The 72,089-nt window shown below is 37.5% G+C and overlaps 4 protein-coding genes across 5 annotated transcripts in view; 2 read left to right on the top strand and 2 right to left on the bottom strand.

Moving 5' to 3' along the window:
• Window positions 1–11,070, top strand: part of LOC114355370 (homeobox protein SIX3) — a 12,349-nt gene extending 1,279 nt beyond the window's left edge. The window contains exons 2-7 of one of the 2 annotated variants that reach the window (XM_028308174.1): window positions 3,022–3,470; window positions 3,969–4,179; window positions 4,544–4,701; window positions 5,342–5,471; window positions 7,093–7,215; window positions 10,281–11,069. In XM_028308174.1, the coding sequence (XP_028163975.1) occupies window positions 3,047–3,470; window positions 3,969–4,179; window positions 4,544–4,701; window positions 5,342–5,471; window positions 7,093–7,215; window positions 10,281–10,404 (1,170 nt within the window). In that variant the 5' untranslated portion in view covers window positions 3,022–3,046 and the 3' untranslated portion in view covers window positions 10,405–11,069. Of the gene's footprint in view, window positions 1–3,021; window positions 3,682–3,968; window positions 4,180–4,543; window positions 4,702–5,341; window positions 5,472–7,092; window positions 7,216–10,280 lie in introns of both variants that reach the window. The other variant, XM_028308175.1, reaches the window with a different exon arrangement.
• Window positions 11,071–13,300: 2,230 nt separating this feature from the next.
• Window positions 13,301–14,868, top strand: Atg6 (Beclin-1-like Atg6). Its single transcript, XM_028308195.1, has one exon. It carries the CDS (start codon window positions 13,506–13,508, stop codon window positions 14,790–14,792), a length of 1,287 nt encoding a protein of 428 aa, XP_028163996.1. The 5' UTR covers window positions 13,301–13,505; the 3' UTR covers window positions 14,793–14,868.
• A 9,985-nt stretch (window positions 14,869–24,853) lies between these two features.
• LOC114355366 (non-specific lipid-transfer protein-like) lies at window positions 24,854–29,303 on the bottom strand. Its single transcript, XM_028308166.1, has 2 exons — window positions 27,484–29,303; window positions 24,854–25,105 (listed from the first exon to the last, which is right to left on the bottom strand). The coding sequence occupies exons 1-2, from the start codon at window positions 28,594–28,596 to the stop codon at window positions 25,007–25,009; spliced, it is 1,212 nt and encodes a 403-aa protein (XP_028163967.1). The 5' UTR covers window positions 28,597–29,303; the 3' UTR covers window positions 24,854–25,006.
• Window positions 29,304–29,565: 262 nt separating this feature from the next.
• LOC114355367 (non-specific lipid-transfer protein-like) lies at window positions 29,566–35,104 on the bottom strand. Its single transcript, XM_028308167.1, has 3 exons — window positions 33,953–35,104; window positions 29,985–30,156; window positions 29,566–29,751 (listed from the first exon to the last, which is right to left on the bottom strand). Exons 1-2 carry the CDS (start codon window positions 35,066–35,068, stop codon window positions 30,031–30,033), a joined length of 1,242 nt encoding a protein of 413 aa, XP_028163968.1. The 5' UTR covers window positions 35,069–35,104; the 3' UTR covers window positions 29,566–29,751; window positions 29,985–30,030.
• Between the last annotated feature and the right edge of the window lie 36,985 nt (window positions 35,105–72,089).

Here is a 72,089-nt window from a genome sequence, read left to right as displayed (position 1 = left end):
TTAATCTCTCAGAATAAACTGTTAATAGTCTATCAAAGACTATCAGCAAGTAAGTAGTGATACCTTCTGAGCCGCTAATCCGCCATAGCCGTCTGACACGGCTCAATCGAGCCGACGGCTTATATTGTGTTGTAAAAATAAACAACAATTAAAAGTTAAACTATTTAGACAAGGTTTATTCTTCACTGGCCCATTTATTGTCCCGNGGATCAAATAATATTGTCCCATATAATTATACATGTATAAATATGAATGTTTTCCTATTTAATTATAAAAAAGTATCTTGGATAATTTCGATACCCACCTACTATGTTTCCAGTGACTTTTAGAATGAAATTCATAAAAATTATGAAGGTAATATTTTTCAGTTAGCCTATTTTCCTAAATTAAGTTAAAATATATTAATTTTCTTAGCTCTTGTTTAAATACTTAATTAAATTCTAAATCTATTAAATTTGTAATAAAAAATAGGCTTTCTTGGTAGTTCTGCCGTTTGCAATTTATTAAGTCGTTACCTCATCAAATAACTAAGTACTTTACCCGTAATTTGCCGCTCGTAGCAAAATAATTGTTAGAATCTTGGAAAAGCTTCTTGCCATTTAATTCCTAACTTTGGCACCTATTTACCAAGTACTATTTCTGTTACCTAGGTATACTTTTCCAAAAAATTTCAGGCAAGTGATAATAATAACTCTACAATCTAGCCATAATATTTCGTTGAAATTTTCAGTAGGCTTTGTTACATATGTATAAGTTTAGTATAAATAAATAAATACTTAAATAAATATCCTTGGCCATTTTTACACTGCGCCGCTAGCCCCAAACTAAGCAAAGCTTGTACAATGGGTACTAGACAACGGATATAAACATACTTAAATACTTTTTTTTGTAAATACATACATATTATACATAGAAAACACCCAGACACGTCATAGTATAGGTTAAAGCTATCGAATATACCTAATGGAAAATCTTTTAAATCCAAAATCTGTAGATCCAATAGTTAATCTGTCAGATAAACTGTTAATAGTCTATCAAATACTATCAGCAAGTAAGTAGTGATACCTAATCCGCCATAGCCGTTTGACATGGCTCAATCAAGCCGACGGCTTATATTGTGTTGTAAAAATAAACAACAATTAAAAGTTAAACTACGTAATATAAGGATCATTCTCTCACAATTTTTTTATCTAATTTACTTCCAGCGAGATCCGAATCCGTAACCTCGGGATATTGAGCATGTGAACTGCGAACCTTATGCCCGTTTTCACCATCAATCCCTAATTTTTAAGTGAGCCCCTTGGTAACACGTAACAGGAATTTTGTTTTCATAGGGGTCACTTAAAAATTAGGAATTGATGGTGAAAACGGGCAATAAACTAATAGGTCACTGCTCTCTTTTAATTACCTGGCTATTTCTCAGTATTCAAGAAAGATTTATGAATAATGAAGAGGATTATTAATAAAAGTTATGAAAATATAATCGTAACAAAAATAAGGTTTTAGGCCACAAATAGCTCCATGGTGTTGGCGCCGCCGTTTCTTCTTAGCACTGTCCAATGTCCAATTATTTAGTATCCCAAAGTAGTGGTTGGGACGTGTTAAAGTTCTCTTTAAGCCTACTTACAATAAGAACCCCCTCCTTTTTTGAAGTCGGTTTAAAATAAATAAGTTTTTGGCCTCATATTATTGAGCCAGAGACCAATTTGGTGCGTTAATTTTGTTATTTTTAACTAGCCTTGTATTGCTCTTTTTATGGTACCAAATAATCATTATTTGAAAGAAAGAAAGATACATTTATTACAATGGACATCACACAAATACAGGCAATTACATAGACATGACAGTGGCACATAATAAAGGAAGAAAAAATAACGAGTCAAAAGTGGCACTGCTCAGTTTGAGCAGTGCCACTCATTCACAAACAAGATGCCCACTGCAATGGGACCCCACTCAGCGTATGCCGTGGCCCACGGTAACGAAGGCCACGGCCCTGGTTTTCAGTGTGCCCCATGCCGAGTGAGGGTCACCATATTTCTGTTTTTTCAATAGTTTTTCACTCGAAAAGGATATAAAAATGTAAATTTTCTAGGAAACATGTTTGTTTTCGCAACATGTCCGGCGCGGTGTTATTGTAATGATGTTTGTATTTTTACGGAGCGACGACGGATTTTAAAACGTTATTATCAAACTTTCTGTCGGTTCACCATTTCTGTGACATTCGAGTGCAGGTTACTTAATTATTACCTAATAATTTTCTAGAATCAATTGAATATTGTGCATATTGTTATTGTGTTAACGAAAATAATAAGTAGGTAGAAACAAATATTTTATCAAATATTCTTTGAAGACTTTTCTCGAGAGAAACTGAAAAACTGAAAAGTTTCTTAGAAATATTTCAAATTCTGACAAAAACTGAAAGTTGTTATTTCTATGGGTTTTTTTATGCATAACAAGGCCGGTATTTGACCACAATCGCACCTGATGTTAAGTGGGATGCAGTCTAGTACCTATTCACTCTTGCCTTGAAAAGGCCCGGATTTGGAGATGAACTCTTACCTTCAGCTTGATCATCATTTTCTATTAGCTGAGACTCAGGCCAATCTTCGTTGTGGTAAAAAAATCTTCATGAAATCTGAAGCGTATTATAATGACAATGAACACAAACAATTTCAAATAAGTTAAAATATAAATAAAACTTCTAGGTATGTAAAATAAAACTTTCCAGGTATTTCTATAAAGAAATATGCGACACTTAAATCTGCTTGCGTGTGCTTTAATAAGTATATTTTTTCCGTAACTCGGCATTTTTTTTATAAATAATAGATTTGACGTAAGTTAATTCGCTTTTGTAAACAATGATTTCGTAATTTGCTATTGACACTAATGCTAGGTCATTAACTCCTTTTCACTCGGTCTAGGATTTTCATGTTGGCGAAAAATATTCAGGTTATTTTTTCTATTACATAATACTATAGAGTACCATTCAACATAATAATTGTTGTGTTTGCTTTGTTTTAGGATACAGTAATTAAAATCATTTGTGATGAAATCCACCAACATGGATACCTGCTCAGACCGCTTGAGTCCATCCAGTGACTCTACTAGTGAGTCAGAAACGTCTCTACCCCCGTTCCCGTACGAGAACCAAAACAACTTCTATCAACAAGATGTACAAGAAAAACAGTTCTTCTCTTGCAAACAGAAATCACCGAGAAACGACGAACGAAAAGAACTCTACCTGCAAGAGAACAACAAATTCGAGAACTACCTAACGCCGCAGAGAAACAAAAAGTTTTTGAATTTCGAACTCAAACTGTCACAGAATGACAGTTTCTTCAATCAAATAGAAGACGATCGGAATATGCGGTCGGCTTATTTTAACGACGTTCCAAATTTGAAAAGCTGCGCGAACGAGAATTCAAATTTGACAGACGTTAAAATAATGAACCAGCAGGTGGCGTTCGAAAATGGCGTCGGGAGTGAGAGAGAGAGGGTTCCGCAGACGTTTTTTAATGAGAACGAGAACGCGAACATTCGCAGATGCTTGAATTTTAATTCGGAGCAGGTTCAATGCGTGTGTGAGGCGTTGCAGCAGAAGGGGGATATAGAGAAACTGGCTGCTTTTCTTTGGAGTTTGCCGCAGAGTGAGCTCATGAGAGGGAATGAGACTGTTTTGAGGTAATTTTGCATTTTTTAATTGAATTGAAGTGTTAAACCCTTTTTATATGCATGCTTAGTAGACAACACATAGAATAAGACTCCTAGAATTTTGTGGCAGTTTGTTATGGCAGAATTTCTGTAGTAACTTAAAATGTTGTCGATATTAACAACTTCAAAACCCAGTTCAAGCCTATTGTCTTAAAAGAGATACATGATTCTATTCTATCTACGCTGGTTTTAAAACTATGCCCATAACTTTTACTTTTGTACTTAGCTGAGGCTTTATTTTAGGGTCCGACTAGNAAATGGCGTTGGGAGTGAGAGAGAGAGGGTTCCGCAGACGTTTTTTAATGAGAACGAGAACGCGAACATTCGCAGATGCTTGAATTTTAATTCGGAGCAGGTTCAATGCGTGTGTGAGGCGTTGCAGCAGAAGGGGGATATAGAGAAATTGGCTGCTTTCCTTTGGAGTTTGCCGCAGAGTGAGCTCATGAGAGGGAACGAGACTGTTTTGAGGTAATTTTGCATTCTTTTTTCGTCTACGGATGATAATATCAATCATCCGTAAACGACACTTTAGAGTTTATATTTTTGTTATAAGATTTATTGGCTTGTTTGTTATAAGGTAGAAATTAGAATTTCTGTAACTAAAAATGTTGTCAAAATTAGCAACTTCAAAACCCAATTCTCGCATTGATCTATGTATCAAAATAAATTTATGATTCTATTCTATCTACGCTAGTTTTAAAACTATACTAACCGTAACGTTCACTTGTGTTACTTAGTTGAGGCTTAATATTTGGGCTTCTCTGTTAAAAAGAGTGTAGCAGTTTAACACTAGTTGAGATTTTACAGATCTTCATACAGTATTTTTTTTCAGAGCGCGAGCACTAGTAGCGTACCACCGAGGGGTCTTCCAAGAGCTCTACGCGATTCTGGAAGCACACACGTTCCCTCCAAGGCACCATACGGCGCTGCAGGATCTGTGGTTCAAAGCGCACTATGATGAGGCACAGAAGGTCCGGGGAAGGCCCTTGGGTGAGTCAAAATTCTACCACATTCTAGAGAAAATAATATCATATTATGACCGCGTATCCGCTCTATCTTAAAAACGCACCGCAAACCGTTTATGTGCTAGCACCCTAAGGATACCCAAATGACCGATGATTTTTATTCACCATCATTATACAGGGTGTCCCAAAAACAATGGATAACCTTGTGTAACTATCGATAAGCCTCACTATGGTCTCTCTAATATGAAAATTTGATCAGGTAAAAGTTTCGAGGTAAAATCGAGATTTTTAAGTTTTTTTTGTATTTTTAGATAATTGTCACATGTGATTGCGACACGAAATTACGAATTTTCTTTTCTTCTTTTTCATTTTTTTAAAATGCTTGTTTGTTGAATTTCATGAGAAAAACTAAACACGGGTGGCAATTTTCTAAAAATAAAAATCTTGAAATCTGTGATATTTTTACTAAGGACAAATTATGTTGATTTTATAGAGATCTTGAGGAGGCCAATCGATAGTTGTAAGGTTATCCATTGTTTTTGGGACACTGTATAAGTTTCCATTGTTTTCTTGTCTATACTTCTGCAACCGACTTGGTGTACAAGTATGACCCTACATTCGTTCTAGGCTGGGCAAGTTCTAAAAAAGTAAACGATCTTTTTTAGGTGCCGTAGACAAATATAGACTAAGGAAGAAGTATCCGCTCCCCAAGACGATATGGGATGGAGAGGAGACAGTGTACTGCTTCAAGGAGAAGAGCAGGAACGCCCTGAAAGACTGCTACTTTAGGAATAGGTGAGTTGATATGATGTGCTCTTTTAGGCTAAGAACTTATGGCGCGATTTTCACCCGCGCCCGCGGCGTGAGTTCTTATAACCAGGGTTCGAAAATATCCGATATTTATTATAAATATCAAAATATCGGATATTTATGATATATATCCGATATATATCAACTTTGATATANAGATCGCTATTATGTAAGTTAGATCAGTTTACACATTTTTTTTCTCACCACAAAATTGGTGTATATTGATATAAGTAAAATTTTTTGGACTATTTACCCTAAATGACCTGAAATAATGATTCCTCATAGTGTAATTACTTATGTTTGTTTTACAACTTTTTCTAAAATTGAAGAAACAAAAAAATATCAACAGAAATGGCGTAAAATGTTTCACTTTACACTTGTTAGCGGGTGGTCAATTCAGTGTGGTGTAAAATGATTTATGTCCCATTATATCACTTTACACGAATGCAAAGTTGTCGTGCATGGTGATATAACTAGGTTTTTATTTAATTACGAAAAAACCACATGCTATATTTCCCAAACTGGCACACTGCCTAATCATATCTAATATAGCTGACCCGGCGAACTTCGTACCGCCTTAGCGTAGAGATTTTCTCAATATTTTTTTCCGTAAGAACCATCCTTGGACTTCCACAAACATTTAAAAAAAAGAATTATCGAAATCGGTTCAGCCGTTCACACGTGATGCCGTGACAACGCGAAACGGGTTTCATTTTTATATATATAGATTACCTTTCACCTAAAAAATATTTCATCCAGTTATCTCTAATAGCGACGAAGCAGGATTTTTTTTAACTTCAAATGCGATTTCCCAAAAATCACCATTTTTGACTTAAATCCCTTTTCACTGGGGGTACAGATATATCGGATATATATACGATATATATCTTGATATATATCCCTTGATATATGTATATCCTCGAACCCTGCTTATAACCGCGCAATAACCGCTCCCGTGAGTTTTGAAATAAAACCGCAATTCCACAACCGCCGCGGGTGAAAATCGCGCCGTGAGTTCTTAGCGTTAGTCAACTGGCAATACCAGCAGTTGTTTGATCACAATTTCTGTCTTTGTATTCGGTAGGTACCTTAAAATTATGTAGCTTTATGATAAAAAACGAAAATCTGAAAACATGTCCCTTACTAGGTTCTTAAATGGTTCAGCCGAGCGGCACAGACTACATAACAGCCAGCGTCAATTTTAGTTAAATTCTTATTCCTACTGTTTGGGTCTAGAACCAAAAAAATGTCTTTCCATGGTTTCTTTTATGTACCTAGTTACTTCGCGCGCCACTCATGTAAAAAAATTAGCTTATTTCAGCAGCCTGAATACGACTGGAGTTTAGTTAAAATTATTTTTAATCCAGTAACAATTTTAAAAGCAGAAATATTATTTCTCCTTCTTTTTATCTACCAGTGAAAACCTGTATATCTATCTATTTAACTAGCTAGTTTAAACTTGAAAAAAAAAAGAGAGAAAAAGTGTCGGTAGGCATCCCAAGTCCCCCAAAAGCCTTTAGTAGAGTGTCATGCTCCTGCATTGGAGACTTTACCTTCTGATGATGACGATGATCAGCTTTTAATACAAAACAGTCATTCCTTTTAGATACCCCACCCCGGACGAAAAACGGGCTCTAGCCAAGAAGACCGGCCTGACCCTCACTCAGGTGTCCAACTGGTTCAAGAACCGACGGCAGAGGGACCGGACCCCCCAACAACCTAATCGACCGTAAGTAACCACATTTTTTAAAAGTAAAAAGTAAAAAATGTTTTATTTGACAAAAACAGCGACATCACATTTACATAAATTACAAAAAGAAAAACATTGTGCCCTTCTGTCAAATAGGGCCTTCTTAGCATTAATCAGGGCATGCCGTGTGCATGCCTCGACACCGATTTTCAGCGGGTCCCTTAACGTTGCTGCGCCCTACCGCCGAAGGAAGCACTCCGTAAAGTGCCTGTACGTCGGCGGGAACACGCAATAAGGGGGCGGCAAAATTATGTATCCATAAAAACAAACACAAAAATCAAATAAAAAGTAATAAAAACAAAACAACAAATCAACAAAACCAATTGAACTGGACTTATGGTCTAGGTCTTATTAACTATAGGTGCGCTTAACTCAGTGCCTGAGCCCCGATTACGGTAACTTTTAACGTCTACAATCCAGACGCGCTTCATCGATTCTGCGATACGATTGGTCAAAACAGCTGACGTACGCTGTTTTGATCATTACGCTGACCAATCGTATCGCAGAATCGATGAAACGCGTCTGGATTGGAAACGTTAAAAATTACCGTAATCGGGGCTCTGAGGTATGGGAGCGGCACTCACAGGAGGGGTGACATTGACATAATATGATGTGACAGAGCATAAATTTGAAAGAGATCCCAATAGAGCAATGCATGACCATTTTCAAGAACTGGCACCGGTAATATGGCGACTCGGATTCAAGAAGGCCGTAACTACTGAAGAGCAAGTTGCTGATGGATGATTCTGGCTACTAGGTGTAATGTATAGTCTCGTTGACTTTTGATGTTACAAAACACTCTCTCGTGCCGCTTCTAAGTATACCTCAGATACTGAGTTAACCGCTAGACCTATGTAGATTTTAAAGCGGCTTCGCCCGCGTGATTTTCGGTATGTCACAGAAAGATGTTTGCGCGCGTATCTTCCTTTTAAAAACACGTTTAAAAACTAGCCTATGTTTTCCCTGGGTCTCAAACTACAATTTAAAATTTTACTAAGCCTTTACGTGGACTTCTTGAAAGTATTGAAAGTGATGTTATTTAATTTGTCTACATACACTCATGCACAGTTACGAACATAGTGGTTAAATTATCTAACATTGATTCACTTTGATTTGGATGAACACATTTTTTTTTCGAAAATAAAACAGACTGCTAAACTTGACGCTTCAGTTTCCCCTCAAGAAATGCTTATGTTTTTTCTTCTTTATGGCTCTCGCGAAAATATTTAGTTTCGAACAAGATAAGATAGATGAAAAGAAAGACTTACGTACGACGTTGTTCTTGATGAGCGATGAATACTTTTCCGAAAGACTCGCGCGCCGTTTGGCTGGTCTGAAAAAAATTCTTCGTTATCAAGACTGAAATCAACACCACAAGAAGGTACTTATGGATACAAACAAAAGTTAACCTTGAGACAGGTCGCCCATAATTTTAAAACAATGCGGCTACAGACACAACTTTTTGATGTTTTGTTTTGAAGTTGAACTGTAAGAATTAATAACGCCGTAGCTGAAATTTACAAGTGGTTTAATAATAAATTGTCAATTAATAAACTACGCGCTTTTTTGCTCAGAAATTACTTAGGTTACTTAACTACGATTCTCACAAATAAAAATAATTATATTAATTAGTTATTACCTAACTAATAGTGGTTACACGAAAGCTAATAGGCTCTGAAACTTCTGGACAGATTTTAAAAATTCTTTCACCACTAATCCTGCATTATTTCTGGTGAATGTGAATAGTTTAAGAAATTAGCCAAAATGCCCGCCCATTGAACCATGTGCTACTGTTTTTTGCCAGGTTTTAATAATTGCTGAGCATAATGTCTTTTGGTAACAAAAGGCCAAAGACAATAGACGAAGCCGGGGCTCAAACATGTGCGTAACATGCTACCGGGCTTGTCAGTAAAGTAGTGATTTATGATGCTTTTAAATTACTTTTGGGTTTATGTCGTTGAAAAATCTAATGGTATTTTTTTAAATCCATAATATTCGTCCCATGCAGGATCCGACCTTACTGACACACCAGTGCACCGCTTTAAACAATAGGTAGGTACGCGAGCAACTAATCCATAAGTACAACTATCTTAATGCACTACGATTATGACCTACTTATTCCTGTTGCCTTCTAACTAAGAATTATAGCATGTAGGGTAATTAAAAAAAACACACCTAGGTGTATGTTATTGTGTTAGGGGTAGGTGCACTACAATAGTCGTTGGACTGTTGTGGTGTCGTTCGTTCGTTCGTTTCAGCCGAAAGACGTCCACTGCTGGACATAGGCCTCTTCCAAGGATTTTCACAAAGACCAGTCCTGCACCGCTCGCATCCAGGCGCCTCCCGCGACACTTCACTAGATCGTCGGTCCACCTAGTGGGAGGCATGCCCACGCTACGTCTTCCGGCTCATTTGGTGTCGACTCGAATTAGTGACCATCCAATCGACACTCAGACTGACACCGCTGGGCTATCGTCACCAGTTATAAATCAAATCAAATATTTTTAATTAAGAAAAATTGGTTTAAACGACGATTTGCATCGCCGAATCTCGCAAAAAACCGGGACTTTTTCTTCGACATTAACGACATTCCGTTACGGCTGTAGCTCGGAACCTCGGAACGTGCCAATTTCAAATTTCGAAAACAATGGGTGCCATTTTGAGTCCACGATTTTTAATGCAACGACTTTCGGGTCCAATTTCATGAAGGACTTTAGGATTTCTTAAATTGTTTGGAATATTTTGCACTTTTTAAAATGTTCTAACAAAGCAGAGCCTTATCTAAAAGATGACATTGTCATAAGTCATAAGACTACCTGCTTCAGATCCAAATATCCCGGGTTCGATCCCCAATCGGGACAAACATTTCTGCGTGTTCATAGGTGGACGTCCATTGCTAAACATAGCCCCGAATGCTTTCTATGCTGCCCGGTTGATAGATATTAGCGGCCTGCGTCCAACGCCTTTCTGCTACCTTTACGATGTCGTCTGCCCATCACATAAAATCAGGTACTAAAGACGTAATATTTTTTCTTTCTTTACAGAGAAATGCTCGTACCTGCCCAGTATGCAGGCCCTCAAGGAAGCCTGGCCCAAGCATTGATACCAAACGCCTACTACCACCAGCTCCAGAATCCAAACCATTACCTGCACGGAAACACCCCTTAAATAAGTGTTGCCATAAAATTAATACGTAAATAGTTACAAATTTGTGATTTTATATTTTAAGGTACCTAAATATTTTATTCGAGATTCTTTTTAAAATATGAACATAAAATTTAAGCTCATGGCTTTATTTACCTCATAAAAATAGCCTCTTTTTCAGTATCTGAGCTTAATGTAGGATTTAAAAGTTTTGCCCTTCAGACATTGGATTTTAAAGTATTTTCTATAATACTTATTTCCCCCAAGATTTTTGTATTGTCGCTATAGATTGCCACACACACTATAAATATAATATTCTATCATTTTTATGACGAAACTTAGATTATTGTGATCATATAAACAATAATTATTTGTTACTTTTCCTCTTAATGATTCCTGCTAATAATTGTAATTAAAATAAGTAGTAGACAGTAAACTTTTTAGTTACTTATGTCAAGCGTTGTGTTAACTATTGTTCCTATTTGATGGTAGATTCGTTTATAATATTGTTTTAATACAGACTATTATTCTTTGAGTAGGCTAGATGCTTATAACTATTTTAAGGACTACTCAACATTAGTTATTATGACTCAGTAACTTATGAACCAGAGTTACTATAGTATTTTAAACAGAGACTGTAATAAATATAGGCTTTCAAACCATGTAAATATAAATTAAGGTGCTGTTTCAGTTTAATCATTGTATTCTAGTCTACAAATTAAATAAAATTCTTTAAGAATACATCGTTACTTTTATTTTCTTTTAAATAGATAGGATAAATAGTACAAAAAAGTGTTTTTTTCTAAAATGATACCTACTCACAAAACTTGATTCAATATCAAGCATTACGAGTACTCGCAGATAGCTATCTAGATTGAATGAATTTTAAAATCTAATCATACCCTTCAAACTACATACCNAACAATGCTTTAATGTAAGTTATTATTCGCAGCCCTGGCGGCGTGGTCGGGCAGCTCGGAAGCACCGGTGGTGGAGGTGCTGGCGGGCGCCGAGCTGCGCTGCCTGCGCGCGCCCGACCCTGCGCTCGTGCTCGCGCCCCGCCCGCCGCCCTGCCGCATGTCCGGGCCGTCCGGGGCCGCGTCCGGGCCGTCCGGCGCCGACACGGAGGCGTGCCTGCGTGCTCAGAGCGCGTCCGGCTTCGCGCAGCTGGAGCTGGGCGACCGCCACGCGCTCGCCAAGCTGCTGCTCGAGGAGCGCGCCGCCGCGCACACCTAACGTCACGTTGCATTACGAATAAAAGCATAGCTTTTGCTTTGTGATTTGTATTGAATTTAGTCAATGTTTTATACTGACGATATGATGTTAAAATGCTTTGATCCCATTTGTATTCACGGGAGATAATAAATCGTATTAAAATAACTGGGAGCAAAAATTAGTATCCTTTTAAGCCTCGGTTTCCACTGAGACGGAATGGTGAAATGTTTTAAATAACCAATCAGATTTCATTCTGTCAAGTTCATTCAATCTGATTGATTATACGATTTCTCCGCTCCGCTCCGCCTTGGTGAAACCCGGGCTTTACTACTAACTCTGTTGCCCTATTTGTTACAAAATAATAATGCGAAAGTAATTTAGATTAATTGATCGACGACGTGGTCGCTTACTATGGGCCTCATAAGAAGGCTCAAGGTCACCCAAAGAGCGATGGAGCGGGCTACGCTCGGAGTTTCCCAGCGTGATCGAATCAGAAATGAGGAGATCCGTAGGAGAACCAGAGTGACTGACATAGCCCGCAGAATCGCTAAAATCAAGTGGCAGTGGGCGGGGCACATAGCTCGAAGAGATGATGGCCGCTGGGGCAGAAAAGTTCTTGAGTGGCGACCACGAGCTGGAAGACGTAGCGTGGGCAGGCCTCCCACTAGGTGGACCGACGGTCTGGTGAAGGTCGCGGGAAGTACCTGGATGCAAGCGGCGCAGGACCGGTCTTTGTGGAAATCCTTGGGGGAGGCCTTTGTCCAGCAGTGGACGTCTTTCGGCTGAAACGAACGAACCGGATAGTAACTTACTATCCGGCCGGATACCGGATATTAAAAAACTACGACAATTTCCTACTAATAAAATGAAATGCATTAATCTTTGAGGTAAATGTCAATAAAATGGCTTATAATAATGACGGCTTTTATTTAAAGTCCAAAAAGTTACAAAAAAGCCATATTAAGCCTTTCAAAAAACTAATTTCTTTTTCTGGGCTATTCACTCTAATGACGAATACATAAATACTGCTAAATAAAATAAGCGTTCTTTTTTCCACTGATGATATGATGCAGTTCAGTCAGATTACGCAGCAAGTAAACTAATTTAATTTTCGCTATTCAATCACACAATCACGATCGCAACCGAAATCGCCCGAATTGATCTACCCCCTAGGCCCCTAGACAAGTGGCAAAATCTGACATTCTATTCGGACGGATTCGATTTTCGAAAAGTGTGACTAGTCTAGTCTACTAATAGACCCACTGATCGTTTTCGAAGCACCTGTGCGGCACTAAACTCGTCACGACATGCAACGAGACAATTGGCCAACTATCCGGCCGCCGGATATCCGGCTATCCGGCCTAGCAGCTGGCCGGATATCCGGTATCCGGTATCCGGCCTAACAACTATCCGTTACATCTCTACTACATACCTATTTTTGAGTGCACTTAGAAAACAAACAAAATGATTTTTCCTTTTTAAATCAATGTTTAAATGAACTCTAGTTTTAATTTTTTCTTTACATAATACTCTCGTATGCTTATCTCAATTTAGTATACTAAAAAGACTTGAGATATAGATTTGCCCAAACTTTTAGGCAACAAGGCAATGCAATGGTGGCGTTTATTAGTACAATTTTTGATTTACGCCTGGCAAGGCAACCCTAATTTTATGTTTGACACAACTTGACACTGACAGATCTCACAAAAAAAAAAATATTGCGTCGTCGTACTGAACTTCTGCTCTTTGTTTGTTATTTTATTTTTACTGTTATCTACGTGTTAATAATTATAATTAAATAAGTGCTTACACATCAGTATTATATTTCGAGCATTAAACTAGTGGAATATAAAATTAGTGCGAGGGATCGTGGTAAATGACGTAACTACGGAGGGTGTTTCACAATCAACATGACTGATTCGAAATCCTTCATCAGTTTTTCCTGCCAGAGGTGTCTCCAGCCTCTGAAGTTGGACGAGTCCCTCAACAACTTAGGCGAGCACACTATAGCGGACCTGACCCTCCAGATTCGGCGGAATAATGAAGCAGATTTGGATTTGCAGTCGTCGAGTTTGGAGCACTACGTGCCTCCATTCCGAATGTCAGAGTCAGGTAATGGAGCGAACGGGTTTATGGTCATCTCTGACGGATGGGAAACTACATCTTTAGGTCACCAGCTGCATGTTAAAGCCACTCTCTTCGACTTACTGTCAAATAATTCTGATGTCGACCATCCTTTGTGTGATGAGTGCACAGATACGTTATTGGAACTGATGGATAATCAGTTGCGGCAGACTGAGGCTGAATGGAAGGACTACAATGACTATTTAAAAAAGCTGGAAGATGATAAGGAGGATTTGAATTTGGAAGGCCTGGAAAAGGAGTTAGATGATTGGAAACAAGAACAAACGAGGTTGCTCCAAGAGTTGTCTTCTTTGCAAAAGGAAGAAAGAGCTATGAAGGAGGAGATAGAGGTGCAAGAAAGAGAGAAGGATAGGCTGGAGAAAGAGCAAGATATATATTGGAGAGAGTACACACGCCATCGCAAAGATTTGATGACAACGGAGGATCAAATGAAATTCTACGATTGCCAACTTGCATATACACAGTCACAGTTGGAGAAGCTGAAGAAAATGAACGTTTTCAAAGCCACTTTCCATATATCAGATTCAGGGCAGTTCGGAATCATAAACAACTTCAGACTAGGCCGATTGCCGACCGCTCCAGTTGATTGGTCTGAAATAAATGCGGCCTGGGGTCAAACCGTTCTGCTTCTGTCCTCGTTGGCACGGAAAATTAATTTTGCATTCCAGAGATATCGCTTAGTGCCGTACGGCAATCATTCATACATAGAGGTTTTAGAAGACCAGAAAGTCTTACCGTTGTATGGTTCCGGTGGTTTCCGCTTCCTCTGGGACACGAAGTTTGATGCAGCAATGGTAGCATTTTTGGATTGTCTCCAGCAGTTTAAGGAGCAAGTGGAGATGGGAAATACTGGTTTTTGCTTGCCGTACAGGATTGATAAGGGAAAAATTGAGGACACAGCGTCCCCCCCTCATGCGTATTCCATTAAAATCCAATTCAATTCCGAAGAACACTGGACTAAAGCCCTGAAGTATATGCTGACCAACCTAAAGTGGGCTCTCACTTGGATCTCATCTCAGTTTACTGAAGATAGAATTATTGATAATAATTAGCCTATTTCCTTCTGTGATATACAAATAGTTCGTTAAACTTGTACCTAATTTGTATTATTAAAGTCTTTGATTATCACTTATCTTTAATTTTAAGTCAAAATATCTTTAATACTTCATAATTGGGTTGTATTACTGTAAAAGAATATTTTTTCTTATCCTGTTTACGTACCTAATCTTCCTTTTAGACTGATGTGTTCATTTTGTGATATTAGGAATGGTTTGCTGTAAGTTGTCCTCTAAATGTAATTCCGAAGTTTTTAATGTATCTTGTGTGAGATTAATTAATAAAGCTATATTTAAAAGTAAGGGCTTTTTTTTAAACCAAATAGTTTTTTCCAAGTTGATAAATGTTACGTTTACGTTCAGTACAAGTAGCGACATCTGTTAAATCTTGCGCAAAACTACAAGATCTTGCTAATTTTAGCGTTCGTCACAAAGCAGCATGGCAAAACATTTCTGCACTGCTCACTAGATGGCAGAAATTACAAGATTACTTTCATTGCTTTTTTCCTACCAAATGAAATAAAAATTACGTATTATGCTCACAGCTTTTTTTGAATAAAAATGTTGTAGGTATAAAATATTATATTATGCAAATAAATGATAAATAAATAAAGACACACACACGAATGAAATAATTGCAATACTTATTGATCCAATTACCTAAATAAAGACAAAAGATGTAGGTTAGTCCTTGACATAAATAAGTATTTACTATTTATTTTATTATCAAACCAACTAAATAGCACAATATTTGAAGCTCGTTAAAGTTTTAAAGACGATTATGGACACAATTTTGCATGGTGTTCCTTAGTTTCCCAAGTCCTTGTTAATGCAGCTTCAAAGTTTTGGGAACATTAACTACTAATTAATACTTTAGTTACTTAGTAGTTCGCTACAGAAATTCGGGCCTGTTTAATACTCGTTANTTCGTAATGAAAATAATATTGACGGCTCAGTTTTAAAACCACTTAAGTTCTAATTTGAAACTTTACTGTAGAAGAAAACTTGTAGTTAATTTTGCATTAATAATAGTTACGTTTTGTGATTGAAATTAAAACGTGGTGTCAGTCCATGTCATGTTAGTACTTAGTTCACGAGATTTCCCAGGATCTATTCCTGGACCGGGTACTTACTTACTTATGTTTAGAACTTTTTTAGGCCATCTTATCCAGAACAGAAGGGCCAGGAAGAGACCTGACTGATGTAGTGTAGACACTGCCTATCGTTCGCTCCTTCGTTCGTTTCAGCCAAATGACGTTCACGGCTGGATAAAAGCCTCCCCCAAGAATTTCCATAACGACCGGTCCAGCGCTACCCGCATCTAGGCTCTTCCCGCGTCCTTCACCAGATCGTTGGTCCACCTAGTGGGAGGCCTGCCCACGCTATGTCTTCCGGCCCGCAGTCGCCACTAGAGAACTTTTCTGCGCCAACGGCCATCGTCTCTACGAGCTATGTGCCCAGTGCCACTTGATTTTAGCAATTCTGCGAGCTATGTCGGTCACTTTGGTTAATAGTTACTGGTATGCGAACTTAATTCACAAACTTTTGATATAACACATCTTTGATACAAAGCTACGAAAGCGAATTTTATAGCAAATTGAAAACACTGATTTTTCAGGGCTACAAAAATAAATTAAAAGCGCCCTAAAAATTTCACACTTCTTTTCCAGTTTTCCTTCCAAACGGCAGTAATTAACTTGTAGAAGAGGTACATACTACAAAGGTTTTTTGTCCAACGATGCGTCACTGTGACGTACGACGTTACCTATACAGTTGACAGCAAACCGTGATAACAATTTTGTTGCAATATAGCTTTTATCACAACTGCTTAACAATGTAGTGTGTAGTTTGATGTGCAGTTGTACATGAACCACCGTTTCGCCTTTGTAGCCCTTCCTGTGTTTTACCTTGCCGCGAGTGGTCGGGCATAGTGGTGTAGGTATTGTATCCGATGTGAATATGTCCGATGGGAAGGATGTTATCCGAAAAAAATGCCTGCCAGTACGTACTTGAGCCTTAGAGCTGTTAAATTAAAAAAATAGATTAAGAAATAAATATTGTAATGTCATATTCAATTTGTGATTGCTTACAGATTACCCAAAATCGACGATGATGACTGATCGATCAGACTCTACTGTCGAAAACTTTCTGTCGGACCATAATTGAAACGGGTGAAACTTGTTTTCATAAATCCAAATATCATACGTTTTTCTTTCGGATACTTTCGTACCTCTGGGGTTACAACCCCACCCTAATTACAGCAAACACAAAGGCAAAAGCTCGCGTCACGCACAGCTGCCCACCTGAAGTCACAACTGCATCGCTGTTTCAAAACCTTCATAATTTCGTGTTAAAGGTTAAGTAAGTCGTATGAATTTCACTTTGTCCTATGTCCTCACTACACTCCACACTAAGACTATTGTCCTCCTAACACAAAGTTAAATCTGCCTTACACAGATGTAGGTAGTTAAGTAGGTAGATTTTTCCTAAACTTATCTTTTTAATTTTTGTGATGGATACTTAAGTTAAGACCAGTTTAAGAGATTTCTCGTCCACGCTTAGATATTTAAGCTTTAGAAAATAATAGAGATAGGTATCAATAGGTATTTCCATCAGATACTATAGTTACTTGGGGAAGGTCTTCGTTCAGCTGTGGACGTCATTTGCCTGAAACCAACGAACTATAGGTATGTACCAAAGCTTACATAAGTAGGCACTAACAATTTTTTTCAGGTTATCCATAATAATTATCTATGCTACTTTTCACAAATTAGTGTCTTCGAAAGTCTTTGTTATTTAAGCTCAAGAATTACTCTACCAAATCAATAAGCTACATACATTATAATAGGCTACATTATTGGACACTGGTCAGGNAGGTCCGCAGAATAATTAATAAAAAAAAAAGTTCAAACTATATAACTATAAATTATGTATTAACTTACTGTCAAAAGACCAAAGTTTGGCATACAAAAGCTTTCATACTGACATCATGCTTGGTTATTTTTAAATAAAATGTTAAAGTCGTAAGAGCCTTAATATACCGAAGTAGGGGGCACTTACCTTAGGCACTAACAATTTTTTTCAGGTTATCCATAATATCTATGCTACTTTTCACAATTAGTGTCTTCTAAAGTCTTTGTTATTTAAGCTCAAGAATTACTCTACCAAATCAAGAAGCTATTATAATAGGCTACATTATTGGACACTGGTCAGGCATAGCCTGATTTCCCCAAGAATTTACGTCTTTGTTTTAAATAGCAATGTTCTTGGCGTTTCGCATGCCGCCGCTTCTATTGGTACAATATTGGCAATAAAAATTCCAGAGAGACACGGCTATAATTCCAGGGATGCCAGTATTCACCTACCTATAGTTGTATGTTGAGACATTCTTTGTGTAGGGCCAGTGGTTCTCAAACTACAGAAAAGCCCAATTTTATAGAGCTGTAGGCAGTTTTGCCCCCAAAATTTTATCCAGCTAGTGATATTGACATTTGTAATATTAGTTTTGCTTCCAATAGCATCTTCATCATAATTTTAGTCACAGGACGTCCACTGCTGAACATAGGCCTCGCCCAATGATTTCCACATCGCACGGTTGGTAGCGGCCTGCATCCAGCGCCTTCCAATATGTACATTTTTAACTTACTGCGGTACTGTGATGTGGTCAGGCCTAGTTCCCACTCGGTGGTCAGACGATCGCGGGATCACCTGGACCGTTCGTTGGGAAATCCTTGGGGAAGGCCTTTGCCCAGCTGTGGACGTGTTTTGGATACAAAGCTTTGGATATCAATAACATTTGAAGACTTCACCTTCATCTATCTACACGAGTGTATCAGATGTAAACTCACAAAAAATATTAATTCAACTAATACATTTCGGTTGGGGGTAGATTAAAATCCTATTTGAGAACTATTTGCTTAGATAAATAACGGATAGCACCGCGTCATTTTAATGAAGCAGGGAAAAATCCAGCCTCTGATGTATTTTAAGAGTAAGAAATTTCTAACATAATTATGGTTTCATAATTTTAAAGAAAGAAGCTAGATAAATATAAAAAATATAATAAATTATAGCTCTACATTTAACATAACTCGACTTAACGACTCCTTAAAACGTTCAATTTGGTTGACTTTTTTATTTAGGTAGGTCCTACTTTGTTTTCTATTCACTCTATGTTGTCTATCCATTTAACTTTCAACTCTTTAACGTGGAAAAATTGCCCAGTCTCGTATTATAGAATAGGTGGTTGACATTAATTTTAAAGAGCGAAAGACACAGGTAAAATTAATAAAGCCAATAACTATCATATATAATATCATATATCATATATATATAATAATAATCGCCTAGTATTAAAAACAACAAAGTTTTGGTCAAAGCTGTGCGGATAACGAAGTGAGCAATATTTAAGTTCAGTAAGTTGGTACTGCCTAGTTACCTAGGTATTTCTAGTAGTACACAGAAGTCTGGATTTGAGTCTAGACTTTAGAAACAACGATAACAGGTGTAGTTCCCAACTTAACAACTTTATGCAAGCACACTGTCGTGTGTAGGTAATTTCAGCGGCCATTTGCATTTCTCGGAATAGGCAAAAGTAACTGTAATAACTACCAATAAGGACTATTTTGATGTGCTAGTTTCAAGACAGTCTGCGGTTTTAAAGTAGAAGTTTTATAGTAAGTATTACTCGAGATAAAATATGGAGTTACCTATGTGATACATTTTGTTTATAAGTTATTGTTTCTTATTTACTAGTTGTAATAAAAAGTCAAAGAACTATAAGTTTAGAAGTTGTGTGCATACCTATTAACTAGCTAATTAATACATACTAGAGAGTGTAGAATTAAGTAACTACATAGTTGGTTGTTCACCAATTGATTGATATATTCAAATCAGGTCAGTCAATCATAGATTGTCATCTGACTGGTCCATATTGATCCTCTCCTCATACGTAGTGATGCCCCTTTGCTCGATGGACTGACGACTCCAATATGACTGGCAGTAGGTATTAATCATTCTACTGGATGAAAGTGCTCCTTTGAGAAACGGGACTATTCCCAGCTCTCGTTCCCTCCGCTGCAACTCCTGTGTAGCCAGGATCTACAGCTTGATCGCCAATAAAAACCCAACCAGTGAAGGTCAACTTTGTCCCGGGGGAAAGTTAAACTGTCATTGGACCCGCAACGAAATTAATCAAGAACATAACTAGGACTTCGAAGTTAAAACTCCTATGAGCATGAACAAGAGAAAGGTATACATTCTGTGGTTGACTCCTTTACATAATTGGATTCTACTTTCCACCCTGAACTGCTGCATGTAGTCCTTTACTCCATCAAGTTATGCATGCAGTCGACTTACCTCGCTCTGAAGATACGACACTTTTAACACGTTATCGCAAAACTCCTAAGTGCAAGGAAATCCCGCGCATGATCCCGGCACTATGCACGGGATTAGCACACCTCGCGGAACTTCCCGGGATTACCGGCACATGGATGGCTTTGTGGTTGGCAGTTCGATTGGAAGGGGTTTCTTGGAGTTTTATAAAACTGGTGTTTTGTTATTAATATTATAAAGAGGACAGATTTGTTTGTTTGGAGGGAATAGGCTTCGAAACTACAGTAGTGCGATTCTAGTTATAAAACCTTCATCTAGACATCGCAACTAAATTCGCAGTGAGTTTTTAGATTAGCATTCTTTAAATTCTATCGTCGGCACGAATTTACTCTAGCGCTACGCTTGTCGGCGCAGCAGCGGTTTTGAAAAAATATTTTACCATTAGAATCCAAAAAACAATTTTGCTGAAAACCTAGGCTTAAAAAGTTGTTCAAAAAACTTAGAAATGGGAAATGCCCGGAGCCCTTAGCTACGAATAAACAGCGAGTTTAACCACTTCTGTGGTCTAGGGGTAAGACTGTTTGCTTAAGAAGTAGAGGTTCCGGGATAGTTCCCATAGTGCAAAATACTTACTTAGCTCATTAAATACCACAAAGTTGATGTGCTGTCTGCAATATTCTGTACTATAAGTATACCTACATAAAACCTCTATTTTTCATTACCATAGCAATTTGGAATGTGCGTGTCTATTGATAGAAGTGATAAAAACTGAAGGATTTTTTTTACATTTAATTCACTATCACATGCTATGATAGAGAGCTTTGATAGCTATATTTGAAATGAATTTGTGTAATGAGCGGAAATGAAATGAATTGCTGATTTTACCACTCCACTGCGTTTATAAGTAAACCTTTCGATTTATCCACTTTAAGCACAACCCCGTCGAAGTCGAAAACCTAGGAGAGTCTTAATGGGCAACCAATGAAGCCATTAAAGGTATTATGCTTTGGGCATCGTTTCAGGATTTATTATGCATCATTTGAGAATATTTCAGGCTTGTTGAGATATTCCTCTCACTAATTTATTCTTAAAACACAGTTTACAGGCGATGATCTCTAGAATGAGCTGCTAAAAAAGATATTAAACAAGTTGTAAAGATGGAGACGGAAAATTCTAAGGCTTAAGCACGTCGCACACTTATCAACCCGGAAAGGGATGTAACCGTATCAACTCGAGGCGGTCAGTATTTTTTGTATGAAACTCCATACTGCAACGCACACTTATCCGCACCGTAATGTAAACGCCTCGCCTCGCGGTTGACAGCTCGCGAAAGGCGATACGGTGTTGATTCCTTTCCGAGTTGATAAGTCTGCTATATAGGTAAAGCCTGGTCCGTGAGCACATTGGACGGGATTCTACGTGCTCACGGACCAGGCTTTAGTAAGTAAGTGTGGTTTTGTTCCCCAGTCGACGAAGCAAATGATGTCGACTGTCGTGCCCTGCGTGCCCAAAAAAACTGCACGCAGGAAGATTGAATGAAGGCTACTGACACAACGCCATTCTTGTAGCGGAGTTTTGGGCTGACGCTGTGTAGGTTTGTTATCGACACGACAAGCAAAAGAAATCTGCTATGACCTTTACCCAGTTCTACCTCGTTTCAAAAACATAAACCCACTCTTTCGCGAAACACAAACTAGGTTTTACAGAAGCATAACGTTTACGGCTTTTGTAACGACCCTCCTTTAATGACTACAAAATGGCCGACGGATGTGACGTCACGCAAGTCACTTCAAAGCTTTTATTGCTTCTTTTAGGTTGGAGTGAAAAATAAAGATAATGTTTCGAACAATAATGGTCGTTCGTTTCAGCCAAATGACGTTCAATTCTGGACAAAGGCCTCCTCCCAAGGATTTCCACAAAGACCGGTCATGCGCTGCCTTTATCCAAATACTTCCCGCGATCTTCACCAGATCGTCAGTCCACCTAGAGGGAGGCCTGCCCTCACTATGTCTTCAGCCCCATGGTCGCTATTCGAGAACTTTTCTTTTAAACAAACTGTAGAAACCTACATTACGGAATGAACTTCATTCTCTTTTATTAAAAAAATAAATGCGCACGGGTGTGACGTCACATCGATAGCGCCGACCTTAGCGGGTGCGACCGGATATTGTTTTTTCAATTGAACATTGGAAATATGTGGGACAAATCAATACATTTTGTATCAGCCCGTCTGGCTGACGTGGAGAGTTTAGACTAAAATCTTCATTCCTTTTCTTCTTTTCGTGTCGACAACAAACCTATACAGTATCTGCCCAAAACTCCGCCACAAGCACAAGCACTCATCAAATCCTCCAATCAAATCTGCATTTATAATACTTCTGGTCAAGTAACAGATAATTTAATTAGGTAGGTACTAAATTTTACACTACGCTTCTAGTCCCAAACTAAGCAAAGCTTGTACTATGGGTACTAGACAACGGATATAAACATGCTTAAATACTTTTTTTTTGTAAATACATACTTATTATACATAGAATACAAACCCAGTCCAATACAAACAAATATGTTTATGCACACAAAATTAAATGTTTGTACTGTGCGGGAATCGAACCCGCTACTCCCGGAATAGTAGTCCGTTTCGAACCACTACACCAAACGACACCTTCTCTTGAGTTCAATGACTTCATACCTACTTTCTCGTATAAAACACATTCAGCCTAACTTTATGACTTCACATTACATCTTGGAACGCAGGTAATTCTGGAAATGTCTGCCTGAATTCTCGACTGGAATACAAAGATTCACTTTATAGCCTTATAAATTCTTCTTTTATCATCATTTAATTCAAATTCCAATTGGGCGGGGCACATAGCTCGTAGAGACGATGGCCGTTGGGGCAGAAAAGTTCTCGAGTGGCGACCACGGGCTGGAAGACGTAGCGTGGGCAGGCCTCCTACTAGGTGGACCGACGATCTCGTAAAGGTCGCGGGAAGAGCCTGGATGCGGGCAGCGCAGGACCATGCATTGTGGAAAACCTTGGAGAAGGCCTTTGTCCAGCAGTGGACGTCATTTGGCTGAAACGAACGAATTCAAATTCAATAATTTAGATGCTAGAAATATTTGCTAGAAAACATAATTATAATCACATGCTCGTTTTACAAAACAGATCTTTCAGCTATTAAATTATTCCCATGTATTTAGCCTGCAAGCAGACGTACAAATATTTTATCAGTCAGATTATTACTAAACATACAATGTCATAAATTAAATCAATGTATTAAATTATTTCGGCTTATAAATTTACAATGTCAAAAGGTAAATGTAGATGTCACAATAAAATTCAAACATATTCGTCAATGCTATAAAAACCATGGCTCAGTAACCAATTTATTAATTTCTTCTTAAATGCATTTCTTCATAAATTTTTTTAAGTTCCATTTTGTGGGTGTACAATATCCTTCGCTGCGTTTTTCGGTACATGGCCTCCACTCCAGAACCTTGTTGCCCCATCGGCCGTCAGTTCTGCGTCCTATGTGACCTGCCCATTGCCACTTCAGCTTGCTAATCCGCCGGGCTATGTGAGAGACTATCAGGAAGGCGCTGGATGCAGGCTACCAATGGATCGATATGGAAATTATTGGGGAGGCCTATGTTCAGCAGTGGACATCCTGTGGCTGAAATTATTGATGATGCTGATGATGATGGTTTATTAGAGTCAATTGTCCAATAAATAGTTTGTTCAAATACTACGTTTTCAGTCACACAATAACTGAAAACAAGAAGTCCGTAACAAATACGTCGTTAATTTAAATTTCACCATACTATTGTCTTCGAAATTGGCATATCTTCGACTCGATAAAACATTAGTTACGGTAGTGTGACAAACTCAGTAGTTAGTTTCTTTATTCTTTAGTTATGTTTGTGAATTTTGTGATAATTTTAATGACAGTAAGTCTGACTATAGGAGGTCGATATCCAAAGGTAAATTGTAAATTAATACTTCAAAACATCCTGTAATTACTATGTCTTGGTTAAGAATTGATGCTGGAATACAGGAACCATTTAAAAAAATACCGTTGGAGTGGACAAGTTCTCGTGTGGCTCGATAAAAAAGGCAAGGTGGACAGGTTTTTCACTCGTGAGAGGATCTGGAAAAGAACGCAGGAAACGCCTGGATAGAGGCAGCGGAAAACTTTGGCAGAAACGATGTTTATGATGATTGTATTTAGATTCAAGAGTCCACTAGAATGATAATATTCAAAGTCAAAGTCAAAATTTCTTTATTTGTTTAGACTAATAAATAGTTCTTACAAATCGTCATTTTGCTCTTAAGGAGCAAAATGTCTCATAATTTTTTTACCCTACCAGCGTTTCGAGACCAACATTTGGCAAGTGCTGAGAAGAAGCGCCGCAACAAACTCAGTCACCACTGTCTGCCGGTTAATATAAATAAACAGAAAAAGCAGTAGTAGGTATATTTGATTCAGGAGCAGTTCACTGAATTTACCACGCATTCTTGTATGGTGTATGTTATAAGAATGGGTATACGAAATTGCGTGGCATATTAAACAAGGTAGTAACGTGCTAATATCTAGACTTACAGAATAAATACTTAAATACTAGTAGAAATGACTCGCATTAATAAATTTGAATAACTTGGATTGACCAGTCCCCGAAAGCAGCGCCTGTTCACAGACATGACGAGTGAACCAGCCATCACTTCACTCGACCATATTAGAGGGAATGTAATGTATTCATCTCGAGTATCGTCCATGTATAGCCATTTTCCTGGAGTTTTTTAGGGGCATTGCAGCTACTCTTTATTCAATGGTATTAGCTGACTTCGAGTTATCATTATAACTTTCCAATGGTTAAGTTTAAGAGGCATTGTTCTTCGTTACTTTTCTGTATAACCCCACCACCGTAGCTCCACCCAATCCCAATGTGTGCTGCAAACCTATCTTTGCATTGGGGACCTGAAAAAAAGTATAAAAACACGTTAAAAAATTATGTCATTTTTGAATTACAAAAACTTCGTGACTTTGGTGACTTTATGTAGGTAACCAACAAAAACAAAAAACTATTAACGAAACGCAAAAGAAAAATGGAAGGAAATTGCTTTCTCATAGTTACAAACGCGATGTTTGTCTGGGCGAGCAAATATTTCTGCTATTTGCCCTTTTTGCTTTTAGGTTAATGTTTTTTAGTTTTGTGAGTACTTAGATATACTTAGTAATTTATAAAGTTATAGGAAAATAAAAATTATGCGTTGCTTAACTTACATTATGTAAATAATATGCGCACGTAATATCTTTTTTTAGTTTTCGTACGTATAGGTTTTTTCAGTCCCTATAACAATACGTGTGTTTTTGTCAGCTACGACCTTTTACCTTTTTTTTATCCACAACGAGGAAGCTCTTGGCCTGTATCTCACCTGATGGTAAGTGATGATCAGGCCGAAGGTGGAAGCGAGCTTCACCCGGAATCCTCAACCACGGAGGAACTGGCTATCTTACCTCTAACTGCCGGAACACAATAATGCTGTTAACATTGTTGTTATGGCGACAGACTTTGGTAAGATGGTGGTAGCTAGCCAGGCGGACTTAGAACAAGCCCTACCACCAACCAAACCGAACAGAAAAATCTGCCCCCACTGGGAATCGAACCCGGGACCTCTGCGTCTGAAGCAGGTGGTCTTACCACTAGACCACAGAGGCGGTTACCTAACGTATTCATGGTGAAACTGTTTCTCTTGCCTCTTTTGAAGCATAAGTCACAATCAAACTAGTAGGGAAGCCTCCTGCCACTCGGTGGACCGATGATCTGGTGACGGTCGCGAGAAGCGCCTGGATGCGAGCAACGCAGGACCGGTCCTTGTGGAAATCCATGGGGTGGGGACGGCCTTTGTCCAGCAGTGGACGGCATTAGATTGTAGGAAAGAACAAAGGAAAGTATGTCAATAGATTATTAAAATTTCATTCTTTCTATTAAGAAAGAAAGTCTTCGATTTTCCTGGAACAATATTCAAAGAAAACAAAAATATTTCCTGGAATTTGCTTTCATCCAGAAAAAGCGGCGACCTTAGTATAAATATAGCATCGCATAAACAAGAAAAATATGTGCCATGTCGTTAGAAGCGTTTTTCCCTACAAATGAAAAGGACAAATGCGTGTTTTTTCGTCGTAACATGTAAAGGTGCAACTAGATTTGAGCATACAAGCGAACAATATTCGCAAGGCGGTAAGCATTCTAGTTTTATTTGGCTTACGCTGCTTTGCCAGGTTTGATTGAACTAGAATAACTTTAGCCAATGCCCGGTATTGTGTTAAAATTCTGTCACTCTTTTTTATTTGCTACTTTGCTAATTTCCTGAAAGTAGCTATTATCATATCAATCGGAAAAGGCTGTGGTTAACTTTATATACAAAGTCTAATGATAAATTCGCGCTTGGACAGCCCATAAAAGTAAGCAAAGGTTACTTACCTTATCAGATTTATCAGAAACCTTTTGTGCAGTAACGAATCCATATAAGTGCTCATTACTAGCACGAGAGCATGCCACTATTGAGAAATTGCTACTTAGTAGTGTTGGTAGCCAAATTCAATGCTACTACTTATTTGTCGAAACATATTGCTAATTAGCATGCTCATTTCGAGTGCTTTGAGCATGCTGTTTTAAGCATGACATTTTATGAGAATGTGTTGCAGCACCTTGTTATTACTTAAACTTTGCATGTTCGCTATCTCTAGTCAGTTGCACCTTTACATATGAGGGAATGTTGCTGGAAGCCACCAAAATAATTAGGTACTTTTCTTGGCTTTTCCTGGATTTGAACATGTTAAGTATAGCCACATGTTATGACCAGTTGTGTTGTCTTAAACATGTTAAGAAATATAAAGGGAAACCACAGATTTCCATAAAAATGGTTTGGAAAAAATCATGATCATAAGATGTAACAAACATAAGAAAATAATTAAGGCGATTTGAAAATGTAATCATGCTGGAGTTTTACCTGATTTTGTTTGACATAAAAATATTTTCTTTTTATTAACATAACATTTTCGTTACTTTTAACATAACGTTTATGGTATTTTATTATTGTGTTATGAGTTTTCAGTTGCAAGATGACGTTATGACCAAACTAAGGTAGCATAATGCAATGTTAATAAATAATAAATAAAAATTCTATAATCTTTATTTTAGATAAACAACTTGAAAAAATCGAACTGCCTAAAGCGGGAATCGAACCCACAACCTTACACTTGCCGGGATTGATTTCTTCAAGTTTATTTAAAATTTAGTTTGAGAAGCAACTCTAAACGCTAAGGTTTAATAAATCTTCTACAATACTAACCTGTCTTGCTCCAGCATCTCCTCTCAATTGCCACACCAGCTCAGCACACTGGGCCACACCAGACGCTGCAATTGGGTGCCCCTTCCCAATCAGTCCACCGCTGGGATTCACCACCACTTTCCCCCCATAAGTATTATCCCCAGCATCAATAAACTTCCCAGCTTCCCCCTCCTTACACAGCTGAAGACCTTCATAAGTTATCAGCTCGTTTGGAGAAAAGCAATCGTGGAGTTCCACTACATCAATGTCATTTGGAGATACTCCTGTCTTCTGATACAAGCGTTGAGCAGCTAGACAAGTCATTCCATACCCAGCTACCTTCATCAGGCTGTTATCAGTGAAGACATCAGCCGTATCAGTAGCAAGCTCCATACCAACAATTTCCACTGCCTTATCCCAAAGATTATATTTATTGACAGCGTTTTCTGACATGATAACCACCGCGCCCGCTCCGTCACTATTCCTGCAGCATTGCAGTAATGTCACTGGGCCGTGTATTTTCTTGGATTCCAGTATTTCTTGAACAGTATACTCCTTGTCACTGATAGCTCTAGGGTTTCTTGATGCATGCTTATAATTTTTCGCTGCGATTTTCGCCAGATGTACTTCAGTAGTGCCGTACTTTTGCATATGCTCGATACCTGCATTTGCGAAGAATTGGACAGGCACTGGAGCGTCGGATAGTTCAGTGAGCTCCATCATTTTTTGGGCTTGCAATATTCCTGGCAGACTTCTATCAGTGTATTTAGACTTGAGGGCTCCAGGCGTCATCATCTCAAATCCTAGCGCCAATGCTACATCTATAATCCCTCCTTGTATTAGTTGGGAAGCTAAGAATATAGCCGTTGCTCCTGTAGCACCATTATTATTTACGTTGTGGATGGGAATGGCTGTCATACCGATTTCATAGCATATCCTCTGGCCATAACAGGAATCGGCACTGCATGGGCTTGAGGTATACCCAACGAATACTTGCTCTAGGTCTTCGTAAGTGATCCTCGCATCTGCAAGAGCGTCCACAATAGTTTCCTTTGAATACACCAAGTACGAAGTACTGCTAGGTTTAGTGAATTTACTAACACCAACGCCGACAATGTACACTTTGTTTTTCATGTTCACACGTTTGCTATCTTGAAGCAACCGATACGAAGTGGCAAATAAGGTGTTTACGATAACAATAATAATAATAATGGACGACGTATAATTTTATTTCGTTCGTGGCTCGATAACAATGTAACAGTAAACATTAATCTTATTAATTATACCATAAATGCGCTTAGCAGCCAAGGCAAATTTGATTACACTCGTAAGAAATGCTAAAAGTGAAGATATTTGAGTAGCTTATACCAAGAACAAATAAGATAAAAAACTATGTATTTACTTGCATATTTTTTTCTGGTCAATATTTTTTACCTACAACTTCAAAGCGTTTTTTGTCTACAAAACAATGGCAAAATGGCCGACGACGCGATGAAAGAAATTAATAAATATTTATAATTTGCACTAAAATAATGTCAGCTATGTTTTCGTGTGTAAATAATTATGTACTAGGTTAATTTTAACCTTAACCTTAGTTGACGACTCCAAAAATTTTATGCTGAATTAATTGGGTGTTTAACTGATATCTGCCATTACGTTTTATAGAAATTGTTGTAATTTATTATGTTTTCGAGTAATTTGATGTCCTGATAAATTAATATAGCCACCACTCGGTGGACCGACGAACTAACGAGGATAGCGGGAAGCACCTAGATGTGGGCAGTTCAGGACCGGTCATTGTGGAAATCCAAAGGGGAGGTTTTTGTCCAGCAGTGGATGTCTTTTGACGAATGACCCATGTTTTTCTTATTAATTTCGTTGCGGGTCCAATGACAGTTTAACATTCCCCGGGACAAACTTGACCTTCACTGGTTGGGTTTTTATTGGCGGTCAAGCTGTAGATCCTGGATACACAGGAGTTGCAGCGGTGGTAACGCGAGGTGGGAATAGTCTTCATAAGAGTTTTATGAAGTCAGTTATATGTATTTTGTTACACGTTTGTTTGAGATGTGTCACAACGGAGGGTAACATTAAAATGGCCTTTTTATGTAGGAATTTATTTATTAAACAGTCTTAATCAAATACTCTTTGTACAGAAATTTCCGATTATTAAAACGTAGGAAACTTTTTTAACCTAATTTTATATGTTGTTTACAATTGAGTAGCTTATAATTACATTTAAGTTTTGGTTGAATTTAAATCGTATTAAATCCAAGTACCTATTGTTATCCCAACTAATATTATAAATGCGAAAGTAACTCTGTCTGTCTGTCTGTCTGTTACGCTTTCCCGCTTAAACCTCGCAACCGATTTTGATTAAATTTGGCATAGAGATAGTTTGAGTCCCGGGAAAGAACATAGGATAGTTTTTATCCCGGTTTTTGAAACAGGGACGCGCGCGATAAAGTTTTTCTGTGACAGACAAAATTCCACGCGGGCGAAGCCGCGGGCGGAAAGCTAGTGTTATTATAAGGTCGAGTTTTAAGGTAGTAAAAGTAGTTGACACTTTTACAATTTCGATTTTTCCGTAACTTTTCTGGGTTGAATGTTTGAAAATCCTTTCTTGTACATGGTGATGACTACAGCGCCACCTAGACCAAGGTTGTGTTGGAGAGCGATGCGGGCATCTTTCACCTGAAACAAACAATCATCATCATCACTATTATCATCATCAACATCATCAGGTAATTTAGTATCCACTGCAGGAGTACTCTCTTGATTTACCACAGGCTGATCGCCAATGACAGGTCGCGCGACCCATGACAGTCCGCGCGACCTGTCACTGGTCTATGATCGCGCCGTGATCGCACCGGTGATGGCGATCTGCCCCCCTAGACAAAACGCACTTTTTGATCGAATCGAAAATCGAATCCGTCAAAACTCCATACAAAAAAGGGGCTTTTCGACCACTTTGCGACTGGTTTGCGATTATAATTTGCACTTTGTCTAGACCCACTGCACGCGTTTGTATGGTTGAAGCTTTTGCTTTCAAAACTTATACTTTGCGCATGTATCCAGTCTGATAGAATTTTTTTTTAGTTCCAGGACTTTAGGGATCAGAGTTTTAACAATATTAGTTTCTAAGTGATTTAGTATCAGGAGCTGAAATTGGAATCTATGTGCTTATTCATAGTGGTAACCAATACGTACTATCGGCAACAGTGTTAACTACCCATTGCCGGTCATGTCGTCTCGTTCTATCGCAAAGAATCACCATTTTTGATGAGAGCGAGAGCAAAAACGGAAATGTATATTTAACATTGTGACCAATGGTACAGTCAACAGCACATCAAGCTATACATTTTCGTTGCATAGTCGCCCCTATCGCAACTACGTAAGATACCACAGTGTTTACGTTGATGTGCTGTTGACCGTACATGTAGAAACGTGTTATCTACATTTTTGGCAGAATGATGACTATACAATTATACCACCCGCTGTGTATCAACAAAATAGATAAGTATCCATCACTCACGCTGAAAACTAGCTTCGTGACTTGACGACTTGTGTCATGTCACGATTTTCGCTGAGCGGGCGCCTTTTCAGCATGGCTGAATAAAGGTATACTATTCTATTCTATTCATCATACAATGATAAAAATAATCAAACAAAATAATGTTGATCATCAAAATTTTTATCTCTTGCCACCTACCTACTTATAAAGATAACTTATCTCATAAGTTACGTTATAAAAAACTTCATGATATCTAAATATTTTATCAAACAAATATAATACGCCATTTAAATGCCTTGAGAAAAGAAAATTGCAGAACCTAAGTATATTAAAAGAAAGAGCTTCCTCATTGTGGATAAAAAAAAATAGGAATATTGCAAATCAACAACACGAGTAAATACTCATAATAAATTATTATCAGGCCATTTAGTCCAAATATACACAGTATTCACATTAATTTTATCAGTTTGTCTTTGTTGTTAATAAAATAAAAATATAAAAACACACGAAGAAATATAACTTGAGCAGTTTCAAACTTTTTTGTAATTGCGATGTGAATAACCGATAAAAATTCTTTACTATAGATACCAATTATGGGCATTTCTACTGTACGGTGTATTTTTTCTCAATTCGGTGCTAAAATTTATATTTAGTTTTTTAAGTAGTTTCAATACAAAAAAATAAATGTTACTCCATTCTGAATGTAAAAATAGCATTGTCACTAAATATTGTGAAGTGGTTTATGAGAAATGTTAAGCATCGAATTGAGAGAGCACCGAATTGAGAAAATGAATCACGGAATTGAGAAATGAATCTCCAAATATAAAAATCGCTCCGCAAACTTAGAATTGATGACATTATGAAGAAATACCTAATATATTTCAATAATTAATATAATAAATACTTAAAACGTTTTGATATCTGATTGCTGGTCTATTAGTTAGATGGTTCATTTTAGGTTTATGTGTCTGAAATACCAATGGAATAAAACAAAAATCCTAATCAATATGTTAAATTTTAATAAGGAACTATAATAAATTTTTAATTTATATATATTATTTTAATTTTATTTAAATAAAACAAATAAATACATAACACAGGGTCTCTTTCTTTATTTATTCTTAACCTTAAACATAAAACAAATATTGCAAAACCCAAAAGCTAGATTGACCTTACACTATACCGAAGATATTATATCGGACGTCAGTTTGTACACGATTAAAATGGCACTCAAATAGCTAAAATACAACAAGGCACCAGGTGTTACGGCATTATAGCTGATCTTCGCCGGTACTAAAGGCTCTACACAAGCAGTTCAATTCCGTCATTCTCGAAGAAAATGACGGAATTGAACCTCCAGCATGGCACAGAAGTGTGGTGATAGCATTATAGACTCATCTCACTTATGTGGCGTGTTTACAAGCTGTTTTTGAGAGTCCTTACGAATCATCTCGCTCGCAGACTCGACGATTTCCAGCCTTCCGAACAAGCTTGTTTCCGAAAAGGCTTTAGTATTATGGTACACACACAGGTACGCTACGGCAGATTATACAGAAGACCAAGGAGTCGCGATATCGGGGATGATATCGGAGTCATGGCCTCCGTAGAGCCTTTCAACAAGTGGGTCTCAAAATGAACATGGACAAGACAAAAATCATATTGTCAAATGTCCGTGTTGCACCCACTCCTCTGAAGGTTGGAGACTACACTTGAAGTTGTTGACAATTGTGTATACCTGGGACAAGAGTCCAGATAGTTAGGTCCAACTTTGAGAAAGAGGTCTATCGCTGAATTCAACTCAGCTAAGCATCGATCGGGAAGCTTCGCTATTACGTCTGAAATACCGCAGCGTCTTAAGACAAAAGTCTTCTACCAGTGTGTGTTGCCAGTGATGGTGTATGGATGTGAAACTTGGTCGCTTACTATGAGCCTAATTCTTTAGGGATGTTGCGGATCCACTTTTTTCCACATCCGCGGATGCGGATGCGGATGCGGATTTTAAGAGGCTCACATCCGCGGATGCGGATGCGGATGCGGATGCGGATCTGTACAAAAAACTTAAGTGTTGGCTTAGTAGAGAAAGAAACACAGCCTTATTTATCATTTTTTATTTAATAATAAAGTAGAGAATGAATTACTTTTAGTAATTATTATATAACTTAATAATTAAATTTGAAAAACTGTCTTAAACTACACTTTTAGCTAGATTTTAGTTCATATGACAATTAATCTAAGATTTTGGATTCAAATTCAGTTTTACGCAACTCGTAGGAACGGCCCTTATTAAAGAAATTACAAGTTTTTAAATAGCTACCTATATAATTACTTAAAACTACTATAATATCATAAGGATAAATCAGCGATGTCAGACAATAATAAACGCCCGACAGTGCAACTGCTAGTTTATGGGAATCAGGCGTGGGTGTTCGTATTGTGCGTTGTTAGTGATATAGGAGCACAAAAGTAAAAATCACGGAATTGAGGCACACACGTCGGACAAAATTTAAATGTGTTACTGTATTAAAACCCAAGGACTTGCAATAAAGAAACTAATTTATATAGCTTTATTAACTATCCCTTGTTCTGTGAATGTGGGTTTCATAATGGGGAAGTTATTATTTCAAAAGTTATGAAACAAAAACGAGTAAATTCTGGAAACCGGACACTCCATTTTAGGCCAAATTTCGCCCGTTTTTGAACTTTCGGATTTTTTCAAGGCGAGATGTAAAACCTGACGGTCTTCTAAATATGCTCTCCATCAAGTCAAGAGTCCTATAAATACGTGAGATTTTTTTCAAGTCCGTACTTCAATTTTAAAGGTACTTTTTTCGCCCCAGTAGGTCGATCGGTCGTCTCCGTAGAAATGCCCTTATAATCTTTTAAGTCCTATCCTATAATCTAATTAATCTACAATTCAAGATCCACCAGATTAGACGGTCATAAAATAATAAAAAGAATAGAAATAATTTAACTAACCTGTCTATCACCAGCTTCACCCCGAAGTTGCCACACCAGCTCAGCACATTGAGCAAGACCGGTAGCCCCCAAAGGATGCCCCTTAGCTATCAACCCCCCACTGGGATTGACCACCACTTGACCCCCATACGTGTTGTCACCAGCATCAATGAACTTCCCAGCTTCACCGACCCCACACAGCTGCAAACCTTCGTAAGTGATCATTTCGTTTGCAGCAAAACAGTCATGTAATTCCACCACATCCACCTGCTTCGGAGAAATACCAGTCTTCTCATAAATACGCTTCGCAGCCAAAGCAGTCATGTCTGTCCCCGCAACTTTCATCAGACTCTTTTCAGCGAATAAAGCAGCAGTATCAGTGGCCATTTCTTGGCCTATGATTTCCACAGCTTTGTCCTGTAAACCGTACTTGATGACTGCTTCTTCAGACATCAGGACAGCTGCTCCGGCACCGTCACTAGTAGGACAGCACTCTAGTTTGGTCAACGGACCGTAAATCCTCCTTGAATTCAGAACCTCTTCAACAGTATACTCCCTCTTACTTTGAGCTCTAGGATTCTTCACTCCATGACGGTGGTTTTTCGCTGCAATCTTAGCCAAATGAACTTCAGTTGTTCCGTACTTCTGCATATGTTCAAGACCGGCGTTACCGAAATACTGCGGAGTTAATGGTCCGNAAGGTCCAGGTAGGACTTTGGTCATTTCTCCCATCTTTTCGACGTGTTTTCCCAAAGGATTGGTTCTGTCTGTGAACGCTCCGTTTCCTAAAGCACCGGGGCTCATTTTTTCGAAGCCGAGGGCTAAGGCGACGTCGATGATGCCTCCTTCTATGAGCTGCTTGGCGAGGAACAAAGCGTTGGATCCGGTGGAGCAGTTGTTGTTGACGTTGTAGATTGGGATCCCGGTCATGCCGATTTGGTATAAGACACGTTGTCCACATGTGGAGTCCCCGAAGACGTATCCACAGACGGCTTGCTGGATATCATCGTATTTGATCTTGGCATCAGCTAGGGCGTCTACAACGGCTATTTTCGCGTAGTCAGGGTAGTCTCCAGCTGTGCCAGGCTTGACGAACTTCGTCATGCCCACTCCGACAACGTAGACTTTTCTCGGCATTTTGACGTGCGTTCCTCTCTGTGCCTCGACGCAAACTGGACGGCTCTCTACAGTGTCAACATTTTAACGCTTGATAACGTTATCTGTGATAAATTAACCGGTTAAAGTACAGTGTCGGTATTTGTTTTTATAAAACATTTAGCGTGAAGAAAGTTGTTATCTATTAGGTATTTTATTGCTAGTACGCGTGTAAATAATCTTATTAATATTTATACGAAATTATTGCATAGATACTCGTATAAGAGGTTTAAGCTTCATTGAGTATTGAGATCTACAACTAATTCGTTCGAATAAAAATAACATGTAGTACACTACANGTACATTATTGTAAGTTACGTAATTTTGTCATAAAAAATTACCATGGAAAACCCTCACTCTGTAAAAATACAATAGATTTTCTTTGTTTTTCGACTACTTCAACTATTATAAACGTCAAAAATTTAACAAATTCGACACAAAAAGACCGGTTAAAGTTAAAGTGATGCAAGAACTTGCACAATCATTGTTATTAAGGGTAAATATCTAATGTAAATTAATTATGTAATTTATACATAGTCACCGTGTGGGTTGACGTATTTTATGATAGTATTAGTTTTATCAAAAATGATAACTTTATGTCCTGCTTTTGACTTGCCTCTTGACACGAGTACCGTTTGTGATTGTAATATCAGATTACAACGGCATTTCGGGTTCGAATCTTGATAGGGACAAATTTTAGAGTTATGAGCATTGATTTAGCATTATTTATACCAGGAATGTAGAGAATAATCATTTAAGTAACAACGCATACAAATAGTTTTCCTGTAATTTTTTCTAAAGATTATTAGCAATTTATATTGCACAAATTACTAATAGTCCTGTTAGCCCTGTCATGTTAAGCTATTAGCTTGTGTTACGAGTGGGCTCACCACAATAGTCGAGCGGCGGTGGGATTCGAACCCGCGTTCCTCGGATCTCGAGTCGGCCAGTCCGACCCATTCACCGTTCGGCTATCGTAGTCCAAAAAATATTTACTGTTCATGCATTCAGCGCCTTCCTGCTACCTTTATGAGGTCCACCTTGTGGGTGGACGTCCCACGCTGCGTTTTCTGGTACGTGGCTTCCACTCCAGAACTACACTACCAACCAGGCGATGTGATAATCATTGGGGGAGGCCTATGTTCAGCAGTGGACGTCCTGTTGCTGAAATGATGATAATGATGATAATGATGATAAATGTTCACATAAATCTTTGTATTGTGCTGGGATCAAACGTGCGACCTTTGGTATAGTACCAGAATCCAATAACCTGCAATCACCTATTGAGTTGTATTTATTTATTTTCAGGGCATGGGACCTTTAAATACTTTTGGTGAAGATGACGATGATGATTACCCCACTGGACTGAAACAGTACGGCTTACAGGTAATTAACTATACAAAATTATTAATTGGGAAGTACCTGGATGCAGGCAGCGCAGCGGTCGCTATGGAAATCCTTGGGTGAGGCCTTTGTCCAGCAGTGGACGTCATTTTGGCTGAAACGAATGAACGAATACACATAAACAAATAGGTAAATATTAATTATTTAATGTCGGTACATACGTCGGTACATCAATCTAAATAATGTGGCATTTTGTGTTAATGTGATAAGATAATTTAGTATCTGATGTACTGTCAACTGCAATGATGACTATGCTACAAAATATGAAGCTACGTAATGTGATAACAAAGAAAGAAGGAACGCATGTTATACCATAAAACGACGTATTCATTAGGCAACATTTGTTGATAAACACTGTTCATAAACTGTTCATAAACAATGTTTCATAATGTTTCATCATCTCTGTAAACAGTTTATAAACAGTCCATAAACATAGATGATGAAACATTGTTTATGATACATGTTGCCGTGCTACCCCGCTATGAGTGGAGAGTAAGTGTGAACGGCCATGTTTCAGAAACCTGTGTTTATGGTAACCTTGTTTCACACTAGTCCTAAACAGTTTATCAACAAATGTTGCCTAATGAATACATGGCTTTAGGTATCCAACTTAGTTTACCATGGAAAGCACTGAGAAATAAACAGCTTTATTCTTATACTAGAAGCCGCCTTCGACTTCCTGTGTGTATTATCGTGTTCGTTCGTTCGTTTCAGCTATAGACGTCCACTGCTGGGCAAAGGCCTCCTCAATAATTTCCACAACGACCGGTCCGGAACGACCGCCCGCATCCATGTCCTTGCCGCGGAAAAGTGGAAATATTTTTGTTTGTAGTATGTCCCAGACTTACCCCCTTACTAATAAAAAGTTACACAGTTGTTGATCATTGTTTTAAAATGACATTTCCATACTAAACGTCACTTTAAAACACTGATCAACGAGCGTGTAAGTTTTATTAGTAAGGGCTTTAGTCTTTTATTTATTTGTTTCTTTCAAGGCACCAAAGTACTACCACCCGGTCTTCAGAGGAGCTGGAGCGCCTTCTGGTGGGGTAAGAGCATGATAGTTAATACTCGTATTATACCTGCATTATATATATTTTTTAAACTTTCTGTGGAAATGTCCAAAATTAATAACAATTTTAATAATTAGGGGATGTCTGCCGGTCTGGGAGGAATGCCACCAAGATCTGGACCATATTTCAAGGTAATACTTAATAATGATTAGTATAGTATTGTACAATGTTTTAAAGAAATAAAGTAAAATAATTATTCAGTATCAACATTACATAAATTACAACTACACATGATGTGACATGATGCTTTAGTTTTATAACATGACGTCATAGGTATTTAGATCTAATTTTATTTTGCAAACAAGTGTGTAGGTATTTCAATGTGCTGTCAACTATAGATACTTGCATCAAGGGTGGTCCCAAAAAACTAGTTCACAGACAATTTTGTGGATCGCAAAGAAATGGGTCAGATTGCTAACTTCGAACAAATCATTGTTCTTCCGAAACTCCAATTTCTGTACTATCTTTTATACACTCACCCAGTTTGCTAAATATTTGGAGTGTTGGTAAATTCGCACCCCCCCTGGAAGAANCAATCCGGTGAAATCCAGCCGGATTGAAAATGATACCGGATTGCAATCCCTAGTCCTATGGTCGCAATGATGATGATGATGATTACATAAATCTTTGTATTGTGCAAGGATCAAACTCGCGACCTCTAGTAAAGCAGCTGAATGTAATAAACTGCAATCTACTATTGTGTTGTATTTGTTTATTTTCAGGGCATGGGACCTTTAAATACTTTTGGTGAAGATGACGATTATGATTACCCCACTGGACTGAAACAGTACGGCTTACAGGTAATTAACTATACAAAATTATCAATTGGGAAGTACCTGGATGCAGCGAACCGGTCGTTATGGAAATCCTTGGGGGAGGCCTTTGTCCAGCAGTGGACGTCATTTGGCTGAAACGAATGAACGAATACACAAAAACAATTAAATATAAATAAATATTGTAGGTAACATTATGTCGGTACTAGCTTTTGTCCGCGGATTCACCCGCGTGAAATTTAATTTGTCACTTATTTAGGGCCGCGCATGGGCGCAGTGCACGTCGACCCATTGGGATCTTTTGTGCACAGATCGTCATAAATTATAGCCTATATGTTATTCTGGGTTATAAACAATAATACTGTACAGTTTTATCAAAATCCGTTCAGTAGTTTTTGCGTGAAAGAGTAACAAACATCCACACAAACTTTCGCGTTTATAATATTAGTAGGATATCAATCTAAATAATGTGGCATTTTGTGTTATTGTGATAAGATAATTTAGTATCTGATGTACTGTCAACTGCAATGATGACTATGCTACAAAATATGAAGCTACGTAATGTGATAACAAAGAAAGAAGGAACGCATGTTATACCATTAGGTATCCACCTTAGTTTAGGTACCATGGAAAGCACTGAGAAATAAACAGCTTTATTCTTATACTAGCGGCCGCCTGCGACTTCCTGTGTGTATTATCGTGTTCGTTCGTTCGTTTCAGCTAAAGACGTCCACTGCTGGGCAAAAGCCTCCTCAAATTTTTCCACAACGACTGGTTCTGTCCTGCTCGCATCCATGTCCTTCCCGTGGCCTTTACCAGATCGTCGGTCTACAAAAGTGGAAATATTTTTGTTTGTAGTATGTCCCAGACTTAGTCTTTTTTATTTATTTGTTTCTTTCAAGGCACCAAAGTACTACCACCCGGTCTTCAGAGGAGCTGGAGCGCCTTCTGGTGGGGTAAGAGCATGATAGTTAATACTCGTATTATACCTACATTATATACAGGGTGGAATTTTGTAATGCCACCTGGAGGGAAAGTCCTCTTAATATTGTAGATAGAAAATTTGTCTCAAAGAAAACATTCCTTTATTTTTGATAAGAAATAGAACTGCATTCAAAGATTTCCAAAAATTTCTTTGCCACACCCGGGAATCGAACGTACTAAAATCTGTTAAAAATTACACCCTGTATTTTTATTACATCGATCGTTAGGGTTAAGTATAAGGATGAAATCTCTCTAACAAACTTGATAAATCAAATGAAAAGAAAACCATGAAATCATAAATTNTGTCATGTTAAGCTATTAGCTTGTGTTACGAGTGGGCTCACCACAATAGTCGAGCGGCGGTGGGATTCGAACCCGCGTTCCTCGGATCTCGAGTCGGCCAGTCCGACCCATTCACCGTTCGGCTATCGTAGTCCAAAAAATATTATGCTGTTCATACATTCAGCGCCTTCCTGCTACCTTTATGTCCACCTTCTGGGTAGACGTCTCACGCTACGTTTTCTGGTACGTGGCTTCCACTCCAGAACCTTGCTGCCCTACCGACCGGTCAGTTCTACACTACCAACTAAGCGTCGTGGAAATCATTGGGGGAGGCCTATGTTCAGCAGTGAATGTCCTATGTAGGGATTGCAATCCGGTCCGGCGGATCCGGTAATCCGGCGGATCCGGTGTGTTTTTGGACCTACCGGATCCGGTGAGTCGGCGCCGGATCCGGTGGCGGATCCGGTAAAGCAAAAAATACGCGAACGTGAACTAGGAAAGTCGAGCGCGCGCGCATTTGCCAGATCGCTAGACGTGCCGCGACACTACATTGCATTTTCCTTTGCAAAAAATGAATGCTTCTTGTTTTATTGTTTCTTAGGAGTCAGATTGTTTCTTAAAAAGAACTGAAGTTGAATTTATAAGTACTTTAAAAGACTGTTTTGTTGATTTAAGTCTGTGTAAATTATTAATAAGAGTTTAATAGTATTATTACTTAAGTACTTTCAGATACTTACATACAGCAATAAGTCAGAGTCAGACTGATTACTAACTTTATTATTTAGAATTTTCATAATTTTATTAGTACAAAATTAGTACGTACTTAACAAAAATTACAATGAATACCGAAAAATATAAATAAAAGTGACTTTATTTTCCATAAATACGTATTTTATTTTTCTTTTTATGTACTATTATCTATACTTATAATAAATCTGTAGAGAGGTAAATTCTGTACATGAAATATATTTTCAAAATAACTATCAGGGGGTGATTAGTGATCGATACTGATGCCAAAAATGCAATCAGTAAAATTTTTGTCTGTCTCTCTGTCTGTATGTTCCTTATAGAAACAAAAACTACTCGACAGATTTTAACGAAACTTGGTACAATTATTCTTCATACTCCTGGGCAGGTTATAGTATAGTTAGGAATTCCCACGGGAACAGGAATTAGCGGGAAAATCCTTTTGTATGAAAAATCTAAACCGCTTAAGTTAGACGCTTGAAATTTGGCATGCAAGTACCTTAGTAAACTTAAAGCTTATTTACAACAGGATATTGCAAAATTCCCACGGGAACGGGAGTTAGCGGGAAAAAACATTTGTACGAAAAAATCTAAACCGCGTAAGATAGATGAAGGGGGTAAAACGGGATCCACGCGTACGAAGTCGCGCGCGGCTGCTTCAAAACTAAAAATCACTAAATACTAGACCAAGTAACTTTGCAATCCGGCCGGATCCGTCCGGATCCGGCCGGATTAGCGTCAATCCGGTGAAATCCAGCCGGATTGAAAATGATACCGGATTGCAATCCCTAGTCCTATGGTCGCAATGATGATGATGATGATTACATAAATCTTTGTATTGTGCAAGGATCAAACTCGCGACCTCTAGTAAAGCAGCTGAATGTAATAAACTGCAATCTACTATTGTGTTGTATTTGTTTATTTTCAGGGCATGGGACCTTTAAATACTTTTGGTGAAGATGACGATTATGATTACCCCACTGGACTGAAACAGTACGGCTTACAGGTAATTAACTATACAAAATTATCAATTGGGAAGTACCTGGATGCAGCGAACCGGTCGTTATGGAAATCCTTGGGGGAGGCCTTTGTCCAGCAGTGGACGTCATTTGGCTGAAACGAATGAACGAATACACAAAAACAATTAAATATAAATAAATATTGTAGGTAACATTATGTCGGTACTAGCTTTTGTCCGCGGATTCACCCGCGTGAAATTTAATTTGTCACTTATTTAGGGCCGCGCATGGGCGCAGTGCACGTCGACCCATTGGGATCTTTTGTGCACAGATCGTCATAAATTATAGCCTATATGTTATTCTGGGTTATAAACAATAATACTGTACAGTTTTATCAAAATCCGTTCAGTAGTTTTTGCGTGAAAGAGTAACAAACATCCACACAAACTTTCGCGTTTATAATATTAGTAGGATATCAATCTAAATAATGTGGCATTTTGTGTTATTGTGATAAGATAATTTAGTATCTGATGTACTGTCAACTGCAATGATGACTATGCTACAAAATATGAAGCTACGTAATGTGATAACAAAGAAAGAAGGAACGCATGTTATACCATTAGGTATCCACCTTAGTTTAGGTACCATGGAAAGCACTGAGAAATAAACAGCTTTATTCTTATACTAGCGGCCGCCTGCGACTTCCTGTGTGTATTATCGTGTTCGTTCGTTCGTTTCAGCTAAAGACGTCCACTGCTGGGCAAAAGCCTCCTCAAATTTTTCCACAACGACTGGTTCTGTCCTGCTCGCATCCATGTCCTTCCCGTGGCCTTTACCAGATCGTCGGTCTACAAAAGTGGAAATATTTTTGTTTGTAGTATGTCCCAGACTTAGTCTTTTTTATTTATTTGTTTCTTTCAAGGCACCAAAGTACTACCACCCGGTCTTCAGAGGAGCTGGAGCGCCTTCTGGTGGGGTAAGAGCATGATAGTTAATACTCGTATTATACCTACATTATATACAGGGTGGAATTTTGTAATGCCACCTGGAGGGAAAGTCCTCTTAATATTGTAGATAGAAAATTTGTCTCAAAGAAAACATTCCTTTATTTTTGATAAGAAATAGAACTGCATTCAAAGATTTCCAAAAATTTCTTTGCCACACCCGGGAATCGAACGTACTAAAATCTGTTAAAAATTACACCCTGTATTTTTATTACATCGATCGTTAGGGTTAAGTATAAGGATGAAATCTCTCTAACAAACTTGATAAATCAAATGAAAAGAAAACCATGAAATCATAAATCATACAATTTTCTGTAAATAATTAAAATAATTTAAGATTTCATGGTTTTCCTTTCATTTGATTTATCAAGTTTATTAGAGAGATTTCATCCTTATACTTAACCCTAACGATCGATGCAATAAAAATACAGGGTATAATTTTTAACAAATGGTTCGATTCTCGAGTGTGGCAAGCAAATTTTTAGAAATCTTTGAATGCAGTTCTCTTTCATTTCAAAAATAAAGGAATGTTTTCTTTGAGTAAAATTTTCTATCTACAGTATTAAGAGTACTTTCCCTCCAGGTGGCATTACAAAATTCCATCCTGTGTAACTCTAAGGTTGAGTTGCACCATTTTACTTTAACAATCAATTTACTTTAAAAACATCGTCAAAAATCTGTCAAACTCCATACAAAAAACATCGGTTATCGTTATAGTTACCGTTAAAGTTAAGTGGTGCTACTCAGCCTAACCATTTTGTTAATATCATAAGGTTTTGGTCAAAATGAAATACAATCATGAAAAAGAATCTCAAAGTCATTTTTGATTACAAATTAGGCTTTTAAAATCGCTTTCATATTTAACTAGCTGACCCGGCGAACTTTGTTCCGCCTTAATGGCAATAAATAAGCAGACTTTTTTTTTTAATTTCGAACGGGATAAAAAGTTTCCTATGTCCTTCTCCTGGCTCTAAACTACCTCCCTGACAATTTTCAGCTAAATCGGTTCAGCCGTTCTTGAGTTATAAGTGGTGTAACTAACACGACTTTCTTTTATATTTAACCCATATATGCCCAGAGGCACGAAAACGACCCAATGGTACATGTTCTCTTGCGATGCCCATTACAAAAAAACTGTAGGTTTGTTTTCTGTTTTAACGCTATAAATATAATGTTGAAAGAACTTCCTAATCAAATATAACAGTTACTAAGTTCGTACGCCGCCACTTTTTTTAGAATTTGAAATTGAATTTCACTGATTTTTTTGTTGTTAAAATTAGTGCACCCAGTCTTACAAAAATGTAAATATTCTTTTATGTATTCTGTTTTAAAAGATTATTGCGATTGAAATATTGAAATGAATATATTTCCAAGGTAAATAACTAAGAAGGGTTATGAAAATTTAAATATGTGCTTTGTTATTTTTTGCAAAAGTTCTGTTGGTCGAAAACGACCGCATGGGCATATATGAGACCAGAATGTAGATTTTCATAGTATAAAATATTTCAAATAAAAGTCGTGTTTATTATATAATTAGTTTATAATTTCATCAAATTATAGCAAATAGTGTAAAATAATGTTATTTGGTTAATTTAGGACCTTGAATAATTACACAGTTAGTACAATTTAGGCACGAAATTCTGCAAAACACTTGTTTGTTTTTGCATACTGGACAATTCCTGAGATTCTGACTGGTGAGGATCAAATGCTCAACACCATACAGCCTTCTAGAGGTATATTAGAGGGCACTGGGCGTGTTGAAGGTCCAGGCTGAGTTCGAGGAGATCCATTTGTAAGAAGCGAATTTCTAGTAATTAACCTTCGAAACTTCAAAGTGTCTACAGATGCTCCAAGGGATCTCGCTATTATGGCAAAGTTATTGATGGGAAGGAAAGAAATGGTTCTAATGTTTTTGACATGGTTGATTGATGTCACCGTCAATAATAACTCTGGAGTTTCGAAGCAATTGACGCTAGAAATTTGCTTCCAAAATATAGATCTCCTTGAACTCAGTCTACCTTCAACACGCCCAGTGCCGTCTAATATACCACTAAATGTAAGGCGATATGGTGCTGAGCATTTGATTGATCCTCAGCGGTCAGATTCGTAGAAATTGTGCAGTATGCAAACACATAACTGTGAAGAAATGCAGCAAGTGTAGTGTAAATCTCCATGACAAATGTTTTGCGGCCTAAATTGTATACTAACTTTATTATTATTCAAGTTCCTAAATAAACCAAATATGATTATTATACACTATCTGCTATATTCTGTTCAAATTTGTAAACTAATTATATAATAAATACGACTATTATTTGAAAATACTTTATACTATGAACTACTACATTCTAGTCTCATATATGCCCAGGCGGTCGTTTTCGACCGACTGAAAAAAAAATAGTTCCGAATCCTGAAATCCAAAAACTCATCTTGGTTTATGATTATGGGCCTATATAGAGTAAATATGCCAATATACATAAAAATCTGGGACCTAAATAGTTCTGGGCATATATGGGATATAGATACTTTTGCTTTTTAGGTTGAATTTAACAAATTTAACATATTGTTTATAGTCTTGAATTTTATGCTAGCCTGTCTCCTCTATGTACAGTCAGCGTCAAATAGATGGTGACATCCAAAGTCACCAAAAAGTTGATAACACAACCTAAGACGTGTTGCGAACTTTTTGGCTACTTTGGGTGTCACAAACAATGAGGGCTATCGTTTTAGCGCTCACCATTTAGCGCCACTGTAGAGTAAGGTCCTGTCACTTGCTAGCAGCGAAGACAGTGGCACCAACTTGTGAGCGCTAAAGTGGTAGGAGGACTATCGCATTTGCACTTATCAAGATGGCGCCACTGTAGAGTAAGGTCCTGTCAATTGCCAGGGGTGCCAACTGTTAAGTATAAAAACGATAGCCCTCATTGGTCAAAATAGCATCTTTTAGACCTAAATTACATAAGATAGCACAGTACATTACCTTGATGTCCCGTCAGACATATTGGCATAAAAAATAGTACCCACATTTTTGGATTAAATCCCAGCTTCATTAAAAGCGCCTGAAAAAGGCCTGTACACGATTTTTGCGGTGAGCGAAATATAATAAATTTACCTCAACTGTAATGTAAGTTGAAGTCATTAATTTCCGCCGCCATATTTTATTTTTTAATCCTCGCCCGAAAAGTAATAAACACTGACCTGCCTTTGGCCAGAGCCACGTTTATCAGATTACACAAAGTTGTGTTGCCAGCTTTTTAACGCAGAATTTTTATTAAAATATAAAAGGCAAGAGTTTTCGTTCCTTCGTTTCAACCAAAGGATGCTGGATAAAGGCACTAAATAGAGAGGAGCAGAAAAAAATCTACACACAAAGTGCGCTCGGGCAACACACACATAGACAATGGTCACGGACACCATATCGCCAATAATCGCAAACCGGTCCAAACCAGTGCGAGCGCGAATGCCGCCCGTTTGAGACGCGTCTGTGTGCGTATGCAAAATCAAGTACATCATCGTCATTTTTTCATCATTTCAGCCATAGGACGTTCGTCCACTGCTGAACAAAGGCCTCCCCCAATGCTTTCAATGTTGATCGATTGGTAGCGGCCAGCGTCCAGGGCTTCCCTGCTACCTTTACGATGTCGTCGGTCCACCTTGTGGGTGGACGTCCCACGCTGCGTTTCCCGGTACCTACGCGGCCTCCATTTCAGAACCTTACTGCCCCAAAAATGAAGTACATTCTTCTGTTACTAATCTATTTTGTGACAAATACCTCTTTCAAGGATTTCCACATCGACTAATCCCGTGCTACTCGCATCCAGGCGTTTCCCGCGCCCTTTACCGTGACCTTATCGTCGGTTCATTTAGTGGGAGGTATGCCTACACTAGTCTTCTGGTCCATGGTCGCCACTTGAGAACTTTTCTATCGCAATGGCCGTAGCTCGTAGTTCTACGAGCTATCTTGCCCAATGTGACTTAAGTTTAGCGATTAAAAATTATTTAGTTACTTTTATTATTATTTTTACTGAATTATAATGTGGGTTTAATTTTATACATAGTTCTATTCGTCCATGCCTCATTTTCATCTTCTAGTTTCGCAATAAAAGAATAACATCTGTATTCACAAACGATGCTTGCCCACCGTTGAATAGAGCTCTGTGATTGGTTTGTGTGTCACCCTGTGCGTTCACGCGCACTGTTAGACCTCATAATAACGTTTGTGAATACGGGCATAAGAACTTAGGTTCACATCATAAAATACGCAAAAGAAGAGAGCGTAATAAGTTGGCAACACTGAAAAAATGTCATCAACGCACACGAATTTTAATTCCAGGGCGGCGGCCCACCACGATTCGATTATGACGTCGTCGGTGAAGTTGTAAGTATTTATATATATTTATTTATATAATTTCCAATTAATTCACCGACTGCAGAAAACGGGGTGGTGTTTAAGAAAGTATAATTTTAGCGCCCACCACGTATCGGTAAAAAATAGTCTTGAAGAAAAAAAAAACTTATAATTTTTTTTCGGTTTTTTGTCAATCCTGTGTAAAAAAACATGTTTATAAATGACCAGTAGTTAATAATTTTGTGTTTTTGTTGCCTTTATGAATGTTTCTGTTTCAGTCAAAAAAGTATAAAGATAAACCATTTACCGAAGGATCTGGTAATACCGATGTTAATATCTTGTTCGTTTTTTATTTTTACACTATTAAATACCTACATCATCATGGTATTCTATGGGTTAAGTGATTGAGTTGTATTATTGATCTCGAATGACAAATATTTTATTTATAAAAACTTATAATATTATAATTTTCAATATTTTTTAACACTATGTGAAAAAGTGACTGTAAAACACACAAAACTGATTATCATGGGAAACACAAGAATTTGGAACTGTACAATTCAGGCGATCTCTTCCAGGCAATACTTACAGAGACAGGACAATTGTTTCAAAAAAGCAGAAAATAGGAAGGGTGACAAAATTACATCGTCATCATCATAATTTCAGCCACAGATCCACTGCCGAACGTACCCAATGATTTTCATACCTATTGACCGGTTGGTAGCGGTCTGCATCCAGCGCTTCCCTGCTACCTTTATGAGGTCGTCGGTCAACCCACAAGGTGATTACTATTTTGAATTTGATGGAAAATATGTTTATTTTCAAACTGAAGCTGGTCAAAAGCGTAAGAATCGTACTAATTTGAACCTACCATGCCTTTACTGGTTTTTTACTTCTAAATACTTTCTCACGTCCAAGATGACACGAACGCTTAAACAAGTTTAAAAAAATATTGTCCAGCATCACAACTATTAATTTTCTTGCCATTATTGTAAAATAAACAAAAATTTGTAAAATAAACTTCTAGATAAAAACCATTCAAGATCTTGGACCATAGATCTAGATCTAGGTAAACCTAGGTTTAGGTTGAAGTAAATTAGTTTTTAATTGAAGTAGTAAAAGTATGTAAGAATAATAATAAATGTGCTCAGAAATCCCTCTGGTAACATTTATTCTGGAATATCTACAATCTAAAAAATGAGGTTGTATGTTTCATTTTTTATTTACATTTATTTGATACAAAAATGACCACGACATCAACTTGATTTGTTTTTCGACCTTTCTTACCATTTCGTCTAAGAATTCATCCACTTAGTTGTGAAAAATTACACTTCATTTACCTTTTTTCTTGCGTTTTTTGTTACGACAAAGGAAAGACTAAACGAGTAATATTTTTCCTCATATTTGATATTTCTGCACTAGTTTGTGGACATGGCCTTGCCCGCGTGTAGTTAGTTAGGGAGGAATTAAAAAAAAAACAAAATAAAGAATTGAATTTAAAAAAACTAAAACTCATTTTAACTAAAAAAGCCCGAGAAAGAGTAAGTCCTACACGTGCAATTTTTGCATGTTTTTTATTTGTTTAAAAATTGTATATTAAACAACACAGGTTTGTTATAAGATTTTACACCGGTATCATCATATCCTTCGGTATAAAATATAGAAAAATAAGATTATACAATTGTTAATATTGAAGAAAAGTCAATTTCCTAATTAAATAACTTACATTATTATTGTTTCAGTCAAAAAACATTGATAAAAACAAACCGTACGGGGCAGCTGTTGATACCGGTGTAAACGAACTATATGACTTTGTAAGTTTATTTATTGTTATAATTTTCATTTTAACTTAGGCATTACTAAGGCTGTGTTGCACCACCTTACTTTAGCCATGACCGGTGTTTTGTGAATGGAGTTTGACAGACGTTTAACGTAGCCTTATGGTGGATTTCACCAATCGCATAAACTAGTTTAATTAAACTAAGTTTAAGAGCTGTCATTGTGATGACAGTTAAGCATTGTTTGTTGTCCCCTATCAGAATAGACAATAGTTTTGTTATTGGGTATTTCTCATCGCCACGGTTCTCATCGTCACCTTCGTGGCGAATTTTATTTCTAACTTATTTCAACTTATTGTAAACAAAAATTGTAACGCTTGATGTGAAGATTGTATTCTCAGTAAATCAGTCAAATAGTGAGTCTCGTTCGGAAGATTTAACGTTTTGAATTTTTTGATGCCACGAAAGTGATTCTGTACTTCACAGCAATAATTTTTTCAAACTTTACTACTGTAAATGACTCTTAAGTGTTTATAAAACATACATTTTGTCTTATTTTCATAGATAAATAGCAATAACAAAATATAAATAGGTAGCTACTTAAATACAAGATAAAATTTTACCGATTAGGTCACATACTAAGTTACAAGATTCTACGCAATTGCTTTTAAGGGTGACACTGGTGGCATTCTGAAATGCAAAAGAAGCAAAAAACGGATTATCAGTACCTCAATAAAAAAGAACTCTGATTTATCAGTCCCTCAACAAAAATATATTTTTTATTTAGGCCAGACAGGGCCTCGTATTTTTGTTGTGCAACTTTTAACTCAAACTTCAAATTAAATTTATCTTACAAACAGATACACAGTCACATATACAGACATACATNTACAGGGTGTAATTTTTAACAAATTGTTCGATTCTCGAGTGTGGCAAGCAAATTTTTAGAATTCTTTGAATGCAGTTCTCTTTCTTTTCAAAAATAAAGGAATGTTTTCTTTGAGTAAAATTTTCTATCTACAGTATTAAGAGTACTTTCCCTCCAGGTGGCATTACAAAATTCCATCCTGTGTAACTCTAAGGTTGAGTTGCACCATTTTACTTTAACAAACGTCAAAAATCTGTCAAACCCCATACAAAAAACATCGGTTATCGATTATACCGTTAAAGTTAAGTGGTGCAACTCAGCATAACTTTTTGTTAATATCATATAAGTTTTGGTCATAACGAAATACAATCATGAATGAAAAAGAATCTTAAAGTCATAGAGTATTTTTTATTGCAAATAGGCTTTTAAAATCGCTTTTATACTTACTGCTTTTGCTTTTTAGGTTGATATAGTCTCCTCTATGTACAGTCAGCGTCAAATAGATGGTGACACCCAAAGTGACCAAAAACTTGATAACACAACCTAAGACGTGTTGCGAACTTTTTGGCTACTTTGGGTGTCACAAACAATTGGTCAAAATAGCATCTTTTAGACCTAAATTACATAAGATAGCACAGTACATTACCTTGATGTCCCGTCAGACATATTGGCATAAAAAATAGTACCCACATTTTTGGATTAAATCCCAGCTTCATTAAAAGCGCCTGAAAAAGGCCTGCATACGATTTTTGCGGTGAGCGAAATATAATAAATTTACCTCAACTGTAATGTAAGTTGAAGTCATTAATTTCCGCCGCCATATTTTATTTTTTAATCCTCGCCCGAAAAGTAATAAACACTGACCTGCCTTTGGCCAGAGCCACGTTTATCAGATTACACAAAGTTGTGTTGCCAGCCTTTTAACGCAGAATTTTTATTAAAATAAAAAAGGCAAGAGTTTTCGTTCCTTCGTTTCAACCAAAGGACGCTGGACAAAGGCACTAAATAGATAGGAGCAGAAGACAATCTACATACAAAGTGCGCTCGGGCAACACACACATAGACAATGGTCACGGACACCATATCGCTAATTCGCAAACCGGTCCAAACCTACCTATTTGTACATCCCTCACTTTCATTAGCTATTTTTGAAAAATAAGATTATGTAGCTTCACACTATAAATTACGCAAATTGAAGAGAGCGTAATAAGTTGGCAACACTGAAAAAATTTCATCAACGCACACGAATTTTAATTCCAGGGCGGCGGCCCACCACGATTCGATTATGACGTCGTCGGTGAAGTTGTAAGTATTTATTTATTATATTTATTTATATAATTTCCAATTAATTCACCGACTGCAGAAAACGGGGTGGTGTTTAAGAAAGTATAATTTTAGCGCCCACCACGTATCGGTAAAAAATAGTCTTGAAGAAAAAAAAACTTGTAATTTTTTTTCGGTTTTTTGTCAATCCTGTGTAAAAAAACATGTTTATAAATGACCAGTAGTTAATAATTTTGTGTTTTTGTTGTCTTTATGAATGTTTCTGTTTCAGTCAAAAAAGTATAAAGATAAACCATTTACCGAAGGATCTGGTAATACCGATGTAATATGTAGTTCTTTTTTTATTTTTACACTATTAAATACCTACATCATCACTACAATGGTATTCTATGGGTTAAGTGATTGACTTATGTTATTAATTTCGAATTATAAATATTATTATTTTTCAACACTATAAGTACATAAAAGTGTCTGTAAAATACACAAAACTGATTATCAAAGGAAACACAATTATAGAACGGTATGAGGGTTGGTGACCTCTTCCAGACAATACAGAGACAGGACTGTTGTTTCAAAAAAGCAGTAAATAGGAAGGGTGACAAAATTTCATCGTCATCATCATCATTTCAGCCATAGGGCTTCTTCCACTCCTGAACATGCATAGGTCTCTCCCAATGATTTCCATATTTGACCGGTTGGTAGCGGTCTGCATCCAGCGCCTCCCTGCTACCTAGCTGAGGCTACAAAATACTATGTACTATAAATGTAAACTCTAGCATAATAAGTTCTGATAATGCTCTTATTTTGATGAGTAAAAAAATATTTAATTTTTTTATTCCTATTTATTTATGAGGTCGTCTGTCGGTATTTTATTTCTACGTTCTCATGTCCAAGATGGTGCGAACGCTTTAACAAGTTAAAAAATTGTCCAGCATCCCAATTATTAATCTTCTTGCCCTTATAGTAAAATAAACAACATAATGAGAAAAACTTTTTTTCTAGTACTAGATCAAACTTCTAGAAAAAACATCCAAGATTATGATTTTGGACCAAAGATTTAGGTTTACGTTGAAGTAAATTAGTTTTAAAGAAGTAAAGTAGTAAAAGTATGTAAGAATAACAATATGTGCTGAGAAATCCCAGTGGCAACATCCATATTCTGGAATCTCTACAATCTAAAAAATGAGGTTGTATGTTTCATTTTTTATTTACATTTATTTGATACAAAAATGACCACGACATCAACTTGATTTGTTTTTCGACCTTTCTTACAATTTCGTCTAAGAATTCATCCACTTAGTTGTGAAAAATTACACTTCATTTACCTTTTTTCTTGCTTTTTTGTTACGACACAAAAGAAAGACTAAACGAGTAAAATTTTTCGTCATATTTGATATTTCTGCACTAGTTTGTGGACATGGCCTTGCCCGCGTGTAGTTAGTTAGGGAGGAAGTAAAAAAAAACAAAATAAAGAATTGAATTAAAAAAAACTAAAATTCATTTTAACTAAAAAAGCCCGAGAAAGAGTAAGTCCTACACGTGCAATTTTTGCATGTTTTTTATTTGTTTAAAAATTGTATATTAAACAACACAGGTTTGTTATAAGATTTTACACCGGTATCATCATATCCTTCGGCATAAAATATAGAGAAATAAGATTATACAATTGTTAATATTGAAGAAAAGTCAATTTCCTAATTAAATAACTTACATTATTATTGTTTCAGTCAAAAAACATTGATAAAAACAAACCGTACGGGGCAGCTGTTGATACCGGTGTAAACGAACTATATGACTTTGTAAGTTTATTTATTGTTATAATTTTCATTTTAACTTAGGCATTACTAAGGCTGAGTTGCACCACCTTACTTTAACCATGACCGGTGTTTTGTGTATGGAGTTTGACAGACGTTTGACGTTTGTTGTAGTTAAATTTGAATGGTGCAACCGAGCCTTAGGGTGGATTTCACCAATCGCCTAAACTAGTTTAATTAAACCAAGTTTAAGAGCTGTCATTGTGATGACAGTTAAGCATTCTTCTTCTTTTTTGATGATGTTGATGTTGGCAATACACATCGAGGTCGAGTTGATTTGTGCCATTTTCAAGTATTTATGTGATACAAGTTACAAAATGAGATCAAGTAATGATATTATAATGAAGGATGATAGATGATATACATGATGTATGTTTTCCAAACAAAATAAAATAAAATAAAATAAAAATAAAATAATACCCCTTCCCACCCTTTGAGTCTCAGTAAAGTTGTGGTGCTTTACTGAGACCTCCTATGGACAACTTGAGAGAACCAGAAGAATCACGATGCACTGTTTTGCTTCACTTGCACACACCCATGCACGTTCACGAACACTCAATGTTTAATAATCCACCATTATTACACATTAACCTTTAAAGTCCCAGACGGCATACATTAATGCCATAACAATTGATTATCTATTGTGTCTAGATTCGCGGGCCTTGAAGGATTAATAGTCGCCCACACACGAATTTAAGGAAATAAAACAAAACCGCTAACATGACGCTTGAGATTCCCGCCAAGAAGTCCAGTTAAGCATTGTTTGTTGTCCCCTATCAGAATAGATAATAGTTTTGTTATTTTAAGGTATAGCGCTTAAATGAGTCAGTGCTAGTGGGAGCACGGGAGAGTTGTCATTGACATATAATGGTGACGGACGTGACAGAGTATACAAATCTGAAGTCTCACTGACGTTTGGCTGTCAAAAACACCCTCCCGTGCCGCTCTCATACCTCAGGCACTGAGTCAGTTTGGCCTCAGCCTCGAGTTTAGCGGGCAGCGGGGCGGGAGCGGCGGCGCCGCGGGAGCGGGGCGGGCAATGCAGACCCGTTCTCGAAACAAGCGGGCAGCTCGCGCGGCGCTTTAGCGGCGAAATGTTGTGTTCGGGGTTGTGTTGTCGATATTTGTTTTTATTCGCAAACGAAATGTTTGAACAACGGCGACAATTTTATTTCGATTCAAATTTATTCCTAACGCTCGATTTATTGTGGGCAAAAGAAGGAGTGCGCTGCCCGCTCGTTGCCCGCTCAAGCGCCGCTGCCCGCTCGTTGCCCGCTCCCGCCCCGCTGCCGCGCCGCTGTTTTCGAGAACCGGTCTATTTGATTTTACGCATAAGATCCTGCCGCTCCCGCGCCGCCGCCGCCGCCGCTCCCGCCCCGCTGCCCGCTAAACTCGAGGCTGAGGCCTTAAGCTCTAGCTCATTGGTACCCAAACTTATTAGAGACGCGCCCCCTTTCGACCATACAAAAAATTCCGCGCCCCCCTCCTCCAGTCAAGATTATTTGTTAGTCGTATCGAGCAGTCTGGAACGCATTCTCTGAGCGGTCGCAGCAGAGTAAATACAAATGAGTAGGTCATCTTCATAGAAACGCCCGAGCGTGGTTTGTATGTGAGCGCGCCAATACGTATGCGGCGCGCACGCACACACTGACAAAATTTAGCGTTGATTAGCGGTGAGGTGCGCTGAATTTTGTCAGTGTCAGGTCGCAGATCGCGGGTCATCTGTGTACCTACTTAAGTACGCAGATGACCCGCGCCCCCCTTTAAACGTCTTTTCGCCTCACCTGGGGGGCGCGCCCCCCACTTTGGGAACCAATGCTCTCGAGTCTCGCTAGACCTATAATTTTGTGTAAATAATAAAGAAGCGATAAACCTCATCGCGATAATATAATTTTGTGAATATTTTGCGAGGAGAGTTTTAAAATATAATTGTTTCATTTTGCCTTTGTAATCAATTTAATTACTTTTTTATTCGAGCTTTAATCAAAAAGTAAACGGATCCCCATTCCGGTAAAAGAAACGGAGCAAAGTAAATTACCAATTTATCGTATTCTTGAACACGTGTGGTTAGATCGTTGTATTGGGGTGATGAGCTAATTGGAACCAGGTTTAATTGGCTCCAGGGTTACATAATTGGGTGTAACTCCAGTTCCAGGAAAGCATAATATCTGAAGCTCGTGCTACGATTTCCTGCGAAAGCTAAATTCAGTTTACACATGAATGAGAAAAGTTTACAAGCGTTAACTACTAATAACAGAAAGCCAAATCAAAATTGTCCAAAATAACTCTTAGGCTGGGTTGCACCATCTTACTTTAACTTTAACAAACGTCAAAAAACTGTCAAACTCCATACAAAAAACGCTCGTTATGGTCATAGTTCGTTCGTTCGTGTCAGCTGAATGACGGTCCACTGCTGGACAAAGGATTTCCACAAAGACCGGTCCTGCGCCGCTCGTTTCCAGGCACCTCCCGCGACCTTCACCAGATCGTCGGTCCACCTAGTGGGAGGCCTGCCCACACTACGTCTTCCGGCTCGTTTTAATGGTTATAGTTACCGTTAAAGTAAGTTGGTGCAACTCAGCCTTAATATTCAATCTTTGGGTTATTTTTAGTTACGATACGACAAACATGTGTTATCGAATAATAAAATGAAAGATACATGACACAAAAGCAAGAAAATAGCACTGAATAGATCTTATTATTTTCCCTCATCCCTTCTTTGCCAAAAATAAGATTTTTCATCTAAAATTAAATGGGTTTTAGGAAGAAAAACTTACACAGTCTGGAAAAGTAAGTGAAATCAAATTTAAATGGTGATCTTGAAAAATGATTTAGCACAAGTTTAAATTTAAATTACAAGTTTCAAACTAAGCCTGACTGGTTTTTAAATAATTTATCTTTAGAGTTTGTAACAGGCTGGAAGTTTTGATAAAGATTTGGAAGTTTTGCAATTTATCATTTTAGTGGGATGAATTTTTAGAAGAAATGAAGTACAGAAAGGTAAAAAAAATTAAAATAACTTTTCAATCATTTTCTTATTTGATATTTTTAGGATAAGGTTTAAAACCTTGTCCTCGAAAATAAAGGCCAATTAATTAATCAGTCTATTCAAATCACACACCTGTATTCATTAAGATTACTATCAGGTCTCACAGTGCGCGTGGATGCACAGGGTCTCAAAAACCTATTCATAAACAATAAATTAAATGGCGGAGTAGCGCACATGAACCAATCACAGAGCTCTATTCATCGCTGTGCGTTCGACTTCGCATAGCGTTGTTTGTGAATACGGGTGATAATCGGGTCACACATTTCTGAATTTAATTACACAAAATATAAATCGTTATTAAAATTTCTTAGCGAATAGAGTCGCTTCTCAAACTAAATTTTAAATAAACAACTTGAATAAATCGAACTGAAAATGTATAGATATTTTTAAGTTAAACTTTATAGGAATCCGGTGATTACCCTAAGGACGTGAGTAATGAACATATTCTATGTAATTTGTGTTCTTTATGCCGTTTTCTCCATCAATCCCTAATTTTTAAGTGACCCCATTCCTGTTATGTGTTACTATAGGGGTCACTTAAAAATTAGGGAGTGATGGTGAAAACGGGCATTAGTCCGTTTAATAGATAAATGATATGTTATTTTACAATTTAGTGGCAACAAGATGTGCAATACTGGGGTGTAAGTAGGAAATCGTGATTTGATTTTATATTTTCTTTGTTCGTCGTTACGGGTGATTTAAAAGAAATTTCATAATGTAATTTTGAATTTACTTTCTTTATTAAAAAATCCAAATTAATATAATGTCGACTATACAAAGATTAAGTCAGATTTTGTAAAACTAAAGTATTTTCTAGCAATGGATCAAAAATGCCGTTAGTGAAAAGGTGATATTTCATTTTTAACAGATTTTAAAAAAATTAAATAAGCAAAACATATAAAATCTGATATTTTAACTCTATTTAGAAAGACGAGGACCGTATGAAGGTAAAAAAATACCATTTTAAAGAATTTCACATTTTAACTGCTACTTAATGCATTTTTTGTAGAGAAGATTTAAGAGAAGGTATTGGCAATTAATGTATTTTTATTACAGTTTCCGTATCTCAATTACTTATAAAAAAGAATGAGTTATTTTATTGTGTTTCTTGTATTTATCAGTTTTGTGTGTTACTTGATTGGAGCAGTTTGTATATTAATAGTCCTTGTAAGTTTAAAGTAAAAATCTGAATTTATTTACTAACCTGATTATAGGTAGCTGAAAATATAGCCCATTTTCAGCTACCCATTTCCGGTCATGTCGTCTCGTTCTACCGCAAAGAATCGCCTTTTGATGAGGGCGAGAGAAAAAACGCAAATGGGCAGCTGGGACTGTGGCCAACTGTACTGTACCTATATTTAAACCTTTATCACAAATATTTACAAGTAGGACACAATTCAAAATAATTGAATACTTAATTATACCTAAGTACCTACTTGGAAACGAAGAGTTTTTAAAAACTGTGTAATATTAATTTAGTAATAGATTGCTTTGGGTTTAGATAGAGAATAGTTTACGTCAACGGCGACCAACCGCAGAAGCTGCATCGGCCGGTGTAAGTACATTATACATATTTAATTAATTTTAATAAGTACCTACATAAAACTCATAAAAAACTTATGAGTTTTATGAAACACATTTTATTTTTGCAAGTAGGTTCTTTAAAAGCACTTTTACACGTCTCAGTAGTTCAGTACTAACCCTACCACTGTTTCGGGACAATAAATGGGCCAGTGCTCAAAAGAAGCTGCGTTAGAGACTCAGTCACTATTGTTAGCCATACAGTAAAAATTATCTTTGATTTCTTTTTATCAGTTATCGCGATTAGCTTTGCAGAACAGACTGCAAGTTTTTAGCCCGAATATTGCTCTAAATTGAGATTACTATTCTCTTGTAAAAACTGTAAGAAAATCCGTTCAGGTTTAAAGAAAAATTAAATGTTCTCTGTTACTATTAGCACACTATTAGGATTTTTGATTTTATTCAAAGTATGTAACTACTCACATCCATAAAATATTATATAAAGTCGCGGCTTACTTTGATTTATTTGTATAAAATATTTTTTAAAGATGAGCGTTTTTTTTCAAGAAGTCACAACCCTGGAAATCCAATAATACAACCCCAAAAAAGCACAGAATCTACTAATAAAACTTTATAACATTTTTTTATACATATAAAATCTCGTATATTACGTTTTTGTGCTAAGTGTCGTAACATTTGATAAATAGAGCATTAAAGGATTCCAAGGCTCAAGGTGGAGTAGTCTGTCAAATACTGCCTCCGAAACTTGATAGATTACTGCAATTACCCCCAACATAGCTCCGTATGATGTCGATTTAATATAGGTGTTAAAATTGTGGTTTAGAATAATTGACATTATTCGTTATAATTTATTAGGTACTAGCTATGTAGATTAAGCTAGCTTGATCAAAATAATAAAGTTTTTTAACTTGTGAAAGAATTTTCATATTCCCTTTAGTTAATTTTTGTGTTGAGCTACTACACAAATTATGGTGGTTTATACAATGTCCGGTACGCTTCCACATCCAGGTGCTTCCCGCGACCTTATTCTGATCGTCGGTGTACTGGTAGACCTGCCCACATTACGTCTTCCGGCCCATGGTCGCACCTCGAGAACTTTTCTGTCCCAACCGCCATCAGTGTGCTTAGTGCGAGTTTGCATTGAAATTCGTCGCTAGCGAGTACGTCAAAAAATCTATGAAGATTTTAGTTCTTGAAAGTATCCGCTAGAGACGCTATACAATGTCTTTTTTTACTCAGTCGCTAGCGAAGACGTTTGATCTAAACTCGCACTAAGCCACGTTCTACGATTTTTAAAGCTGACATTCTAGAAAAAACAAACTATTTTTTTCAGATGTCGCCATATTGGAGTCCTACTGTGGAGGTCAGTCAGTGCATTTCAGAGTTGTCACTAGTTTTTGTATAATTTAACAAAATGTAGGTAAGTGAGGAGTTTAATATGTAAGCATACTGTGTTACTTTATATCACTTCAATCAATCACTTAATCCATAGATACCCAGTCAGTATACGATGTACCTTTTAAGTTAATTTAAAAGTAATAGACGTTTAATAGCACATGAAGTAAACCTAGATGCATTTCTAATACAAGTAATTTTGCAACAAAGACATTTATAGCTTGATTTACAATTGATTTATGTATATTTTACAGGACACTAAGAAAGCAGTAATAACAAGTCCTATTAAGAAGGACGGGATGGTAAGACTTATTATACAGGGTGTCGCTTTAAGATGGATCAAATGAAAAGGATTGATTCTATGCATTAGCTTTACTCAGAGGAAGTTCAAATCTTAAAAAAAAAACATTCCATACAAATTGTCACCAGTATACGGCCATTTTTTTTGAGAATTTTGATATTATTTCTTGTTCTTGCATTAGAGTAGAGCAATCTTTCTTGTTTTATCTATATTTTAAGTGACACGTCCTGTATAGGGTTACTGTTAAATCCTCCACTTCCATGGAAAGAATTCGAACCTCTTAACAGTCTTGAGTTTCTTTTCACAGTGGGTCAAATTACTATAATAATATTGAGTTTAAAATTTCATACAATATTTTAAACTACATCTATTTTGTAGGTTTCGGGAAAAGCACTGTTGAACAGAGCCATCGCTAGAATTAAGGTAAGTGGTTTAAGAATTATAAAACAGTCCATGTAAAGTCCGGTCGACGAGCACGTAGAATTTCGTCCAATGATCCCAAGCTACTCATCCTTATCACTCGCGCGTAATTATATTTCTGTCGCGTTGGATGGGTAGCTTGGGGTCATTGGACGAAATTCTACGTGCTCGGGACCGGACTTTAGTAGGCGACAATAGTTGTACTTTGTTCGATCTCTAAACTTTTCAATTGAATTTTTATTTCCACCTTCTTTCTTGAATAATCTTAGATTTTCATAATTTTCTAGAGCTTAGCCGAGTCTGGGAGTGGCGGCATTCCTCCACAAATGCCAGAGGATGGCAGTTTTCTGGATGACACGGCTATATCAGGACCCCCGGACTTTACGGTACTAACATAAAACAAACACTGTCACTCAAAGGGAAGAAAAAATGTGGCATTGAGTAACAGTGTTACACAAAATGGTGTGACTCAACGGGAACAAACGAGTACTATCAGTATTCCATTTAATTTTAGGGTTCTTATCTTATCAGTTACTGCTTATTAATTAGATTTTTAGTAAATTTTTATTCTTGATAAACTTTCAATTTCAACTAAGTACTTACCTATAAAGAGTTACCTTGATTTACATAATACTTTTCTGATTAAAGGGGGGAATGAAAGATCAAGAAGATGGGGATCCATCAGAATATTCAGAGGGGCCAGGAAACCCATATCAGGTGGGTAATTACGTGGTCAGTTAAAGGTAGGTTAACTAAAATAATCAATCAACTAAGTAGGCATAGGCTGGGTTGCACCATCTTACTTTAACTTTGACAAACGTCAAAAATCTCTCAAACTCCACACAATAACACCGGTTATTGTTATCATCATCATCATCATTTCAGCCATAGGACGTCCACTGCTGAACATAGGCCTCCCCCACATATTGATCGATTAGTAGCGACATGCATCCAGCGCTTCCCTGCTACCTTTATGATGTCATCGGTCCACCTTGTGAGTGGACGTCCCACGTTGCGTTTTCCGGTAGGTACGCGGCCTCCATTCCAGAACCTTGCTGCCCCATCGGCCGTCAGTTCTGCGTATAGATGACCCACGCTGAACTGTCCCACCAAACTCAATGACAGGGGGGCGCTACCATCGTTCAACTATTATGGTTTCCAACATGGCAAAAATCTGAACCAGCGATCCGGTATTGACGGTGGCGCCCCACTGTCAATGTCATCGACAGGACAATCCAGTATTTTGGAACTATACTATGTGCCCTGCCCATTGCCACTTCAGCTTGATAATCCGTCGGGCTATGTAAGCGACTTTAATTTGTTTATGGATTGTTATAGTTACGGTCAAAGTTAGGTGGTGCAACTCAGCCTTAGTCTCGATTAAGTTTAAAACTTACTTATCAGTTTAAAAATTTGTTTCCCAGATGGCCGGTATGCAAGGACCGAATGGACCCGTTCCCGGGAACATGCCTTGGCAAGGAAATAATCAACAGGTTAAATCATCTCGATATTTATTTAAGGAAACATTTACTGCCCAGTCTAGGTCTAAACCAGCGGTTCCCAAACTTGTTTTGTCTACTGCCCACTTTGAGAATAAATTCTTTTTAGCGCCCTCATTTGTAGTCGAGAGTCGAGTGCTCAGTCGGTGTCTAAGAAACCTCCTAGAAAATAACGCCTCCCAAGCCTCTACACAACGTCCCGATTTTTTTTCTGGGTCTCTTACCGCCCCCCTTTAAGCCTGCAGCGCCCACAAGGGGGCGTTATCGCCCACTTTGGGAAAGACTGGTCTAAACAATGTCTAGATTTAAAGATTAAATACTGGAGGTTTTTCAGCCCTAAGACTTTTTAGACTTTAACTATTATCATATAAGTTTTCAGGGGTCAGGGGTACAATTTTCTATTAAATTGTAATTCGCTGCATGCTGCTGTCTTTCTCGAACACTTTAATCCGGGCCTTTTTAAGGCGAGAGTGAAAAGGCACTTACAGGGCAGATATGTACCATCCTAGACTGCATCTCATTTTAACTTGCCTTGTTACGCATAAAAAAAAAATCTACTTTTAGGCACTACAAATTGCCCCCGGTTTGAGGCGTCCACCACCAAACACACAATGGCCACGTCAGGTAAAATGCATTATTTTAAATTTTTTTAAAGGATATTAGCAATTTGTAAATACAAAAATTACTAATAATAATCCCGTTAACTCCTCGTGGTAACCTAAATATGCTTGTGTTACGAGTGGGCTCACCACAATAGTCGAGCGGTGGGAATCGAACCCGCGTTCCTCGGATCACGAGTAAGCCAGTCCGACACCTTCACCGTTCGGCTATCATCGCTTTTTTGATGGCACTGTTCATAGTAAATGTAAATTGAACTAATACCCTTTGTTTTAAGCCAGAACTACCAGGTTTTGGTGGAGGCAATGTGCCACAACCAGGAGGTTCAGGAGCGCCTGATAACTCATATCAGGTGAGTTGTTTGTTGGACATAGATATGTTGAAAAACTCATAAAAATCATTTAGGCTTTTAAAATGTCCCAGTATTAACCCTACCACTGTTTCGGGACAATAAATGGGCAGTGCTGAGAAGAAGCAGCGCAAGAAATTCAGTCACTGTTGTCAGCCTTTTATTCAAGGCTTTAAAAAGTATTTTAAATATAAAAGCCTGAATAACGTAGTGATAACACATAGTAAACATTATGATAGAAAAATAGTTCGATCAAATTAAAGGTCGTCGCACATTTATCAACCCGGAAAGGGATTCTTTGTATGAAATTCCATACTGCAGCGCACACTTATCCGCACCATAACGTAAACGCCTCGCCTCGCGTTTGACAGCACGCGAAAGGTGATGACAGCTCGCGAAAGGATGCGGTGTTGATCCCTTTCAGAGTTTATAAGTCTGCTATGAACTTAAATCTGCGTAAGTACATTTCTTAAAAGGAATAAAATTATAATACTTAAGTACCTATTACAAATTTTGCAGCAAGGGCCGGGATTTCCTGGGTCGTCTGGACTGGTATCCGGAAATGCGCCGCCATGGCTTCCTTCTCAGGTACTTACAAGTACTGTTATTACTGGGTTTTTATTAAATTAAATGCAATGACAGTTTAACTTTCCCCCGGGACAAACTTGACCTTCACTGGTTGGGTTTATATTGGCGGTCAAGCTGTAGATCCTGGCTACACAGAAGTTGCAGTGGTGGGAAAGAGAGGTGGGAATAGTCCCGTCATGAGATACAGTCGTAGATATTTTCTTAATGCTTCTAAAACACAAATATCACTATTGTACCCACGAAGGTAACGTTTGTAAGAGCATAAGTAAATATTTGCACTAAGATTTTATCTAGTCTAAAGATTTAGTGCCTTTTACAGATGTCCAGTATGAGAGGACCAGATTATGGTCAGTTCGACCAGGATATGCCAACTCTACCAGGGGCTGAGTCCGGGTTCGGGAGTATGCCGTCCTTGAAGTATGATTNTGCAGGTACTTTAGTAAACTTAAAGCTTAGTTATAACAGGATATTGCAAAATTCTCACGGGAACGGGAGTTAGCGGGAAAAAACATTTGTATGAAAAAATCTGAACCGCGTAAGATAGATGAAGGGGGGGTAAAACGAGATCCACGCGCACGAAGTCGCGGGCGGCCGCTAGTTATGCATCATTTTCTGCAAAAGAAACCAAGGAAAATAAACTTAAATTCCTTTTCCCTCAGATAGACATTTTGCGTGACAAAAACACGTGGCAACTAGGTTTTGGTCGAAACGGAACCCAATTTCCATACAGGGTGATCCGTGAAAATTGCTCCAACTCGCGCCTCTTGTTGCAGTGGTCGAAGCATTAATCTTGTTACAGAGTTCAGTGCCAGAGTCACAGAATAATGGCGGTTGCGTTTGGGCTATATCCTATTTTATAGGAATTCAGTTCACACATTTTAAGCTTTAATCTAATCTTCTAAATATATAAAAGGAGAAACTGACTGACTGACTGACAGATCAACGCACAGCCTAAACGGCTAAACGTAGGCACTTGAAATTTGGAAGGGACGTAGCTTAGGTACCGTAGAGGTGCACTAAGAAAGGAATTCCCGGAATTCCCACGTGAACGAGAATTAGCAGGAAAAACGGGATTCACGCGTACGAAGTCGCGGGCGGCCGCTAGTACGGAATAAAATTATAATACTTACTTAAGTACCTATTACAAATTTTGCAGCAAGGGCCGGGATTTCCAGGGTCGTCCGGACCGATATCCGGGAATGCACCGCCATGGCATCCTTCACAGGTACTTCACAAGTGCTATTATTACTGCTTTTATTATTAAATTAAATTGAATACTTAAAGACATTTTAGAGCTCTAAAATTCTATTATAGATGAACTACACTGAACTGTCCCACCAAATGCATTGACAAGGGGGCGCCACCATCGTTCAACTATAAGTTTCCAACATGGCAAAAATCGGAACCAGCGATCCGGTATTGACAGTGGCGCCCCCCTGTCATTGTCACGGGTGGGACAATTCGTTGTAGTTCATCTATAATTTTCCCGGGGACAAACTTGACCTTCACTAGTTGGGTTAGTTCGTTCAAGCTGTAGATCCTGGCTACACATTAGTTGCAGTAGTGGGAATAGTCCCGTTATAGATACAGTCACTATTGTACCCACTAAGATAAGAGTATAAGTAAATATTTGCACTAACTTTTTATCTAGTCTAAAGATTTAGTGCCTTTTACAGATGTCCAGTATGAGAGGATCAGATTATGGACAATTCGACCAGGATAATATGCCAACTCTACCAGGGGCTGAATCCGGGTTTGGGAGTATGCCGTCCTTGAAGTATGATTGGCGAGGCAATGCTGTACAGGTTTGTCAATTTTTTTGTGATTTTCCAGTGAAGTCAAAGTCAAAGCTTTTATTTAGTACTAGCAGGCCTGTTCATCTCCGCGAGTTTACATCGAAAACAAAACACGCACGATGGCCCACCTACAGGATACTATTCGACAAGGCCTCACATACGAGCGAACATTGACTCACGCACGCGTATTCTTGTGTATGATGGAAGAAAATAAAAAAAATGGTGTACTAAATACTGTGCAGTATTTAACTGCCTAAATAATAATAAAAACACAAATGTACTTTTTTAAGTTGCCTCAAGACACTGAGAGGTAAATAAGTAGTTAATATTATTCATAAATCATGTATTTCCTCCGCCATTTTCCGCAGTTTGGCACCTCACGTCACATCATTTTACCGAAGTCAGCCCTATAGCTTCGGCGCAGTGCCGATTACTGACGTTTGTCAACAAAATGGTGCTTGACTCTTGAGACAGGCTAAATTACACCATATTGTTAATGACATTGAGCATAAATTTTTTTAAATACCTTCGCGAAGTAAAACTTCTGTACGTAGTACTTATTATTATTCTGTGGTACTAGGCCCTTTCCAGGGTGTTTATACACGTCCCAAATATAGCTTGCCCTACCACGACTTGGAGACAACTTAATGGCTGGTGCTGAGTAGAAACGGCGGAAGAAACTCAGTCAACTTTGTCAGTCTCTTACGCCCGTATTCACAACCATTACTATGAGATCACACACGAACCAATCACAGAGCTCTATTCAACGCTGTGCATTCGATTTGCTGCTTCACTTAACACAATACAGCAGGCGTTATTCAATCAGATACACCAAATGTATTAAACAATATAAATGTAATAAGTGTGTTGCTACAAAAATGACATTTTTTGTCATATTTTACTTGAAAATTCATTAATGTTGATTGGTTCAGTCTCCATTGCATGAGAACGACCGTCTCTCATTTACCAGAGGCAAATAGAGAATTTGGCCAGCAATTCCCTCACACGCTGAGCCATTTCTTATTTGTTCATTTATTTACTTACAGAATCCCAGCATGCGTGGCCCAGCACCACCAGGATTTGATGCTGGAAACGGAAATGGATATTATTCTCCCAATTTACAGCAGAACCCTTCACAGGTTAATCATTAACGAAAGAGTAAAATATTATGTCAATAGACGGTAAATGTTAGTGATAAATTAATATTGTAGTTTTCTTGAGCCGTTACCAACTTTATTATCATCATTGATGAATGAAATGATGACTTCAGACATCTGCTGCTGAACAAATGCTGCATTCCCAATGATTTTTATAGTGCACGTTTGGTAGCGGTCTGCATCCAGCGCCTTCCTGAGGTCGGACCTTTATGAGGTCGTCGGTCAACCTTGCGAGTAAGTAGTCGTCCTATGCTGCCAATACTATTAAGAATTATGTTATGCTGTTATGCAGGTAAGTGGATGTAGGCCGCTATAGTCTGGTCTGTGAGCACGTAGAATTTTGTCCAATGACAAGCTATCCCATCCTTATCCGTACCGTAATTATATTGCTGTCGCGACTGTGCGACGGGCGCCAGCAGTGAGTGTGCGAGCGCAACAGCAACATAATTACGCGCGAGCGATAAGGATGGGTATCTTGGGCTCATTGGACAAAATTCTACGTGCTCGCAGACCGGGCTTTACCAACCGGCAAGTCTGGAAATCATTTTAAAAGGTCTATGTTCAACTGTGAACGTACTGTGGCTGAAATGATGCTGAAGTGAAGTTATTTTATATTTTTACAGATGCCTGGTATACAAGGATCGCTAGGACCAAATCCATATGGATATGGACCATCTGCTTCTATGGGGGCTATGCCCATGGGCCAAAACTATCCCTCACAGGTTGACCCAAATTATTAAACACTGTCAACTTTAAATATACTTTTATTTATTAAACATTATTTTAGTGATATGTTTTTTGAAGGTAGTGAATTCATTTTAGATTCTGTAGTATTTATTTTGTATTCATAGGTAAGTGTAAAATGATCGTTAAAGCAAATCATTTATATTGTTGTTATGGGGTTTAATTAATAAAGCGCCATGATTATCTTCAACTTAATTGTTTATTGCAATCTTACACATGCAAAATATAATTATTACAACGGAGCACATCAAAACAAAACTTTTCAGTCGGCCATTTTTCCACAAAGAGTCCTTAGACATAGAGCTAGCTTTTTTAAACTCTAAACCATAAATAAATGTTTAGTGTTGTCATTACTCAACATATTATTTAAATAATTTCCTTTTTTGCAGCATTTTAGACAATTTTGGAGCAATTACATAATTATGGGATTTTTTTACTAGACAGTTGTTTTTATTATTACAGTTACCTAACTGTGGAACCGGTGCCATGGCTTCGGCTCCAGAAGAGGAAAATCACCCTGATGTTATTATTTTATTACAATAAAATAGAAAAAATATGTTATGTTACATGCATCCACAAATTATACATATTTTATGCATTTCTTTTCAGTTTTCTACTATCAATGACGGTAATGTCCGAGATGTGATGGCGTATTTAGAGGTAAGTAGCTAAAATTAGCTTATTTTCAACGAGTCACACCTAAACTAGTAACACTGTTACTCTTTGGGATAAATATTCCCATTCAGTCACACCGTTACTCAATGGGACATCTCTTTAAAATGTTTTATCATCGGCTGCACTGTTCGTGAGCTACCAAACTGGCGGATTACAAGTGGTTTCAAAGCGGACCGAAATTAGCTTGTTCCCGAGGAGTCACTAGTTAGTAGTAGAACGAGTCACTAGTACTGATCACACACAATAATTAAGTACTTATTAGGATGTAAGAGATTTAGTTAATTATAAAGAAACAAGGTACAAAATACATAAAAATCAAAATAATTAAGTAATCTAAAGCTTACAGTAACAAAATACAGGTTAACGAGTAAGGGTGTGACCGGATGGGTTTTTTTCCCAACGAGTAACAGTGTTACTCGGTTAGGTGTGACACGTTGGGAACAAGCTCTCTAAAATTATAAACAAGTGGTTTTGCTTGGTGGTGGTGGTGCTTCCTAATAAATGCTATAAAAAATAAGGTTTTTGGAAATAAATACCTAGTGACAAAAGTAAATGTTTATTCTACATTTTTACAGAAGAATATCTTAAGCAGGCAACAAAAGAAATTGAAAATAGAATCAAACTATCATAATACAATTTTCAAGGTAAATACCCATTTTTTATCATCATCATCATCACCAAGTCGTTCAGTCTCTCTGCAGGAGCATGACCCTCTCTCTTTATCTACCAAATTAAGGATTTAGCCTACATTTCCCACGCTTTGGCCAAACGGGTTGGGGAGGCCTGTACCTCTAGTAGGAAAAACTTTCGAGTTCGTTTCGTTGCGTATTCAAAGTGTCATCGAAAAATTTTGTATGAAAAATTAAACAGCGCCCCCTATATTATAGCCGCCCTAGGGGGCGCTGTTTAATTTTTCATACAAAATTTTTCGATGACACTTTGAATACGCAACGAAACGAACTCGAAAGTTTTTCCTACTAGAGGTACTGATGTTCACGTATTTGTAGCTAACGCCCGTATTCAGAAACGATACTTGCTTAAGTGAAGCAGCAAATCGAATGCACAGCGTTGAATAGAGCTCTGTGATTGGTCCGTGTGTGACCCTATGCGTCCACACGCACTGTGTGACATCATAATATTTGTGAATACGGGCGTTGGTCGCCTGTTACATTTTTGGGAAAAGTTGTTTCTATTTTGCTCTGATAAGTTTTTTCAATATTTCTTTCCTTTTTGTTTGTTTGTTCTATCTATCTTTTTATTAAATCCTACCTTTTTAATAACATAAATCCTTTATAATTACCACCCTATTTTGATCCGTAATGTCCAAAACGAATGAACAAGTTAGATCCATCAGGTGAGATACAGGACAAGAGCTTCCTCGTTGTGGTTAAAAAAAATCATTTTTTAGGTGCCGTATACGACAAAAGCTGATGAAACAAAGCAACAACAAGTACAACAACAACCTCAACAAATACAACAAAAACCTCACGCAATATTGCCTCGTAGCCAAGTTGTAAGTAAAATAAAGAATCTTGTTAAATAAATAATGGTTTCTGAGAAGAATATTTAATTAACCAAGTTAAGATAAACAAAAACTTGGTTTTCAGAATACCAACGGAGCAAACACAGAAGTATCAATTTCTAACTGGCCTAAAGCTATAGAATTTCGCGTAAGTAATCAATTTTAATTTAGGAAAAATATTATTATCCAGCCGCCAAAAGGAGCTAGAATATTTATGTGTAACTTAACAACGCTATGAAATGTTCTAGTGTCAGTGTGACCTTTTAACGAACCATTAAACATTCGTACATTTTACATGGAAACCTCTAGTCCATTGGTTCCCAAACTTATTTGAGACGCGCCCCCTTTCGACCATACAAAAAAATCCGCATATTCCGAGCAGTCTGGAATGCATTCTCTCAGCGGTCGCAGGGTTTTTATACTTAAGGACACAGATGGCCCGCGCTCCCCTTTACAGGTCTTTGCGCCTCCCCTGGGGGGCGCGCCCCCCACTTTGGGAACCAATGCTCTAGTCTATACTCACCTTAATGATATACTTAATCTTAAGTACACTCAGCGTCAAATAGTTCGTGACACCAAAAGTGCCAAGAAGTAACAAAAATGTTGCGAATTTTTGGCTAATAGTATTTGACGCTGACTGTACTTAATTATTTATTTTTCTTTATAAAGGTACCTCCGCCACCCTCAAATAACTCTAAAAACAATACAAAGAAAGAAAAGGTAATTCATTATAAATTCTAAGAATAATTAAAATCTATGCATAAAATTCTCGTGTCACAGTGTTTGCAACAAAACTCCCCGAAACGGCTTGACCGATTCTTATAACCTGAGTATATTCATCAGTAGGACATAAACTATTTTTCATCCCCTATATGCAAAACAAAGATTTCCAGGTCAGCTAGTTTACATTACAATTACAATGCGACGTTTTTCAGTAACATTTCATGCAATATTTAAAGTGTTAAATATTTATGAACAGTATTCAATTTAAAATACAAAAATCAACATGAGGATTGTGAGAAAAATCAACATGCATAAAAATCGGACAATAAAATGACATGCTGTATAAAATATTCGTTGATGAAAAATGAAAAAGAAAATGCAATTTTTTTTATGCATAACAAGGCAGGTATTTGACCACAATCGCACCTGGTGTTAAGTGGGATGCAGTCTAGGATATCTGCCCTGAAAGTGCCTATTCACTCTCGCCTTGAAAAGGCCCGGATCTTCGGGAAACCCAGTCCCACTAAGCTGTTTATTTCATTATTTAAATTTAGGTTTTACAATGAACGTTCTTTAAGAAAGCAATTAGCCTATATTATTTTTGTAGACTATACCTACTAGAACTTGTTATTTCAGATAAAAACTAAGGAAGAAATTCTAAGTGCTCTGCCTAAAGTGGTACGTATATTAAATTGTTATCTTAGGGAATATGAAGTTTTTTAAATTGGTAATTAGTTTTATCCCAAGATAATGAGACCAAAATTATATGGCATGTATAATTTTGGTCCTGGACAGTGTTATTTCAGTGTTAATTCTATTTTAGATTAAACATAATACCTACCTAGTTATTTAATAAATTCGTTAGTGTAGGTCTAAAATTTTCTTTAATAGCTTTATTTAAAAAAAAATTGTATTAAGGAAAATTTTGATGTAACTTGACCATTTGCATTTATCTGTCTTTTTTATTTTTCAGGATGATTTTCGCTCACCAATTCGATGGGTTAACTTTAACTCGGTAAGTTTTAAGTTAGCCTAAAACTAAACCTAAAAGTAATGTTAGGCATGTGGTTCTAGCAGAGTATAATAGAACCAGTATACTTTTTCTCGTGGATGTAGTAAGAGGCGAATATGGGACATATTGTACGTGTGAACATTATAGACTAAGAGCTAGTGAACGCCAGACCTACGTCATTTTATAAAAGCTGGAAGTTTGTCAGCGTATGCTCCCAATATAGGTTAGAATGTTGGTGCATCATGTAGTTTGGGTCATCGTGCCTTTAGCAGCTACCCTCAAAAGATTGTCTGGTAAGGAGTTTGAACTGTCAAAATGCCTGACTGATGAGGAAACTACTTCTAATCATTGCCCAAATACAATATTTGGGCAATAATTAGAAGTAGTTTGATAGCATACGCTGACAAACTTTCAGCTTTTATAAAATGACGTAGCTCTGGCGTTCACCAGCTCTTAGTCTATTTATGCCTCGCCAACCCGTATGTCCAGCGTTGGGAGTGTAGGCCAAATGTTTGATTTGCTTTGTAAATTAGAGAGGGTTATGCTCGATAATAACGATGACTCTAGCTAAACGGAATAATTATAATGCTTAAAACATTTGTGTTTGAAAAACTAGGCTCTTAGCAACCTTAAATAATGTGCACTGTGCAGATGCAGGCGCATTCAACATTGAAGAAATTATTTTTCCTCAAAAATGCCTTCTATTTATTCCCTTCTTTCATGTGATTTACTTAGTCAGCCTTATACCCTAGCAAGTTCACTTAAACGACATACAATTTATGCCATTATTAGAGCATTCAAAAGCCCTTTACGAGAAGCGGAGAGGTCCATCAATTCCGAAGCCTGATGAAATGTTTACGCAAATTAGTTTTCAATATCCCCGCCAGATGGCGCTGGAATCAAAGTGCAGGAATTTAATAGAGCTCCTGCATTGTTGGCACGATCAGAGCTGGATTTGTAGTTTATTTTCTGATTATTAAATTGCACATACAATGGAAAGATATTGAAAGAAATAAGTAAAAGAAATACGAAAATCACATAAAAACATAAGATGCATGAGGAATGAGAAAGTAAAAAGTATTATTTTAAAAATAAGTAAAGAAAATGAAGTCTGTTTTACTTAATTAAATATTTACTTCATCCAGGACATTCATGAAAAACATAATGCTATAATTAAATCACAGAAATGAAAATAATACCTATTCCTACTGTAAAATGTTAGAAATTATTTTGATATTTTCTAATTTAATGTTTTTGGTTCAAGCGTGATACACGAGATGGTTTAGCCAGCGTGATGGTAAGAACTATACATTGATGTAGGTATCTATTCTAGAGATGAACAAGCCTAGTTTTAGTTGGCATTTAAAATATTTTTTTTTCCACACTGAAGGATCCCAAAACGGGCAAAAATCGTGAGGTGACCATAAATGTGAGCTTCTTTTTATTTTAGTTAAAAACATTTACTATCCATCTTTTATGATACGATTGCTCTATCAAACGATAGGTAACGTCTTATGGATATTGGACTAAATATTTTTTTCTTTCTTTCTTTCGAACTGCTACAATTTTCTTAATTTTGACCCCACTGGAAATTGAGTACGGGTCCTTTGGGTTTGCTACTATGTAGATCACAAAGGCGCTTTAAATTCAAATAACTACAATTGTTTTTATAGGGATCGGTGTATGTCCCTGTGATTGACTACACCAATAAACAACGCCTATTAGGTGTAGTGTTAACAGTAAGTTTTTGACAAATAACATCTGTATCTCTTTTTTCATACATAATGTAAGTACTAACTTTAAATGAGCATGCATGGACGGACCTTTAAGTGGTCCCATATATATTTCGAACGCCCCACTTACGCCCCGTACACGTTTTGTCCTGTATTTACGTATGTCCCAAGAGTCAGTGTGTGTGTGTGGGTGTCCATTATCTTTCAGTTGTAAGCAAAAATCGAATGCCCCGCGTACGCCCCATTTGAAAATAACTTAATTGTCTATGGTTTTTACAAGACAAAACCACCACCGACAACAACGCTTATCCCTGCGCGTGAGCAAGCCATCTTGAAGACTCTGAAGTCAAACGTGGACATAGACAAGATAGACCAGCGGGACTGGCTGGCCGTCGAGTCGTCTTTGGGAGGGAGATACGACCCGGATGAGGTGAACTTTTAATTAATTAATTTTACTAACTAGCAGCCGCCTGCGACTTCGTCGTACGCGTGACCCTGTTTTATCCCCGGGTGGAGTTTCGTAAAATCCGTTCTTACAGGATGTCTACACCCTTTCCTACCT

Source organism: Ostrinia furnacalis, unplaced genomic scaffold, assembly GCF_004193835.3.
Source record: "Ostrinia furnacalis isolate ACB-3 unplaced genomic scaffold, ASM419383v2 OfSCF2395, whole genome shotgun sequence".
NCBI lineage: Eukaryota > Metazoa > Arthropoda > Insecta > Lepidoptera > Crambidae > Ostrinia > Ostrinia furnacalis.
The sequence above is the reverse complement of the archived record's forward strand: the minus strand, read 5'-3'. Positions and strand labels throughout refer to the sequence as shown.

Coding starts and splice junctions, on each gene's coding strand:
- LOC114355366 (XM_028308166.1), bottom strand. CDS start 28,596: ATGAAAAACAAAGTGTACATTGTCGGCGTTGGTGTTAGTAAATTCACT. Junction 25,106..27,483: donor GAGATGCTGGAGCAAGACAG/GTTAGTATTGTA, acceptor ACTTTTTTTCAG/GTCCCCAATGCAAAGATAGG.
- Atg6 (XM_028308195.1), top strand. CDS start 13,506: ATGACTGATTCGAAATCCTTCATCAGTTTTTCCTGCCAGAGGTGTCTC.